This window comes from Tamandua tetradactyla, chromosome 22 (assembly GCF_023851605.1).
Source record: "Tamandua tetradactyla isolate mTamTet1 chromosome 22, mTamTet1.pri, whole genome shotgun sequence".
NCBI classification, from domain to species: domain Eukaryota; kingdom Metazoa; phylum Chordata; class Mammalia; order Pilosa; family Myrmecophagidae; genus Tamandua; species Tamandua tetradactyla.
Window position 1 is genome coordinate 11,031,033 of NC_135348.1, and position 55,656 is coordinate 11,086,688.

At 37.3% G+C, this 55,656-nt stretch overlaps 1 protein-coding gene across 1 annotated transcript; it reads left to right on the forward strand.

The window, feature by feature from the left end:
- Positions 1-623: 623 nt before the first annotated feature.
- Positions 624-36,350, forward strand: ASIC5 (acid sensing ion channel subunit family member 5). The gene is made up of 10 exons (XM_077139572.1): positions 624-663; positions 2,821-3,127; positions 19,122-19,359; positions 21,640-21,765; positions 23,767-23,916; positions 24,795-24,942; positions 26,493-26,549; positions 29,815-29,983; positions 34,879-34,970; positions 36,160-36,350. Exons 1-10 carry the CDS (start codon positions 624-626, stop codon positions 36,348-36,350), a joined length of 1,518 nt encoding a protein of 505 aa, XP_076995687.1.
- The last annotated feature ends 19,306 nt before the right edge of the window (positions 36,351-55,656 follow it).

The window sequence follows — 55,656 nt, forward strand, 5'->3', positions numbered from 1 at the left end:
TTACCTTATTAAAGTTATATGCTTCCAATAAACATTTCTTCTGGAGGAGTTTTTTTGTTGTTGTTATTATTTTTGCTATTTTCATTGGCTACTTAAGTTTTGTTAGAAACAAATCACTACAACTGAAAAAAAAAAAACTTTAACGAGGAAAAGACATCTTTACCATGACAATTTCATTCCAGCTGCATTTTGATTCAACGTAGTATAAAAAGAGAAGAAGCATTAAAAGCTAAAGGACACTATCTCCCAGGTGGGTCACCCAAATTTGGATCACACAGGGTGGCACTTTGAAATCATAGACATTTGACAGGGATTGCCCCTTTATTTCTGGTAAAGCTGTTTCTTCATGATGACTTTTTGGTTTTCAATCTTCGTGATAACTTTTTGGTTTCCAATCTAGGATAGTTTCTCATCAGTCCATAAATGGCCATCACTGGGTCTGCCAGCATTTTTCATTTGCAGATTATATGCTTTATGAGGCAAAACATGGCAACACAAACATTTAAATTGCCCCAGCGTTTTACTACCTCTACTGCTGTATTTTATATAAAGGCTATAAAATGAATATAGTTATTGTGGAAAGCTGGCTATACCCAGGGGACTTCTGCACCCTGAAATCACAGATGGAGCCGACTGAGAAATCAAAAGCCTCTGGTAAGAAAGGTGGGTCAAGAGTATAATCCTCAGAAAGGTTAGTCCTTCATAATGCAATTTTCATTTCTAGAGACTGCAAATTCACAAAGAGAAAAGGACATTTATTTTCCATTTGGGAAATCCGTTTTCTAATTCTACTGGGCTGTAATGTAAGTGATACAGGTTTTTTGTTTGTTTGCTTTGGGTTTTTTTTCAAATATTTAGATATAATTTTCCCATAAATAACCCTATAGTAAAATAGTTTTTGTTACTTAGGAAATGAGTAAGTGTATGAAGGGAGCCAAAAATAGTTGTAAAAATATTGCTCCATGCAAGAATCTATGTATTTTGTTTGGTTTGGGTCAGATTTTCTGTTTATCCTGTAGCTGAAGATTTTATTTTTAAAAGACAACATTTGTTTGGTGTCCCTCAAAATCCTGCCATGAAGCTCAGCAATCAATGCAAGGGCCACTTTCTACAATTACACAGGTTATGCTTCAGTCAAAAAAGTGAAATGAGTCCTGCTATACAGGCTGCTTGTTAAACCAATTCCAACCTTCCTTGTAGTAAGTCATTACCTTATTTCTCCATAACCTAAAATAATAATTCATGTAAAATAATAGCAATTTTACAAACTGTATTAAAACTCTTGCAAATGGCTGGGAATACTCCAGTAAGGGCAAAACAAATGTCAAGGCATTGATCTAGGCTGTATGGGCTAATATTTGATAAGTAAACCTGAAACATATTTTGCAATGTAGTGCTTACAACCAGCAACCCTTTGCTGGGTTCAGTTACTGGTTACTAGATTGCACTTTCTGTTCCAACAGCTTTGGTACTTCTAATAGGAAAGTTGCAAGTTGCTCAGAGTGAGCCATTTTTTAACCACAGTGAATTCTTCTCATGGGTTTTTAAATAATGACTGAATAGTATGCAAAATAACTTAAGTAGATTTAATTTGACAATAGGAATAATAGCAATTTTTTGACTTCTTGTTTTCCCCTGTGACTGGGGCTTTTTTTTTTTTTTTTTTCCCGCAGGGGCAGGCACCGGGAATCAAACCCAGGTCTCTGGCATGGCAGGCAAAAACTCAGCCTGCTGAGTCACTGTGGCCTGCCCTGTGACTGTGCCTTTTACTTTATATATGTTACCTAATCTGATCCTAAAAACATTATGTGGAGGGTATGATAATATTTTAATCCAACTTCAAGCTAGATTTGCAGAATAATTTTAAAAAAAGGTTAATATTTATTGAATACTTATGATCTGGGTAATGAGCTAAACCTCTCTGGGTGTTATCTCAGTTAATATTCAAAATAAACTCATGAGGTAGATACGGTTATTGCTTCCATTTGACAGAAGAGAAACAAAGTATTAGAGAGATTAAGTAATTTAGCTAAAGTCACAGAGGTTAGAAAAGACTCAGCTTGGATTGAAAGCTACATCTTCCTACTCCAAAGTCCATTTCATTGTCTTAACTGCATCTCATTGCAGCCTTCATTCAACCATAGAATTCTCCACATCTTCTCCGACAGGAAAATAAACCCAAATCAAACCAAAAGAATCTTCTGACTGTATCATATATTATAGAGAATATTTTAGGACCACCCTCATGAATTCTTACAAATAAACATGATTTCATTGAATATTGACAGTCCTGAAAAGATTAACTCATTTTCTAAAGAAGTAGAAAATAGATTAGTTACCTAATTATGGAGCTTAAAAATTAAATGTCCAGGGTGGGGTAATGGTGGCTCAGTGGCAGAGTTCTCACCTGCCATGCCAGAGATCCAGGTTCAGTTCCCGGAGCCTGCCCATGCAAAAAATAAATAAATAAATAAATAAATAAATAAATAAATAAATAAATAAATATTCAGATTAAATAACCAGTAGGAAAAAAATGGTTTTTTTGAAAAGCATATGAAGTTATGGAAGTTACATTCATTTGTAAGGAAAAAAAATGCGATGTTACTAATAAATTTGAACTAAGAGGCATATCACTTTAAAAGGCTTATTAAAGTCAAGACTTAACAATTCTTGATTCCTGAGTACATCAGCCAACTCAAGATGAATTTTGGCAATCTTTTTTAAATTATGTGAGGTGCATTCTAGACACCATAGCCTTAAGTGTTCTCAACTCATTCCTTTTTTGTTGTTGTTTACTTATTTTGTGGGCAAAACCTTAAGGAATCCTGGAAAAGATAAAGCTCTACCTTTCGAAGAAACAGCTGCCCTCTCCCACCGATCGAAGGAAGTTTGACCATGACTTTGCCATCTCCACCTCCTTTCATGGGATACAAAATATTGTTCGGAACAGGAGCAAAATTCGGAAGGCAGTCTGGGTGGCAGTGGTTCTGGGCTCAGTCTCCCTCTTGGTATGGCAGATCTACAGTCGACTGGTCAACTACTTCACATGGCCAACCACAACATCTGTAGAGGTTCAGTACGTGGAAAAGATGGAGTTCCCAGCTGTGACATTTTGTAATTTGAATAGGTAAATATTACCCTTTCCATCTTAATATTTCCCTATTCCTTTAGGATTTATTATGCAGTATTTAACGTATGTAAAATTATTGAGATTCTTGAATTGTATTTAAAAGCACAAATTTAGGGGAGAAAAGAATATTATTGATTTTTATTTTCATTTGTTTTCCTCCCTCCTTCCTTCCTTCCTCCCTCCCTCTTTTCCTTTCTTCCTTCTCTTTTTTCTGACCTTCACTCCTCCTCCTTATTCCCTTCCACAATTATATGAAAGGCAATGTACCAAACCTTTGTGGTTAAACAGGTATGAAGGTCTTGATTATGAACTTAAAACGTCTTAGCAAACAAGAAAGAAACAAAAGCAATCACAATACACCTGATAATTGCACAAAACAATACAGCTGTGCACAAGGTGTCTGGGAAAACAGAAGACAAAGTCATATGGTCCATCTGGGGTAGCCTAGAAATCTGGGAGTTAAAGGATGAGTTGCAGATTCCCAGGTGAAATGAACTGAATCAGAATAAGAACTCCTTTGCTGTGCAAAGTATGGAAATATGATGTTCTGATGTGCATGGAAAATGATAAATTATCAGTTTCATGGGAGCTTGACTCGTACCGTCACATAGGGTCCTGAACGTAGAAGAGCCTTATACTTGGTTTAATGCTTTGCTGATGTTTTCTTGAAATTCTTAATACATTTCAAACAAAGGGTTCTAACATTTTCATTTAGGACTTGGTCTAACAGGTTATGTAGTGAGTCTATGGTAGAAGACTAAGGGCAGATTAGTAAAATAACTCAACTGCCAGCTGCCTGGTGCTCTGTTTATATGTACATGTATATATATATAGTCCTTTTTTTTGTATACTGTATGATGGGGTCACGTTTCATGATTTTTCCATGTGAGTATCCCATTATTACAGCGTCATTTGTTGAATTATTGTTTGTCTGTTTTGCTTATTATGTTTGTTTTTTGGGAAGAGCGTAGAACCTAGATCTTCTGCATTGCAGGTGAAAATTCTACCACTGAATTACCCCCTGCATCCATTACTTTATACTTTTATTAGAGAAGTTATAGGTTTACAGAAAAAATCATGCCAAAATACAGAGTTCCCATATGTCCTCCTTCACGCACATGGTTTTTCCTATTATTAACACATGCATTGGTAGGATACATTTGTTACAATTGATTGAAAATATTATAAGTGTACTATTGACTTAAATACATAGTTTACAATTCACTGTTTGTGTGTTGTACAGTCCTATGGTTTTTTTAAAAAATGCCTATTCTAGTAATACATGCACTACCTAAAATTGTCCTATTTAATGACATTCAAATATATGATTCAGAGGTATTTAATTACATTCAGAAATCTGTGCCACTGTCACCATCATCCATTACCAAAAACTTTTCCACCACCACAAACAGAAAGTCTGTACCAATTAAGCATTAACTCCCTATTCCTTACTCCCTCCTGTCCCCCTGCCAAACTGTATTTTAGTTTCTGGCTCTATGAAGGTACTTATTCTAATTATTTTGTGCCACTGGGATCACACAATATTTGTCCTTTAGTGCCTGGTTTATTTCACTCAACATAATGCCTTCAAGGTTCATTGATATTGCTGCATGTATTGGAACTTCATTCCTTTTTAAGGCTGAATAATATTTCACTGTATGTATATGGCACATTTGTTTTTCCATTCCTCTGTTGATGGACATTTGGGTTGCTTCCATCTTTTGGCAATTGTGAATAATGACTACATGAACTTCAAGTTGCAAATATCTATTTGAGTCCCCATTTTCAATTCTTTGGTGTATATATCCAGAAGTGGGATTGCCAAGTCATAGGGAAATTTTATACTTAATTCCCTGAGGAATTGCTAAAGTATATTCCAAGACAGCTGTAGCATTTTACATTCCCACCAACTATGAATAAGTATGCTTATTTCTCATCTTCTCTAGCACTTATTATTTTATGTTTATTTTATTTTGATGGTAGCCATTCAGGTATATGTGAAATGGTATCTAATTGAGGTTTTAATTTGCATTTCCTTACGATTAATGATGTCAGTCATATTTTCATGTGCTTTTTGGCCATTTGTATATCATCCTTGGAGAAATGTATATTCATGTATTTTGCCCATTTTCTAATTGGGTTCTCTTTTTTATTATTGAGCTGTAGTTTTTTTTTCATATGCTGGATATTAAATTCTTATCACACGTATGGTTTCCAAATATTTTCTCCCATTCCACAGGTGATTTACTTTCATGATGAAGCCCTTGATGCTGAAAAGTTTTTAATTTTGGTGGTCTTAGTAATCTCTTGTTTTTGCTTGTGCTTTTGGTGTAAAGTCTAAGAAACCATTGCCTAATAAAAGCGTCCCTTCCTTTCAGCATGAAGAAGTCCCTTTAGCATTGCTTGTAGGTCAAATCGGCTGATGGTAAACTCTCAGCTTTAGTTTATCTGGGAATATCTGATTCCTTAATCTCTCACTCATTTATGAAAAGCAATCTTGCTGAATATAAATTTTTGGTTAACATTGTTTCCTTGTCACAGTTTAGATATTGTATGCCACCGTCCTCTTGCCTCCATGGTTTCTAATGAGAAATCAGGACCTTTTCTTTTTGAGTCTCCCTTTTACATAACTTGTTGCTTTTTTCATGCAGTCTCTGATTGTCGTTGGAATTTGACAGTTTGACTCTGTGTCTGGATATAGTTCTCTTCAAGTTCATCTTGTTTGGAGTTAACTGGGCTTCTGGATTGTGTGTATCATTTCTTTTTTTTAAATATGGGGAGTTTTCTCCCATTATATTTTTAAATATTCCTTCTACCCCTTTTAATATTTTTTCTCCTTCTGTGACATCTTTAATGCTTGATAGTGTTTCATAGATCTCTTAGGTGCTGCTCACTCTTTGTAATTCTTTTCATTTTCTGCTCTTCAGCCTGAATGATTTCAGTTGCCTTGTCTTTGAGTTTGCCAATTCTTTCTTCTGCCAGCTCCAATCTGTTCTGAAACCTCTAAGGAATTTTTCATTCCGATTATTGTGGTTTTCAACTTCAGAATTTCTATGTGGTTTCTTTTTAATACTTCTTCTATTTGGTTTCTTTTTAATATTTCTATCTATCAAAATTCTCATATTATTCATTCATCATTTTCCCCATATCTTATTTCTTTCTTTATGTCTTCCTTTATCTTCTTGAACATGCTGAAGACTGCTTTTTAGAGTCTTTGCCAGTATGTTCAAAGTCTGATCTTCAAACATGTTTCCTGAATTTTTCTCTTGTTCCTTTGGATGGGCCATCATTTCCTGTTTCTTTGTTTCCCTTGTCATATTTTGTTGCTCACTCTACATTTTAATGTTGTAGAGTGTTAACTCTCAGATTTATACCCTATGGTGTCTGCTCCTTAAGCTTCTATATACATAGTGACATAAGAGATTTCCTAAGTGTCAGGAACTAAAATAAACAAACATCTGAAAGCAAAATACACGTTTCAGTATCTTAATTGGTTCTGCTTTGGCTAGTTCATTCCTTCAGAATTTAGACCTTCTGTTAAGATCAGCTTGAGACAAGAGTGAAGTGTCTTTTCTGAGTCTTTTATCTTGTCCTGGACTTGAGCTCGCTTAGGAATTCCCTCATTTACAGCAATCTGACAGTTCCCTCTACTCAGTATGAAACTGACTCCCTTCATCTTCCCCCAGGTGCTGTAGTGTATGAATTAAAGCAAGAACTTATCTTTTCTTCTTACATTGCTTTAGCTATCCATAAATTTCTTTTGCCTGCAGGGCAAGTTCTGGGAAAGTAAGCCAGGTTCAGGTCTCCTGGTTCAATCCTTTTTGCTGCCACCTGATAGACTGGCCTCAACATACAGGCACTCCAGTATGCACATAGATGTTTCTCCTCTGCTTTGGAACAGGGTCAAAGAACCACAATGGAGTACAGAGTCCCTCCCCACTGCACTGAGGAAAGGTAGGGAGGGAGTCAGCAATGTTGCAGCATGCTGCTATTACCCTGAATTTTCCTGAACTGACACTTGTCCAGTTACTGCAACCTTTTAATGTTTTCTGGAGGTTTGAGAAAGATGGCACTGCCAATTTTTACTAGTTGTTCAAAAATTCTGTGGGACAACAGCATCTGAGAGAGTCTTACACCCCCATCTTTTCAGTCAGAGTTTCTGCTTGGTCCTTAAATCCAGGAGTCGTCAAAACTTTTAGATCATGCTCACATAAACTAACTTTGAAAAACAATGTATTCCACGTGCATATTTTTAGTTGATATCTAAAACTTTAATAATGTTAAGTAAGTTTATTTTTAAGTTTTGGGAGATGAAAAAATATAACACTTATAAGAATAAATAAGACAGTAATAAGAATAAATATTTCATTACATGATTCTATGAAGTACCTACCTTATTGAAAAAGCACATTAATGAAAGAACGTAAAATTTTTATCTGTGAAGGAAGAAAAAGCAATCATCAAAATTTATATGGAAGGGCAAAGGGCCCCAAAGACAACTTGAAAATGAAGAATGAAGTTAGAGAACTTCACTTCCCAACCTTAAAACAGATTACAGTGTGGGCCACGGTGGCTCAGCAGGCAGAGTTCTTGCCTGCTATGCTAGACGCGCAGATTCAATTCCCAGTGCCTGTCCATGCCAAAAAAACTCCACAAAAACAGAAACAAAAAAACAGATTACAAGCCATAGTAATCAAAACAGTATGGTACTCATAAGGACAGTCATATAGACCAATGGAATAGAATTAAGAGCTCAGAAATCAGCCCTGACATTTAAGACCAACTGATTTTTGACAAGGTGGAAAAAGACTTAATTAATTGGGAAACAATAGTCTCTTTACAAACAATACTGGGAAAAATGGAATTTCATTTGCAGAAACAAACAAACAAACAAAAAAGCAGGAGACCTACCTCACAGTATATGCAAAAAATCAATTCAAAATGGATCAAAGACCTAGATACAAGAACTAGCAAACTAGCACTATGAAACTCGTAGAAGAAAATGTAGAGAAGCATTTTCAAAATGTTGTGTAGGTCAATGGTTTCTTAGACTTTACAACCAAAGCACAAACAACAAAAGAAACAATAGATAAATGGGACCTCACCAGAATCAAAAATTTTTGGTTCTCAAAAGACTTTATCATGAAACTAAAATGACAGCCTACAAAATGGGAAAAAATATTTGGAAACCATATATCTGATAAAGGATTAATATCCAGTATATATACAGAAATCCTTCAACTTAACAACAGAAAGACAAACAATCCAATTAAAAAAAGGGCAAAAGTCTTAGACGTCTCTCCAAATAATATATACAAATGCCATAAAGCACATGAAAAGATGCTCAACATCATTAGCCATCAGGGAATTGCAAATCAAAATCATAATGAAATGTTATTTCACACTCATTAGAATGGCTACTATCAAAATTCAGAAAATCACAAGTGTTTCAGAGGATGCAGAGATATAGGAAGACTCCTTCGATGTTAGTGGGATTATAAAATGGTGCAACTGCTGTGGAAGAGAGATTGGCTTTTCCTTAGAAAGCTAAGTGTAAGAACTACCATAGAATCGGGCAATCCCACTACTAGCTATATACCCCAAAGAATTGAAAGTAGTGACCAGAACAGACATTTTCACACTGATGTTCATAGCAGGATTATTCACAATTGCCAAGATATTGGCAATTAGCTGCATGGTCTTAAACCGCGTCAATATGGAAGCAATGCAAGTGTTCTTCAACGGATGAGTGGATAAATAAAATGTGGTGTATACACACAACGAACTATTTTTCATCCCTAACAAGGAATAAAGTCCTGGTACATGCAATAACCTGGATGAATCTTGAAAGCATCTTGGTGAACGAAATATTCCGGACACAAAAATCAAATATTGTATGATTTCACTAGTTTGAAACAATTAGAGTAAGCAAACTCATAAAGTCTGAATCTAGAATATAAGTTACCAGGGAAGGGGAGGGGGAAGTAATAGGAAATGGGAAATTAAAGCTTAAAATGTACAGGATTTCTATTTGGAATGATGGAAATGTAATGTACAGTGGTGATGAGAGCACAACATTGTGAATAAAATTAACAGGGCTGAATATATCTGAATATGATTAAAAGTGGAAATGTTAGATTGTATAAAAGGCAATAGAATACAACTTTAAAAAAATCCATGGAACTATACAAAACAGTGGACCTGAAGTTAAACTATGGGCTTTAATTAGTAGTGCAATTATTAAAAAATGTGTTTATGGACTTTATTCAAATATTTCAAAACTTCTGGATGCCCCACAAAATAACCCAGTTACATTTAAATGTGTCATTATACCATTTCTCCATAAATGGGAGAAAGTCCATAGTGAACTTAGACTTTAAGTAAGATTGGAGGATCTGAAAATTTATTCTCTTAAAATACTCTGTGCATGAGTTGCTCTAGGCATATATGCATCCCAATTTGAAGTCTTAAGTTGCATCAACTCCAATTCACTGAGAAAAAGTAATGCTTAGATGTCATTCTACTTAAGCTTACCAAAGTAGAGACTGGAAAGGAGGTGTGCTGACAGATCCCACTTATTAAACTGCCTTCTCAACAGGAAATGGATATTTAAGATAAAGAAGCTTTGTTAAGGACCCATGGATTATTAGGAAGGATTTGCATCTTATGGTAATTCCTAGGAACATATTCAGTGTTCACAAAGCAGATCATTTTTTCAACACCACCGTCCTCAATATGACAAAATTATTTTCAGTAATAATCATGAAATTAAATAAATAATAATTTCTTTATATATGTATTCCTGTTATAATGTATAAAAATTATTTGCAGCATAAAATAGAAAAATTAATGCATTAATGCTTTTAATATTAATTTTTTTAAAACAAAAGGAAAAATCTTTTTTTCATCTCTTGCACTAATGAATAATTTAGCATTGTATTTTCCATTTTTGAGCCTTTCTTTCTGCAAATTTGTCAGACTTCATCAAAATTAGCCTCCTTCATGTATTCATATTCAATAGCTTTCATAACCAGCTTTGATAATAAAGCTTCCCTCATAGTTGAAGAAAATTTATTACATGATTTTTTTTTTTTTTTTTTTTTGCATGGGCAGGCATCAGGAATTGAACCTGGGTCTCTGGCATGGCAGCAAGAGCTCTGCTAGTGAGACACTGTGGCCCACCCTATTACATGAATTTTTAATGGTTTCCTTCACATGAACAACAACCATACACGTACTTAGGAAGATAACGATATATTTGGTGGAGATGTATAATGATATTTTACAGTGAATTTCAGAATTCGCAATACTGTTCATAACTTTAACTTTGTTTCTTCCATATCAGTTCCAGTGACTTTTAAAGGTCTCTGCATCAAAACATTTCCATTAGAATATCTTCACCATAAAATGCACAGTACATTTCCATTATATTTGGTAAAGATTTCTGAAATTTGTCTTCTCCTAAAATCAAAGATAATGGCAGCGTGTAGTAAACACTGGTATTATTTGATACATTGTTTTAGAACAAGTAACTCAAGTCCAGTTTCTTCATCTTTACAGTCACTCTGCCTTGTTTATTCCAAATCAACTACTTAAATGCAAAAATAAGTGTCAAAAGATTTTTTAATAAAAGTAATCGTGACTCATACAAAAACAAAATGAACATGTCTCAAACATTTTCTTTAACTGATTATTCAATGAGAGAACTGTAAGATGTTACAACTGGCTCAAAGAAAAATCCTAAGAGCAGACACATATCTAGGCAATCAGAAAAGCTGAAAAAAATTGACTTAGTAAGTGCAATATTGGTCAATATCCACAGGGCAATAATCAATTACGTCTTCACAATATACAATTTGCATTTCTGCATTCAAAAATCATTTCAATAACCAGTTTTCAATAAATTACGGACTTGTAAAATAACTCAAAAACAGAGAAAGTAAAAATCACCCAGAAGGGTGTGCTAGACAAAACACCCAGTAATCACTTTTGCTCATTTCAGTCTTTCATGGTTTTTCCTGATATATGGACGTTTGAAGTTCCTGACATGTGGATCTTGACCCCTGCAAGGCAATTGTTCTTGTCTTCTGGAAAAGCCCTTCTCAGAAAAGAGTCTCTCCTGGGAACACCCAATGCAGGCAGCCATTGTATTTTACTTAACAGAGCTAAAAGTAAAATAAAAAGGTGATGCCTGTTATCATCACCGTGTGAAGGCAGTTGGAACCTGTCAGTGCTAGAATACCCTTTTCCTTAAAGCATGTTTTGCTAAACTAAGTTCTAAATAATTGCTGTGATTACCACTGAGTGTGAATAATACATATGTGAGCATCAATCAGCGCATTTTCATCACTTATGCTTTAAATGAAAATTTTATTATGTGTGGAGGTTAAGCTGAAGAACTCTCAGTTCTATAGTTGGTCTCTGACATGCAAGCTCTGCAAAATACGTTTGATCAGAGAGTACGTTTGTAAAGGTTTGCAATCGTTGGAACTTGCTTTGGCTGCAGTTTGCATCTTCAACCCTTGTGGCAGCCGCTGCCACCACCCTGTCCTTGGTAAGTCAGAGGTGGGCTCTGCAAGGCTGATACACTCTAAATGCCCTAGGACTTGAGCCTAAAATGCCATAAGTTTACCCCTCACCTGAAGCCTTTGCTTAATAAAATTAAAAAGCTTCATTATTGGTAGAATTTTCTTCTATGGTAATGCACCGCAGGTTTTCTTATATAAGCCCATAAGGAACAAAATCTAATTTACAAGAATTATTTTCATAACTGTCTTTGTTAGAAAATATTTGTGGTCATTCATTTTTCTCCTCTCCTTAATTCCAGGTGGGGCTTTTCAAATTATTCTTATCTGAAAATAATTAAAATGAAATATCCATGATATATTCTGGAATACAAGAAAAGACAAGGAAATAAATAAGATAGCAAGAGACAATATGGAAGGAAAGCACAGCATTTAAAATTAAATTAAATTTAAACAATAAATATTGCATACTAAAAATTAATTACTTGATTTCTTAATAATGTTAAAAACACATTATCAGAATATTCCAGGCAATTTCTTATTAATTGTTCTAGTTTGCTAGCTGCCGGAATGCAATATACCAGAAACGGAATGGCTTTTAAAAGGGGAAATTTAATGAGTTGCTAGTTTACAGATCTAAGGCCGAGAAAATGTCCCAATTAAAACAAGTCTATAGAAATGTCCAATCAAAGGCATCTGGGGAAAGATACCTTGGTTCAAGAAGGCCGATGAAGTTCAGGGTTTCTCTCTCATCTGGAAAGGCACATGGCGAACGCAGTCAGGGCTTCTCTCTCGGCTGGAAGGGCACATGGCAGACACGGCATCATCTGCTAGCTTACTCTCCTGGCTTCTGGTTTCATGAAGCTCCCCGGGAGGCATTTCCCTTCTTCATCTCCAAAGGTCGCTGGCTGGTGGACTCTCTGCTTTGTAGTGTTGCAGCATTCTCTGCCCTCTCTGAGTCTCTCATTCTCCAAAATGTTTCCTCTTTTATAGGACTTCAGAAACTAATCAAGACCCACTCAAATGGGTGGAGACATGTCGTCACCTAATCCAGTTTAACAACTGTTCTTAACTAAATCACATCAACCAGGGAGATGATCTCATTACAGTTTCAAATATACAGTATTGAATAGAGATTATTCTACCTTTAAGAAATGAGATTCATATTAAAACATGGCTTTTCTTAGGGGGCATATACCCTTTCAAACCAGCACATTCCACCCTCTGGCCCCTAAAAAAGACATGTTTTTCCCATATACAAAATACATTAATTTCATAACAATATCAGATATCCTTAAACCTTTCAGTAGCAATACAAATGAAGTACAAAATTAAAGACAGTATAAAATCTCATCAAGTCAGTTGCAGGCATGGTCCGTCCTAAGGCAAAATTCTCTCCATTTGCTCTGGATCTTTGAAAACTCATAACAAATTATTTGCTGCCAACATATAAAGGAGGAACATTCATAGGATACATATACACATTTCCATAGGGAGGAAGGAACACAGGGGTCACCGGACCCGTACAGTTTCGAAAACCCGCAGGGCAAAGTCCATTAGATTTCAAAGTCTGAGAGTCATTTATCCTCAGGGCTTTAGAAAGTGGCAGTCCCACCCTTTCCAAATGCCTACGCCTGCCTCTCTCTGAATGCAACCTTGGGGGATATTGGGGAGACCACCTTTTTCTCGGCTCCACCTTCTCCAAGCATTGGGGCCGCACCCGGGCTCTCTGCCATCTCCGGGGCACACGCTCAGCCCCTCCATGCGGTGGCAGCCAGGCTCTCCCCCAACCCCAAGAAACGTGCTTCACCCTCTCCAAGGCCTGAGGCGGCATGACTCTTCCACTGCAATGAGGTGGAAGGCCCATTCTCTGCCTTTGGGGCAAACTCACCCTCTCCACGGGCTTGGGTGGGTCCACTCTCCTGGCCCGAAGCTCCCTGACTTCAGACCTCAGCCTCCATGGTTTTGCCTCTGAAGTTATTTTTCCTCCAATGTGTCCCTTCTCTGAACCCCTCAGTCCAGATTGGCAGCAGCTCTGTTTATACAGGTCCCACAGCACTCTCGTTGGCTTTCTATGCAGTAGCCTTGGATCATGCCCATTAGATATAAGGAGTTTCCACAAATCTTTCCTGGATAACTCCATGTCCGTTCCTGACTTTCTCTGAAATGGCTGGCTAGTTCCACATTTGGTTAAATCCACACTATACTCTGTAGTCTCCCTTTCTGTAGGCCCAGAATTTTCCAGGACCTCAGTTTCTGGTTTCTTTTTACTCAAGAGTTCAGTTTTCAGCTTATCTCTTTCCTTTCGCATTTCACTATAAGCTGTGAGGAGAAACCAGGCTGCACTTTCAACACTTAATTTGGAGACCTCTTCTGCTAAGTATCCAAGTTCATGGCTTTTAAAATCTGCCTTCCAGCCAAAACTACCAGTCAATTTTGCCAGATTATCTGCCATTTTAAAACAAGGATCGCCTTCCTTCCAGTCTACAATAACACAGACCTCATTTCTGTCTAGGGCCTCATCAGAGGTATCTTTAGAGTCCACATTTCTCCCAACAGTCTCTCCAAAGCATTCTAGGCCTTCTCTATCAAGCTTTTCACAACTCTTCCAGAATCTTCCCCATATCCATTTAAAAAGCCGTTCCAACATGTTTGGTATTTGCAAACTGCAGCAGCAGCACCCCACTCTCGGTACCAAAATCTGTTCTAGTTTGCTAGCTGCCGGAATGCAATATACCAGAAACGGAATGGCTTTTAACAAGGGGAATTTAATGAGTTGCTAGTTTACAGTTCTAAGGCCGAGAATTAAAACAAGTCTATAGAAAAGTCCAATCAAAGGCATCCAGGGAAAGATACCTTGGTTCAAGAAGGCCGATGAAGTTCAGGGTTTCTCTCTCATCTGGAAAGGCACATGGCGAACGCAGTCAGGGCTTCTCTCTCGGCTGGAAGGGCACATGGCAGACACGGCGTCATCTGCTAGCTTACTCTCCTGGCTTCTGGTTTCAAAAAGCTCCCCGGGAGGCATTTCCCTTCTTCATCTCCAAAGGTTGCTGGCTGGTGGACTCTCTGCTTCGTGGTGCTGCAGCATTCTCTGCTCTCTTCGAGTCTCTCATTCTCCAAAATGTTTCCTCTTTTTATAGGACTTCAGAAACTAATCAAAACCCACTCAAATGGGTGGAGACATGTTATCCCGTAATCCAGTTTAACGACCATTCTTAACTAAATCACATCAACCAGGGAGATGATCTCATTACAGTTTCAAATATACAGTATTGAATAGAGATTATTCTACTTTTAAGAAATGAGATTTATATTAAAACATGGCTTTTCTTAGGGGGCATATACCCTTTCAAACCAGCACATTAATTAAAATAGAAATTAAACTTATTGACAGAAAAGTTTTCTAATAATGCCAAATAGAAACAAATATTTCCAGGGCTATATCAGGTTCTTCACTTTATCAAAAGCTCCAATCCAAACATATTTTGAAAACTCAAAGATCACTGGAATCTAAGAAAATCTTTAGTATCAGAAAGCTGTAAAAATACTATTAAAAAGAGGATTCATTCATTTCGATCTTTGTATAATATAGGACACTTTCCTTTAAAATTCTGGCACCGTTTCCTTTCAAATAAAGATTTTGGTAATAAAAGTACAATAAATGAGAAAAAAATCTCTATTCAATTGTACCTTTGCAAACTGCTTTCCCATTTATCCTACTGAAGAAATTCAAGAGTGAAGCAATTTCCCATTATTGACAGCAGTGCTTTCCGTGCAGGACTCCACAGACCAAAAAATACTTTAAGAATTAAGTGAAAATTTAGGTTATATAAGAAAAACAATATGGAGGAGAGTTGGCGGGAGGGGAGGGTAGCGCAATCCTCTCTGGGGAAAGTGCTGTCTTTGGAGATTGTTTTGATCAGCAGTTTTGGTAAAGGAGGGAGGAGGGGATTATGCTTAAGGGATAATAAGTGTTCTGAGTGAAGCCTTTATTTGCCCACGTGGGGTGAGCACTTCAGATTCAAATTTCTGAGAATAACGGAGGGTTTTGTTGTTCTTGTCATTTTAACACTATGGCAGAGGGGAGGAGAAGGGGTGAGAGGTGTCCGCTATTGGGACATAAGTAAAGTGGTTTGTGATTTACCTGACAAAATTCTGGTTCTGATCTACAAGGTGTATATTCTTCCCTATTTCCTTCTCCATAAAATGATCTGGAAAATACACGATTCTTGCTAATATGTGGAAGACATAGATATTTTGTGGTTGAACTCAATGATAAGCATCAACTTGGATGGCAGGTGAAGCTTATTTGTGCCATATAATATGGAGAAGAGCATTTAGAGGCACTGGTGTCTATAGGGACAGACTTAGTGTTTATTGGTTGCCAGCTGTAAAATTGTTTAAGCCATTAAATCAATTCTGTTCTTTTACTAAGCTCTCAATAAGTTAAATCAAGGAGGAAGGCAACATGAAAACTTTACCTAACCAAGGCTTCTGAAAGGATATACTTAGCAGGGTTTTGAACAAATTTAGATCGAAGTTAACAGAGCAAAACACTTTGTTTTTATGCTGAACAATAGGTCTCACCAAATTTTCCACTTTGTTTTTATGCTGAACAATAGGTCTCACCAAATTTTCCACTCTTTTCTTCCTAATACTGTTAGATTTTATCTCATTAAATTCAATTCATCTACTTAAATCACCCCGGTGGCTGCAACTATTATTACCATAACAAGGAGCATTTTACAAGAATATTTTAAGATGTCCTTTAATCTTTTTATCCATTGTGCTCACACCTCCCACCTCTGTGATAATTTCTTTATTTCTCTGCATAATCATTTTAAAAAGAATTCAGTGAACACTGTGTGAGGGACTATGTACTTAGCCTAGGTAGGATTCCAAAGACAGGTCTTTGGAGTGGATCCCTGGTGTCCTGCTTGTCACCCAGAGAAGCGGAAAGCTGGAATGACTTTGTTGGACATCTAGTCCATCCTCAGTTTAGGCTAATGCCATGCTTCTCCCCACAAGCTGTTTCTAATATAGACTGTTGGCCCCTCAAAAGATCTCCAGAAACACTTTGGCCAAGAGAAGCTACGGTTGTTAGATATTCTGCAATTAAGTAGACTGCCACCATAAAAGGATCTAAGGGTATTTATTGGGTTTTAGAGTCTTCCCTATTGATTTTAAGCAGGGCTTTTGAGACTTTCAAATGGTTTGGATTGGGCAGAGTTTATGACATGATGGCTTTGCATTGGTATGCCTACTGAGGCAAAGATCTTAAAGTGAGTCTTAAAAGAAGAGCTAGCAACCTTAATAAGCAACATATTTTACTTGGTTTGCAGTCTTATCTTTGAAGAGCATGTCTTTTCTAGAGCAAGTAGTTATGTCTATTTGTTCTAAGTATGTTCAACAAAATATAGAAAAGCATGTCTGACCCAAATCTTTTTTTTAACACAAAGACCAGAAATTATGTTGGTTGCAGTTGTCACTAAAGACAAGATAAAAGGGGCAAGGTATGGACAGTGAAATTCGGTGATGAGCACTTTTGATTTCCATTTTCATTCTGTTCTGAGTTTTTATGATCTGGCTTATTGATCTGGTGTATTTTCAGTAAATGTGCAACACTTTTTTTTTCATAATGAAATACATAATTAGAAGCAATTTAAATCTAGTGCAGGCTATGCCAAAGTTTTGAAATATTTGTATTTAATTTTCTTTTGATGATTGCCTAAGATAATTTATGGCAAGTAAGTCCATATTGTTATTTATTTAGCAAATAGCTGTATAATGCTTATTACGTGCTAGGCATTCTGCTAAGTCCTCACCAAATACAAGTATGTGAATCCTTATATTGGTTTTGTAAATGGAATGTTTCATTATTGTCAAAGCTAAAATCAGACCAGAATACATTCTACTCCAGGCACTATTCTAAATGCTTTTGAAAGAATACTCAATATACTTTTCAAAACAACATTTTGGGGCAGGCAACATTAACATGGTACCCATCTTACAAGTGAGGAAACTGAGGCAGAGGGAGATGAAGAAATTGCAAGGTCCCCCAGTTAATTGTAACAGTCAGGGTTCCATCAGAGAAGCAGAATCACTGTGAGTGTGTTTTAGTTTGCTAAATTTGCTGAAATGCAATATATCAGAAATGGGTTGGCTTTTATAATGGGGATTTATTAACTTACAAGTTTACAGTTCTAAGGCCTTGAAAATGTCCAAATCAGCATATCAATAGGTGATGCTTTCTCCTCAACTGGCCACCAGGAATCTGGTACTGGTCTGTCACATGGCAAGGCAGAGGCAACTCTGCTGGTCTCTCCCTATTTCCCAGGTTTCATTGCTTCCAGCCTCTGGCTTCTGTGGTTTCCTCTCTGTTGCTGTGTTTTTTTTCCGTTCTTTTATTCTTTTCTCTTAGCTTTTCTGGCTTTTCTCTTTCAGCTTCTCTGTGTCCTTCTCTGAATTTCATCTCTAATATAGGACTTCACTAAGAGGATTTAAGACCCACCTGGGGCATGTCTCAAGTGAAATAACCTAATCCAAAGGTCCCACCCACACTCATAGAACATGATCTTTTCTGGGGTGCATACAGCTTCAAACCATCCCAGAGTAACATAGAAAACAAATTTTTATAGGGATTAGGCTTAGTTCAATGGCAGGATAGGACCTGGGTAGGTAGTCTTTGTCATCTTCCTGCCTGTTTCTGGTGCTGAGCCTGAAGGCAGCAAGGTCAGTAGTTAGGAGTGAAGTTGCATGAAGTGGCTGAAACCAATACAAGCTGGAAATGCCCATCTCTCTTTCTCCCTAGCTCTAGTCTTGATACTGGAGTGACCTGTAGGATAAGTTGACACCTTCAGCCCTCAGCTGTGCTGTCACGTGACTCAGGATTTGAAGAAGCTGAAGGAGGAGATGGGACAGGAGCTGGATTTACTATTTCCCTAGATAGTGCCCAAACCAACACGTTGAGTCATCAGATTAACAGCAGCATGTATAAGCTACAAAAACTCCTTTACTCAGCTAAACCTAAGAGTACAGCTGGATACACATGAAAAAGGGAATTTGGGGAAGCATAGTTCTGGCGTAGTTAAGTGGATACAATATTAAGTCACAAGAGTGGAAGAGTTGGAATTTCAATACAGGGAATCTGGCTCCAGTGTTTATGTTCTTAAAAACTACACAGTTCCTCTTCTCTTTTTGAGTTGAGTTTGGAGACTAATCAGGATTTATCCAAACCAAGGTCTGCAAAATATTCCATACAAAGGAAATCTTATGTATGAATAAATGTAAATTTCAGAATATGTCAAAGACTTGTTAGGAGTCCAATTTTGCCTGAAAGTAGCAAAAATAAGGGAAAGTATGAGAGATAAACTGGGAAAGTTGTTAGGACCAGACGTTTGGATCCTGTCCTCTGGATAAATACAAATTTTTGGCATTCTAAATATTGCCTTTTTCCCTCCTAATAGGTTCCAAACAGATGCTGTAGTTAAATTTGGTGTTATTATTTTCTTATGGAGTATTGTATCCAAAGTCCTTCATCTCCAGGAAATCAGTGCCAATTCTACTGGTTCTAAAGAGGTTATTGATTTTCTTGCAAATCACCAAAACTTCAGCATTACAGAGTTTGTCAAGGAAAATGGTTTTTATCTCAGCAACAACACTTTGTTGGACTGTGAATTTTTTGGAAAGCCATGTGGCCCAAAGGTAATGATTTGACATTTCTTCAAAAATCATCAATATAGTAAAGCTACCTTATTGCACAGCTTCACATTGAGATAACATTTACTACCCTGGGGAATCGATCTAAATTTTCTTAAAGGTTATGTTTCATTGACTAAGTCTTATGACCTCAGGGAGTATAGAACACCCATGAGACAAAAATCCTCTTGCAAACTTTTAGAGAGGGAAAAATAGAGGATAGGTACTGGAGAGCAGGGGAGAAGAAGGAGCACCACACAGGATTACGAAACAAAAGACAACAAGAAATTAGTTAAGTGGGGTCAGGGGACTCCAGCTCATCAGGAGCAAGAGCCCCAAATATACTGATGTCCACATATTTATTGTGCCCTTATGTGGGAATTGCTTTAGGGAGTATAATCAAAGCAAGCTTATTTTTGAATATGTCATGCCTGCAAAGCTACAAAGTTTGGTTCCCAGTTCTTTATCTCAGGAACTGTTTATTTCTTATCAGAATGCTCTCTATTCAGGTCTCTTCAGGCTCTTGAGTCAGCATCCTTGGGAGCATTTGCTTCAGCAGTTTACCACATTAGCAGGTCTCTGTGTGCCTATGACCCATGCCTTCGGCTGTCAGCCAATCACTCAAGCCCTCAGAGAACTGTCTCCAACAGATACGAACCTTCTGTGAAGGTTCTTACCGTTTAATCCCTCCAAAAGAAAAACTATTAACAAAAGAATATTTTAAGATTTCCCATTCATCAGCAAACAACCCATTCCAAGAGAGCATTTTTATCATCATTAAACAGTTATCACTTTATTTTTGTATGTGTGGTATTGAGTTAGGGGCTAAAGAAAATGAGAGGGTCCCAGCATTTAACTATGAACATATATTCATAAATATATTTTTAACATTCAACTATGAATATATCATATATAATCTCTCATAACACATAAAACCCTCTTTGACAGTTTATATAATTAATATACATTTATGAGAAAGTGCTGGCTCTGGAATCTATTAGTAAAGGAATATATAGGCAATAGGACCCCATATTTCATGTATCAGAAATTCTATAGCCTGAGCTGTTAGGTGATCCCAAGTAAACTTCACAAATACATGGTTCTGGGAGACAATTCCTTAGTCTTTTGGTGAACTCCCTTGGCACATAGTAGAGTGCACATAGTAAACAGAAAAGAAGTGCCTGAGAGATATTTGAAAGACAGCGACAGCCCTGGTCTGAACTCTTCAATTTTGAGAAGCATCTCTTCTATGCTGCTATTAATTTACAAACATATTGAAACTCACCCCCAAGGAATATTGTGTATTACAGAGGACTTTTTTGGTAATGTTCTAAAATACAGAACTTCAACTCACATTAGCTGAGGAGTAAAAGGAAGGTATCAGTTTAATTAACTGGGAAGTTGACAAGTAAGGCTGGCTTCAGAAAAGATTGGAACCAGAGACTCCAAAGTTACCAATAAGACTCAGTCTCCCCGACCATGTCTTACCTATGGTTCATTTCCTTCTGTATGAATTCTCCTACACAGAGCCAGAATGACCACTCTCATTATCATACTTAGCACTCCAGTATCCACTTAATAATCCAATGAAGACTGAAGAGCTCAATCTGGAACACATAAATTCTCAAATCGATCACTGAAGCCAGAGCACGATGGGGTATTCAGTTTAGGCTGAGTTTGTTAATATGCCCAATGGCATGGTACTGTGGGTGATGGAGAGGAACAAAGTTGTCGAGCAAGGTATTGACTACCCCATGATGAAAATACTGGATGGAGGAGAATGCTCCCTCAGAGAAAGGATGTTGCCAGATATTTTCACATTTAAAAATATGTTTGCCTGGATCCTTAGTAAATAAGGAAAAGCAAATTATTTTTAAAATGTAAAAACATTCTTATATATGGAAATGTCTCATTAAATAGTCATATATAAACTGCCAAGTGTGTATAATGAAAAAAATTGTAAATTATCAATTCAAGCACAAATCACCAGGCTGTCTCCTTTTTCTTGTTATTCCTGCGGTCTCAATTTAAAATCTGTGATTTCAAAAAATATAGAGATGAGATCGGGTGCATTCAGGGTAGTATGGCTGTGGCTATTGTGAGCCACTGTTTGTATAATATGGGTGGACTGTACCTGTGTGGATATTTCTCAAGAAAACTATTAAAAATAAAGAATAAGGCTACTATGAACATTTAAGTACAGAAAATATATTCAGAGAGATTTATACTTTATAAGTGACCACAATACTGAACTTATGTTTTATTTTTTTGATTTTCATATTGGAGGATTTTGCACATGTCTTCACTGAATATGGAAATTGTTTTACTTTTAATCATGGTGAAAATTTCCAAGCAAAGAAAAAAGTGAGTGTCTCTGGAAGAGGCTTAAGTTTGCTCTTCAATGTCCATCAGGTATCAAATTTTCTTAAATCTACCTAGAGTTCAAATCAAACAAGAATGAGTTATATTTAAGTTAATCTATTGCATTTTCTAGAACATTTTTAGAAAAAATCAGATGTAAAAAAGGCAATTTGTTTTAGAAAGAAGTTATACATGCATATTTGACGAACTGTAGAAGTCTGGAAAGTTGATGGGAAAAAAACCATTGCATGTTCTAGTTTGCTAGCTGTTGGACTGCAATATAACAGATATAGAATGGCCTTTTAAAAAGGGGAATTTAATAAGTTGCTAGTTTACAGTTCTAAGGCCATGAAAATGTCCCAATAAAAGCAAGTCTATAGAAATGTCCAAATTAAGGCATCAATAGGAGATTACCTTCATTTAAGAAAGGTCGGTGAAGTTCAGGGTTTCTATCTCAACTGGAAAGGTCCATGGTGAACGTGGCAACTTCTGCTGGCTTTTTCTCCAGGCTTCTTGTTTCATGAAGCTCCCTGGGAGGCATTTTCCTTCTTCATCTCCAAAGGTTGCTGGATGGTAGACTCTGGTCGTCTCATCATTCTGGCAGCTCTTTCAGATCTCAAGCCTTTTCCAAAATACTTCCTCTTTTAAGGATTCCAGTAAAGTAACCAAGACCCACCTGGAATAGGTGGCATCATGTCTCCATCTGATTACCCACAATTGAATGAGCCACATCTCCTTGGAGATAACCTAATCAAGCTTCCAACCTATAGTACTGAATAGGGGTTAGGAGAAATGGCTGCCTTTACAAAATGGGATTAGGATTAAAACATGGCTTTCCTAGGGTACATAAATCCTTCACACCAGCACACTGTGCAAAGAAAGTTGTTTTGATGGAGTCTAGCAAAGCCAGGCTTTCCTAGAGGTGCATTTGGCCTAAGAAATGTGCTGGCTACATTGAAGAGTGACTGGTACTGCTCTAACCCAAGGTTAATTCCCACTTTTTGTCTGGTGCAACCATTTCTTGTATTACACATTTAGAGGTATTCAGAATTGTGGTTTTATAATTGAAGAACCCAAATGTTGATGATTTAAGTATCCCAGATCACAAAATGAATGACAAAGCTAAGGAATAACCCAAATCTCCTCACCTCTCCAGCCAAATTCCAGATGAATGAGGCATTGGCTACTTTTAAAGAAGTCCTCTTATGGTACATTTCCTGACTTTCCTCTGTATCCCATTCAAGATAGTCTTTCTCGTGGCCAAACACAACACTGCACACTGCAGCACTCATATACATGCTTAATATTTTCAAGGGATTCAAATATTAGCCATGGGGTCAACTGAAATATCATATCATGACATTTGCAAGCTTGAATTTCTCAAATGCAATCCTCAAATTCAAAGCAGCATTCCATAAGTTAAATGGTGCCATGCTGTTATTCAAGAACCTCCAGTTAAATGTTTCTTAGAGGATCATAAAAGCCCCAGAGAATTATACCCCCAAGTTATAAATTGAATTTTAAGGAGGCTTATTAAATGTGAGTACATAAGCAGTTGAGTCATTCACAGAAAAATAATCATATTCCCAAATCCAACTCTTCCCCTCATAGCTGGAAATTATGACTAGTGAGGAATTTTCCAGAAGTTTAGTCTTAAACTTCTTCATCTGCCAGAAGTATAAATAAATAGTACACGTCTTCACTCTTATGGGAAAATGAGTTCAAAATTTAAATAAGCTCAGAGACTTCAATGCTCCTTAACAACCAAGTGGCAACTTGGCGAGGAGAGTTCCAGAAGAAATAGGATGCTTAGCAGTCACACTGTACTACGGCAATCATCAAAGATGAGAAGCTGAGGTCTTTTAAAATGATTCAATCCTAAAAAGTATGTCTTAGGTATTTAATTTTCATGACTTTTTAAAAATGAAAAGTGATCGAATCCTGATTTTGGCTATTACTTGACTTTAGGTAAGTCAAATGCTATCATCAGATTGTAAAACGAAATCCTAAACCTGCACAGAATGGACGGGGGAAAATCTATTCTTGTTTCAGGACGAATTCACTGATGACCCAAGCCTTGGTTTTGTCGACGCTGGAATCATCTTTGTTATCCACTCGCCAATGATGGTGCCTCAGTTTGATGGCTTAGGATTGACCTGCCCTGTTGGAACGCATGCCCGCTTAACAATCCGCCATGTGAAGGTAGATATTCACAAGACGTAGCTTTCCGAGGAAATCAGGTGGGGCAGTGAACACATATATACATAAATAATACTTTTCACTAGAAACCCTTTACTCCTGTGCCTGTAGACCCCCGCTGGAAACTGCAGTTTCCTTTCAGATTCTTTCCCTCTACTCTGGAGGCAAATATTGAGTAAAATCAGTGAACTCACATATACAATGTCAGTGAAAGCTAGGAAGTTTCTCACAGCCAAGGGAATGTCAAAGATAAGGTCATTCATTAGATATGAAGAGGTGCCAGAACTGCTGTGTTGTCTGAATGGGACTGTCTGGGAAGGAGTGGGGAAAGCAGAATTTTGGAGTTGGACATGACTGGCAGGTTTCCATTTTCCTGCCATTTGCTCAGCCATTTTCTTAATTAACTTCCTGGATTTCCGGCTCTTCTCTGCACGTGATTAATACATAGTCTAAGTGAACTGACAAGAAGAAAGCACTTACCATATTGCCTGGCACGTGATAGTTGCTCCAAATTTTTTGTAATTTTGTTTGCTGCTTCAGGGTATGTGCTGATTAATATGCCGATGCATCATTTGCATACATGATAAAATAATACATTTTTTGCCTTATACGAGTTAATTTTTAGAACAGTCAGTTTGACTTTATTGATTTGTTTCAGGTACAGAGCATTTGGGATGTATGTTAATGGACTGCTAGGATACTTACTTTCAGGGACGTTGAGGTTACTAGAGCAGGCAAAGTAGGCAAATGCACAGTCAACTAAAAAAAAGAAAATCAAGTTCCAAGAGACAGTAAAATGTATGTCAACTTCTCTTTTGGGGGTGGAAAATGGGTGAAGACTGAGAAAACTCTCCTGAACCAGGGGTTTATTTTATCTCAAGACAGTTCATCAAGAGTACCCATGGGGAGAATGCAACCCTAAAATCAAGCTGAAGAATTTTAGCAGCTACAGTACTTCCGGCTGTTTGAAGGAATGCAAAGCCAGGCACATAGAAAAGCATTGTGGATGTTTGCCTTTTCTGCTTCCTGGTAAATAAAAAATGACTTCACTATTACTTAATTATATTTGATTTCAAACACAAGAAGGCAACATAGCATTGGCTCATTTCCCTTCTTGCAAAATTCTATGTGGAAAATCATCCATTTGCCCAATACAACTTCAACTGACAGATTTTTAAATCACAGAAACACAGCAGAGATTTCTGGAAAAGAAAAGAAACATGGGTTATCAGTGGCAGGTCCCTAATTTTTACTTGCAAACTGTAAAATTGGGTGTTCTCAAAATCTGAAACTGTACCAACTTTGGGGACTACCCTGTGCTTTCAGGAACATTACCTTATTTGGTTAAATCCTTATGAATCCCTCTAAGTCTGCATATAGATGAAGAAATTCAGGTTCATAGATGTTAAATTAATTAGCTACACTACCTCCATTAACAATTTATAAGATCCAGTCCCCGAAGTTAGGTTTTCAGACGTCAGTTGTTTCCAAAATTTCATTGTTAATTTTTGGGGAAGAAACATCATTGCAAGAAGAAAGGCATATTTTTGAAAAGTGAGGTTTTTCCCTAACAAGGTTGGAGGTAGATTTTTTTCCTCTTTTTTTGCTTATTTCAGTTCCTTCACAAAGATCACTTCCTTATAGTTACCTAACCTACCCACAACCATTCATAAGTAGATACTCTATTTCCAGGATCATTGACTAAACATGTTACCTGCAAAGACCAACATGGGTTCTATGAAACGATAAATATTAAGGGGGCTAAGGCTTTGGAATCAGCCCCAGAATTAAACCCAGCTCAGACACATATGCACCTTATTGTGTATCTCCAGGTTCACAACAGGTGTTTAATAGATATTGGTGCTTACCTGCCTATCACACACATGTATAACAATGGATAGAGAGCAGCAGAGAGGATGCACAGAAAGTGTCGTGTTCCCCAACTGTGATCTTGGGAAAATCACTTTCTGAGGCTTAGTTTTTTTTTTTATCCATATAATAATGATTCTCATATCACAGGATTGTGGCCAGGATACAATCAAAAGAGATGGGGGTACGAGGGTAGTTCGGTGGTGGAATTCTCACCTGCCATGCGGGAGACCCAGGTTCGATTCCCGGTCCATGCACTACCCAAACACAAACAAACAAGCAAAATAAACGAACAAAAAGAATTCAACAAATGGCGTTGCAGTAATGGGATACTCACATGGAAAACTAATGAAATGTGACACTGCCATGCAGCACACCAAAAAAAAAAAATTCACATGAAGTGATAAATGTGAAAACAGGGTTAAATGTAAACACTGCCAATATTTGTTAACAGTATTATTCCCACTTAAAGATTTTAGAAAGGTACAAACACACAAGGAGAAACCTGGAAAGTGATCAAAATATTATTTTTCCTCCCAGCATATATATTTTATCGGGTGCTATTTTGTTTTCATGCCTTTTCTCACAACAGAACAGAAATGTGTGTATACGTGTGTTGCATGTGAGCATAAGTGAGGAAGATATTTTTGTCAATATTTTATGTTTTATAAAATGTAAGGCCTCTATATGATACATTTATTGTCTTTAAGGAAACGGGATAGAGTGTGGCCTACAAAAGTTCTACAACTGTGTCTCTCCTATTCTTGGTAAGTGGCTTGACTTGTTTATTTTAAGGAATTGTAGTAAAGCCCCTTAGAGGAATATAAGACATTAAATCACACTAATGAGGAGTCAGAAATGAAAAAGAATATAGAATGTGAGAGGGATTCTTTCAACGCTCTTAAAATGATGACCAGTATATTGCATAGACAGAGAGAATAAGACAAGTGCCTGTGAATTTAAGACATACCTGAATTCAAGGCACACGGTCTTTTGGTTTCCTAGCTACTAAAACAAATAATATACAAAAGGTTGGCATAAGCAATGGGAATTCATTGGCTAAAAGTTTGGGGGCTACAAGTTCAAAATCTAGGTGTCAGGAAGGTAATGCTTTCTCCCCCCCAAAGATTGTGGTATTCTGGGGCGAGCGGCTGGTGAGCCCTGCTCCTTGGTTCTCCTGTCACATAACAAGGCACATGGTCACAGCTTCTCCTTTCTTTTCTGATTCCATTCACTTTCAGCTTCTGGCTCCCACCTGAGGCTTCCCACTCCACGTCCAGTTTCCTTTAGTTAAAAGGACTTGAGCCACATCAGATTAAGGTGCACCCTCGTTTAGTTTGGGCACCCCTAAAGTAATAACATCACAGGTTCAATTTACAGATTGACTCACACCCACAGGATCAGGGATTGAGGCCTGAACGTGCCTGTACAGGGAGCATGATTCAGTCCCCAACACATAGTGACAAAGTAACAGGGAGGGAATTTCAATTTTCATTTCCAAATCTGCAGATTTTTTTTTTCATTTTCCTTTTTTTTATAATCAAAATTGCATCGTTTTTTTTCTTTTTACATAAATAAAATATGTTTGCTGGGAATAAGTCAAACTTTACAGACTGGAAAAGAATCCATGTATAAATCAGTAGATGCTGCTTTGCTCTGAGAGGTACTCTCACCATTTGAGTGACAATATTTTCATTAATTCATCCCCTTATACAAGAAGAATATACAAATATAAATATACAAATATAAATTTAATTTATAAATTAAATATAATTATATATATATACATAATTTTACCTAAATAGAATCATTACAGTGCATGACATATTTACTGGGCACTAATAATTCTTAAATAGCATTTAAAAAATATTTTGATCAAATCTTCACATCCATTCATGGTGTACAATCAATGGCTCACAATATCATCACATAGTTGTGTCTTCATCACCATGATCATTTTTTAGAACATTTGCATCACTCCAGAAAAAGAAATAAAGAAAGAACTCATACATCCTATACCCCTTACTCTCCCTCTTATTAAACATTAGTATTTCAATCTACCCAATTTATTTTACCCTTTATGCCCCCTATTATTTATGCACTTTTTAACCATATTATTTTTACTCATCTGTCCATACACTGGATAAAAGGAGCATCATCAGACACAAGGTTTTCACAATCACAGTCACATTATAAAAGTTATATCTCTATACGTTCATCTTCAAGAATCAAGGCTACTGGAACACAGCTCTATCGTTTCAGGTACTTCCCTCCAGCCACTCCAATAAATCATAAACTAAAGAGAGATATCTATATAATGCATAAGAACAACCTCCAGGATAACCTCTCAACTCTGTTTGAAATCTCTCAGCCACTGACACTTTATTTTGTCTCACTTCTCTCTTCCCCCTTTTGATCAAGAAGAATTTCTCAATCCCTTCTGGTGGGTCCTGCCTGGCTCATCCCAGGATTTCTCTCCGATGTTGCCAGGGAGATTTATACCCCTGGGATTCATGTCCCACGTAGGAGGGGAGCAGGGTGAGTTCACCTGCTGAGTTGGCTTAGAGAGAGAGGCCACATCTGAGCAACAAAAGAGGTTTCTAGGGGTGACTTAGGCATAAATTTAAGTAGGTTCAGCTTATCCTTTGGATAAGTTAAACAACATTTAAAAAATGTGCATACTGCCATAACTTATCATAAACTGTAACCAATGTTAACAATCTAATATCACCTACCATAATATTCCCTACATATAATAACTTCATATTTAGGACTTTTTGTGATAAAATGACATCATATTAAATACCCTTACATGAATCTTTCTTTTGTTCCCCATTGTAGAATATCTCCAAAACAAAAGGAATATGGTTAACGTTTTTCTTTTTAATGATTGCAAAATAGTTCATGGTGTAGGCATGTTTTTTCAATGGGACTTAAGCTAGAAGGGATCTTATATATTTTTATAGTTTACAAGCTGAATCAGAGAAATCATATTATTGACTAATAAAGTTTAAGTTATATTACCACATTTCTTCTGATTATCTTATCACTGAAAAGGGTTAAGGGGGGAGCTTGAAGAAACAACTTGTGCATTCTATTATTTAGGGCTGTCATCCTGTTGGATAATGGGGTGAGACGTGTGTGTGTGTGTGTGTGTGTGTGTGTGTGTGTGTGTGTAAGGAAGGGCTGATAGTTACTGCAACAGTTTTCAAACAATAGAGGCTACATAGCAACTGTTGCCTGAAGGAATATGAAAGTCAGAGGTCGGAAAACAAGCCCAAAATTGATGACAATTAGAGGTGGGTGGGAAAGAGTTGGTGAATAGAGATTTGGGAAGACCACAGAGTTTCCGTGACAAAACCAAAGGGAGAAAAAAGGAACCTGAAAATCTACCAAGAGTGAGAAGCAGTGAGAACAGCCATGGAATGTGGTCCAAATGAAAGCTGGAGACAACAACCGCCTTCTGCAGGGGGCTCTTTTTCCAGTTCATATGAACACCTAAGGCTGCTCTAAAGGGTGCAGGGTGGACTGAGGTTGGAGAACATCAGTGGCTGATTTAGAAGTTACAGGGTCCACAGAAATGAGCCTCCAAACACATATTTCACACCGTATGTATTGGGACAAGTCTAAGGATCACTTTAGCTTAAACCTGAATCACTGGCTTTTAGGAATGCTTCCCCTCAAAGGGGTGTACGATCCTATGAACAACTTCCCATATTTCTATTGTCCAAATGTCTGATATTTCATGGAAACAGACATAAGACTTCCTGGAAAGAAGTTCATATTTTTAACAAAGATCTGGACCCAATGTCTCAGTGCCTCAATGCATTCAAGGATAATAAATCTTATGTTTTTTACTCTGTTTCCTTTGCTGTATTCTTACTAAAATATAAACAATATTTTCTTAAAATACAGTAATTGAAATTAACCATTTTTTAACCTTGGAAATGAAATTTTGACCTTTGAAAAAAAGCTCTGTCCTCCCCACTGTGAAATAATCCTCTTCTCTAACCACCCTGATTTTCATTCCAGATGACATCGAAGCTAAGGGATTGTGTACAATGGGAAGGCATAATTCCAGCTGCCCTGTACCTTGCGAAGAAACACAATATCCTGCTACTGTCTCTTATTCCACTTTTCCAAGTAAAAGAGCTTTGAAATATCTTTCAAAGAAGTTGAATCAAAGCCAAGAATATATCAGGTAATCTTATTTGTCTTGTAAATTATTTGTAATCAACACGAGTATTTACTCAAAACCATAATAGACTCAAGAAATAAAATACTGGTCAATGATAGGGGACAATAGCTTATGCTACTGAATTAACAATAAAGTGCAGGATTTTAAAGTTAGAGAGGATCGTTTCTTTCAATCCTCTAATTTAAAACTGAGAAGAATAAAATGATGACTGCTGGAGTAACGTGCTCGTGACCACACCTAACTGGGGAAAAAATTTTTAGACCTAACTGGGGAAAAAATGCTGTCAAACATCCATTCATGCTTCACCATATGAAGATCTCCTGCATATTATAAATTTTGAGCTTTCTAATAACTGTATAAGGTAGATGAAATAGAAACTATTATTCTCATTTTAAAGATGAGGAAACTGAAGCACACTGTATTTTAAGGGTCTACCCCCTAAAGTTAGTCAATGACAGAAAGAACTTATGTCTAAGACCTTTGACTCTGCTTCCTATATATCTTTCATAGAAACATAGCTCCAATTTTACTAATTAACTGAGTATTAAATTTCTTTCTTTTTCTGCTACACCATTCTGCCTATTAGATATTACAAATCAAGCTTGCTAAAGAAGGAAGGAATCTTAACATTTACCTTTGTATTTTTATTTATATTTTCAGGTCTAAATCTGCAGCCAATAATATAGTACACTGGCATTTGTGCTTATACCTATTATAATAAAATGTATTAAGGTTAATCTACATTTGCACAATGAAATACCTAACTTTGGAAGCATGCTTTGATTCCATTTTAAGCCCGGAATTTGGGAATTCTATGGAATCTGTTCAAATCATAAGAAACATATACAAATTCATGAAGTGAAAAATGCCCTCTCCGTGTAAATGCCTAGATAATAATGCAGTCTTGCAAATGGGAAAGAAAAATATTTTCACCAGGTTAGGAATGCTAGGCTATGATTTCAAACACCTGGCAGGTAGAAAGAAGAAAAGCTAGCAAACCTGTGATTATATCTTTGTTCCCACTTATGTCCATAGCATAGCCTTCTCTTTGTGCTCCATTTTAATAAGCAAACTGATTTCTTTGTGGTATCTTTCCCTTTTTTACTAGTGAAAAAGCACTTTGTGTGAATTTTTGGCTGATAACGATCTCTTGGGTTTCATAATTATGCAGAGAATGTATTATATTCCTCTGTTTTGGAGACCTATTGGTGAGTTAGAAAAGAATCCTATGTATACAACAAGAAGATCTTAGAAAACAGTATACTTCCCAAAACTCAGATTATTGTTAAGTAGCTCTCCAATTAGTCCTAGCATAAGGACTAGGCATGTGGAACCTTGCCGGGTTGTGAGTCTTACAGGAAGAAGAAGGCAAGTGACCGACAATGTGGCTGAACCCTGGGACTACCCAAACTCTAGAGAGAGGGCGGTTAGAGGTCACAAATACAATTATGAAACTGTTTTCTGTACACATACCAGAAATCAAAATGTAGTAGTATCAGAAAACACGGATACAGTTTGTCAGGAGAACAGACATGAAACCAGCAGCAGTAAGATTTAAACTGAAGCAGCTGCTGACTGAATGGTGAAACCTGATATGTATTTCTTCCTGGGGCAGAAACCAATCCCTGAGTACTATAAACCCAAGGCCTCAAGTGTCAGTTGCTGGGCAGGCCATGGTGGTTCAGCAGGTAAGAATGCTTGCCTGCCATGCCCGAGGACCCAGGTTTGATTCCTGGTGCCTGCCCATGTTTTTAAAAAAAAAAAAAAAAAAAAGGTGTCAGTTGCTGAATCCCATTAGAAGGAAGATGAGGCGGTTAACTTGACTCAGATGGGCAGGGTGGAGATGAAGATAAAAGTAAATTGTGGCTGAGTTTAGGCCAACGTAATAAGTTAAAAAAAAAAAAGTGAATTTTACATTTTTCCCATTTTAACTTAACAAATCTTGAAGTGAAATTGTGTAAAATCACTTGCTTTATGCAAAACCAATTCATTCCCCTCTATGCAGCCCTCCTGTTCAAATACCTGGATCCAACTCTTTAAAGTTATTAAATGCAACACATTCTATTTTTCTTTGATCTCCTTGCTGTCTGTGAAGGGCAGATTTTTATAATCATGCGTCTCTGGACACAAATATTCTTGGATTTAAATCCTGAACAACTGCATTAGTCCCATGAGGCACAGATTTGGTGAGACGCAAATTACTAGGGCAAACCAGCTGCCTGAGAGAAGTTGAGCAAATATCACAATAGTTTTGCGAGGGGTGAGTTTATCTTCTCTTGAAAACATGAATGGATAATGCTTAGAAATGGTCATGGATTCTGTACTTGGGAAATTACACATTATCAGTGTTCATGCAAATGAGGAGTACAACAGGGTATGACTAAAATTTCTAGACTTCCAAGACAACTTTACTATTTCCTTCACTTTGGCAAATGTTTTATTATTTGTAAATATCACTATACCCCAAATTATCTCTTTAAACATACCACATTCTCCTGTTACCCTGGGTTAAACCAATGAAATTACAAGTAAACATATTAACAATACATTTTTGAATTAAGCATGGTAGGGGATATTGATTTCTAAAACTGTAAACAATAAGGAGAGTGATTTATAGCCATGTCCTTTAGATATATTAAAGAACACCACAATATTCCAGGAAACATTGTTAATAGGCTCCATTCTTAATGAGAGATATCCAGTGTCATATGAAACTTGTCAGGTGGCTTGCTTTCCACTTCGTTTTATAAGACTTAATGTTAATATTTGTCCATTCAGTCACTGGTTTTGTCTTTAATTTGTTCACTTATTTGCCCACTTAAAAAATATGTATAATGAACACGAACTGGGTTTCAGGGTTCAGGGTGTCTTCTGGGCATTAGGGATATACCTCAATCTACAACAGATGAAAAACCCTATCTTCATTGCTCTTATTTCCATTAGGGCAGAGATGGACAATAAAGCTATGTAGTTCAGTCAGATGGTGCTGAGTGCTGCGAAGGGAAAGGAAAAAGAGAAAAGGAGCAAGGGAGAGCCAGAGTAGGTGAGGGCTGCCCTCAAGTTGTGATTTGTGGTTAGACGAAACACTCCTGAGAAGATGTTGGGCGAAGACCTAAAAGCAGGACTTCACAAACATTTTGGTTTCAGGATCCCTTTAGACTCTCAAACATTTCTGAAGAGCCCAGTGACCTTTTCTTTGTATGGCTAACCATCAGTTTTACCATGTAAGAAACTTAAACAGTGAAATGTGTATTTATTAATGTTTTTGAAACAACAATAGTGTATTAGTTAGGGTTCTCTAGAGAAACAGAATCAACAGGAACTCTTGCAAATATAAAATTTATAAAAGTGTCTCACATGTCCGCGGGAACGCAGAGTCCAAAATCTGCAGGGCAGGCTGTGAAGCCAATGACTCCGATGGAGGGTCTGGACAAACTCCACAGGAGAGGCTCACCGGTCTAAGCAGGAATAGAAACTGTCTCTTCTGAATCCTCCTTTAAAAAAGCCTTCCCCTGATTAGATTAAGCATCACTCATTACAGAAGACACTCCCCTTGGCTGATTACAAATGGAATCAGCTGTGGATGCAGCTGATGGGATCATGATCCAATTCTACGAAATGTCCTCATTGCAACAGACAGGACAGCACTTGCCCAACCAGATAAACAGGTACCACCACTTGGCCAAGTTGACACGTGAACCTGACCATGACAGACAGTAAACATAAATAAGACTTTAATGAATAACAGCTGTTTTGAATGAAAAATTTAGGTAGAGGAATGGTATTGTTTGAGATTTTTTTGCAAATCTCTTTTATGACTCGCTTAGTGGAATGCAGCTGGATTTTTTATTTTACTTGTGCCTTCAATCTGTTGTGTTGTCTTGGTCGAAGAATAAGAAGAAAATCTTGCCGCAAATATATTTAATTAGAAAAGGGAGGACTACTTTAGCAACCCTTTTTAAAGAATTGTGACTATTTTTCTTTGATTCCACACCCAAACTCAACAAGTGGTAACTTTTTTAAATGTTAGTTGCAATGTGGTTCACAACAGTTGCCCTCTAGGGAGTCGGATTGTTCGCCTACTTAAAATTTGATTCAGATGTCAAAACTGATAATACCACACACACATCAAGAAAAAATGAGGCAGGCCATGGTGGCTCAGTGGCAGAGTTGTCACCTGCCATGCTGGAGACCCAGGTTTGATTCCCAGTGCCTGCCCATGCAAAAAAAAAAAAGAACGAAAAACTCTATTATTAACATAATGAGGCTTTCTGGGAAGAGAAGGAAAAGCTTCATAGCAGGCCCTCACTGGCTATACATTTCTTTTTAATACCATTACCAATCTCATCAGAAAAGTCTTTAAGTATTGGGAAGCTGTCAATTTTATCTTAGCAGACACGAATTTTCGAAGTTGTAGTCTTTGCTTGAGAGCCTAAAATTTTTTACTGGCCACAAATACTGTTCATTCTTTTCCTTGAAGAAACAGGTTCGCTTTATTCATTTTTGTGAATGTGTATGCCAAATATCCTGGTCTGAGTTATCATAGTTATTCATTCTTTCAAGTAAAAATGACGCTCCATGTAAAAAGTGGCTAGCTAGCTTTTTTTTGAAATAATGATCACAGTGAAAATGTGAACTAATGTTTTAGTGTATTATGGAAATTGCTTTTTTCACCTTGTGAACCTCAAATTTCTGAACCAGATTTTGAACATTACTACTGTTTTTTTGTTGTTGTTTACATGGGCAGGTACCAGGAATCGAACCCGAGTCTCTGGCATGACAGGCGAGAACTCTGCCTGCTGAGCCACCAAGGCTGCCCTGAACATTACTACTGTTAAGCAGGAGTTTGAAGTAATTCTGACAATTTTGAGCTGTGTTTACTCTGATCTTATCCCCAGGGAGAATCTTGTGCACATTGAAATAAACTACAGTGACTTAAACTATAAGATAACCCAGCAGCAGAAAGCAGTGAGTATGCCTGAGTTACTTGGTAAGTGTTATTTAGTTGCCCCTCAATTTTCTGTTACTTTCTGTCACACTTTTCCCTTTCCTATTTGGGGTTAGCTTATCGGTGGAGGAACAAGAACGAATCTAGGTGTCTTTCACCTGTCACATAAATCTGACCCTTTGCACTTTGTAGAAAATGCCTCTCATGGGCCACTAAGGAACTTTGGCAAAGAAAAGGCTGGTTTTGATCATCTCACCCAGACACAGCATCTTACTTCTCTTGAGACACCGTCCTCAGCAGGAGACTATTGCGGTGTTTCATCAGTTCTATGTTTGTATAGAGTGTCAGCGCCTCTTACCTCCATACAGGGCTTCAACCAAGAGAGTGTTAAAAAGAAGCATCTAAAGAAATCATGCTGGCCATTTAGATTACAATCACTTCTGCTGACTCGCATTCATTGCACCATCTGCCACAACTTAATTGCTTATTTCTCAGCTCTCACTGCATATTAGAGGAACCCATATAAGAGATAGAAATGGGTATGAAAGGCAGACATAAGGATAGCAGTCAGACATGGAAGCAGAGGCCCTGTAGAGGAAGGAAACACAAATACCCCAAAGCTCTTGGAGAAGCCTGTATTTCACGACCACACTTAACAAAAATGGAACGGTTCTAAGAATGACCCAGCACTTGAGGAAAAGATTCCTAATGTAGTCTAGATGAGAAGTCAGTGATACGTCCATGGATTTGAGCAAACTGAAATGTTACAAATGCTTAAAAAGAAATAAGGTTTGGACACTTGAAGTCACAAATTGCTTGAAATTTATTTTTTTGCTGGAAAGTATCATCATCCAATAATGCCATCTGAATTATGGTGCATGGCTGCTCTGTGAATACAGGGAAGTGAATTTGTAATTATATAAGTGCTTTAAAGATTTTGCCTAGATTTTTATATCCTTTAAAGGCTTTAGGTTATATTTTTGAAAGTGGAGTTTAGGTTTGTTTTTATTCCTCTTTCTTAAGATGATTTGTACGAATGCTACTTTCAGATGGTATCAGTTATTACCTTATTTACTCAAAAACTTAAGATAATGTGATTAACTCATCTTCATATAATGACAGTTTTATGTGTAAATTATTAGATTCAAATAATTTAACCGTTAATAATGTTTCCTTTGCTTATTTTAAAGACGCAGTGACCCATTCACTTTGTTTATTGGTTTTATTGCAGCAGATCTTGGCGGTCAGCTGGGCCTGTTTTGTGGAGCCAGTATGATTACAATTATAGAAATTATTGAATATGTATTCACCAGTTTCTACTGGATATGTGTTTTATTTTTGCTGAAGATACCTGAAATGCCCCAGAGGGCTTCTCCACCTCAAAATCAACTGGGGAACTCAAAAGGCATAGAGGAATGCTAAAGTTTGCTTGGATAAAAGCAAGGAATTTGATTTTTTTTTCACAATATTTTCAGATTTATTCATGTCTAATTCATTGTTACATATCTAGGTTACAGTAATTGGATGCTCTCTCTAAAAACCCTTGTAGACATCTATCTGTCCATATATATCTTTGTCCATCTACCTGTGTGTAATGTATGCTTATACAAATGTTGAATTACATAAAATGAAGAAATGGAAACTATTTTGTTCAGCCTTGTATCCCTAGCAACCTAGTAGAGAGTGTATGAATGAATTTTGCATAATGGAAAAGGCAATGTTTATGACCCAATATGTAAATTAGACCAGATCAACAAACTATACTTGAAAAGTTATTTATTCAGAAAACAACATGTATAATTTCTGCATTGTGCAATTTTTGAGAAGTTCCACATGCACTAAAATTAAATGTAATTTTTCCTTTTTTTCTGGAAAGAAATGTGCAACTGACTTTTAAAGGAGCAGGAATCTATATTTCCTGTGGAGGTGGGTACATAAATATATTTGAAAGTAGAAATAAATTTGCAGGCTATTGGAAGTACAGAGTGTTTTATCATTTCTCCAAGTATTTCTAAGCATTTATTTAATCTAAGGAGGAGACTCAAGATTTGCAATGTTTTCACTATGCTGCACGAAATCAACTTACTTTCAGCTTCTCGGACGGATTTAATCAACATGAATTGTTCTGACTCCTCAAAGATATTTGAGACAATAATAAAATCAAAGAATTCTGACCAGGAATTCTTTATGCTTGGTGTTTCTGGGTCCCAGGAGAATAATTCCTGATATTTTGAAATTGTGTTTTCAAGCTTAATTATAAGCAAATGTTAGTGCCCATGGAACGAGGCCAGAGCCATCTAGCAGTACACGGTCAGGTTACAAATAAGGATATTTCATGACCCATAAATCCCAATTCCAACACCCTAGAGAACTTCTCTCACAGGAATGCAATGTGCTAGGAAGTTCTTCATATCATGGGGTCTGATAGGAAGTTGGAATCAATCTACACATCCACCAATGGGCAAATGCATAAGTACATTTTGTGCATGGACTCTATGGAAGACTCTGCAGCAGAGAGAAGCCAGGAATTAAATGCATTCCTAACAATATTGACAGTTTTGAAAAACAGAATGCTGGATGGTAAAAAAAGTTTTTTTTTTTAAAAAAACAATTGTCTATAATACAATACTGTTCATATAAATTAAACATGCAAGCACAAAGCACAAGTACATATGTCAAAAAGAACTTATACACATAAAAAGATACATAACAAATACATTAGGAAAATTGCCTGTAGTGGAAAAGGAAATGGGAAGTGTGAAAATTAGATGTTAAGGGAATAAATTAACATTAAATATAAGACTAATGATGATAGTGTAATATGAAAGATGAACTCACGTCTCCGCCCGTTGGCCCAAACAGTAAAATAAATTATGTGCCTGAAAAGTCATGTTTCTCTTGACAGTGGAGAAGAATGGCTTGGTGTGCTCACAGTAGCATTACTGAATCTCAGGCTCAGGGAAAGGCAGCTTCTCATTTCCTATGTTTTAATTTCTCTCTCTTCTACTTATCCAAATACTCTGAACTATACCAAGGAGATGCTATCCTTTCCATTTTTCCATCATGTTGGAAAAAATCTCAAAGCAATTAGTACTTGGGGTGATTCATGGAAGAGGGACTCCACACATTTTGTTGTAAAACTTATAAATGAGTGAAGTGGCAAACATGATTGTAATGACTCTCCTGTTTTTTAGACCTGATGAAGCTTGACTTATAAAAAAATCTTAAGTATTTCATGTGAATCATAAAATTATCTACCAGTACTCTTATTCTATAAAAATGACACATGCACAAATTCATGATTTTTGACAAAGATGAAAGGGGTATTGATAATAAGGAAAAACTAGCTAGTACGAATGAAGATTCATTGAACTTCAGACCCAAGATGCAAGACTCTACGCCCGAGACCACTGGTGCCATCAAGTGAAGTGGGCATTGCAGAGTTGTAAAAGAGATGGGATTGATTTTCAGACTCCAAGGCCAGACTCAGGCTAAGGTGCATTTATGGGAACACTACAGACTTGACTATGACAGTATGTCTCTGGTAAATGATCTTGCTACTGCTTTATCTTGGCCAGAGTGCCATGATTTAATAAGCAACTTTCCCAATGGTACAGCCAATTGGCCCGGAGCCCAGTGGTCAGTGTTCTATGATGAAACCTGGAATCCTGTTGTTCTAGTTTGCTGTCAGAATGCAATATACCAGAAATGGAATGGCTTTTAAAAAGGGGAATTTAATAAATTGCTAGTTTACAGCCCTAAGGCCAAGAAAATGTCCCAATTAAAACGAGTCTATAGACATGTCCAATTTAAGGCATCCAGGGAAAGATACCTTTGATTCAAGAAGGCCGATGAAGTCAGGGTCACTCTTGCAAGCAGAAAGGCACACGGTGAACACAGTCAGAGTTTCTCTCTCATCTGGAAAGGCACATGGCAAACACGGTCTGGGTTCTTCTCTCATCTGGAAGGGCAAATAGTGAACACAACGTCATCTGCTAGGTTCTTCTCCTGGCTTCCTGTTTCATGAAGTTCCCCGGGAGGCGTTTTTCTTCTTCATCTCCAAAGGTCACTGGCTGGTGGACTCTGCTTCTCATGGCTATGTCGTTCTGCTCTGCTCTCTCTGAATCTCTCATTCTTCAAAATGTTTCCTCTTTTATAGGACTTCAGAAATTAATCAAGACCCACCCAAATGGGTGGAGAGACACCTCTTCCTAATCCAGGTTAACAACCACTCTTGATTAAATCACATCTCCAGGGAGATGATCTGATTACTATTTCAAACATACATTATCGAATAGGGATTATTCTGCCTTTATGAAATGGGATTTTGATTAAAACATGGCTTTTCTAGGAGACATACATCCTTTCAAACCAGCACACCTGTAATGTTGAAAAGTATGTTCTTGAAGACTGGGGTATGGTAATGCTTCCCCTTTCCCAGACAGAACCTAAAGTTTAGCATGCAGTGGTTCTAGTAACTAATGTGAGAGCAGGAAGTACATTTCATAGAGAAAATGATCCTTTGCTAGAAGGTTTGGGAAATAACATGATAATATTAACTGAGGTATGGTGTTTAAAGCATAATTTTTAATCTCCCCATGGCATCTATATGTTATAATAAGAGTTGTGGTTTTGTATAGACCTACATGTAAATGTAGGTCTATACAAAATGTAAATTTTGCAGGCAGTGATTCTAGGATGAAGATGTATTTTGGGAAGTCAACCTAAATAGCTCCATTCATACCATACCCATGGAGATTTACTGGCCAGAGGAAAAAGTGAACAAAGCTTTGGAAAAGTTACATATGCAATTAAATTCTGCTATCAGAACCTATTAAAAGGTGCAAAAAATAATTGATGAAGGAGGGAAATGGTTAACCCAATTGGTAAGGTCTAGCAGAAAACCTGTGAAACTTTTTGTCATGGGCAGCATGCTTTGGAGAGGAAATCCCAACTCCTCACTGGATGATAAAAGTTCTGGGGAATCATCATTTTTGTATGTTGATTTCTGTGCATCAAATATTGTAGAAGTTTCTGTCTGTCATAAGATTATAAGGAATGTCTTGAAATATGTACCAAGGACATTTTGGCACAGGTTAAGTTTGGCACCGGTGGCCTTTCCTCTGGCTTCTAGAACAAACTGTCTTGAGACCTCAAGTGGTGTATTTATCCCAGCTAAATAAAAATCTGGCCAAAGATAATGAATAGTACCAAGCACAGGCATCTCCATTTGAGATTGTCTGTTGAGCAATGAGTAAAAAGTATTTAGAGTACAGCTGCACCTGACAATGAGAGTTAGCTGCATTCCCTTGGTGGGTCTCCACAAGCAGTGAGGTGTAAAAGGTGAAGGGAACTTAGAAATGAGGGAGCCTGATGTTGTCTTTCATGCCTGTGTACATCCTGAGTGCGGAGTGATTGGAGGCATCATCAGTTGTTACTGGAAGTCACGAGCTCTCTTCTGTGCCTTTGGCATGAGTTCTCAATTGTGGCAGGGTGAGCATTTTACCTTGAGTCCCAAAATTCAGTCATTTCTCCTTGGACATTTTGTCTTGTTTCTCATTCCCTCTAGTTCCCCATTGTCACCATTCTAATCCACACTTTCATGCCTGGAATTGTGCAAGTTTCCTCACACTCTAAGGCTCCTCCAACAATTTACCACATGGCAACACTGTCAGAATGGAGTTTCTTATAAATTCCTTTAATCATGATATCATCTTACAGTTCCCTATTGTCTTATCCTTTCTAAGCTGAGCACTTTATATATTCAGGACCATTTTCTAACTTCTTTCCCAAATGCTTATTCAGTGCAATGCTTTCTCTGTCCTGCAAATGTACCATGATGATTTGCTCCCCAATAGGTCTCTTCATTTTCTCCCCTTTACGGCAATGTTCTTCCTTTTCATGGAAATACCTAAATCTTTCCCAATCTTTGAGGTGATACCTTCTCTGTTGTCCTTCCCAGCTTCTCCAATCACTGTTTAATTGCTTTGTGCTTAAACAGAGTAAGGGATTTAGTACTAAACACTTTTTCTTATAGCTATTTAAATATGGCAGTAAATCAGCAGGTTAAAAATGATAATTGAATACATTGTTGCATAGAGAAAACAAAGAAACTGGATACACACAAATAAACTGGATAGTTTTCTTTCTGATTATGAAATGGTTTTAAAATTTTTGAAAAGTTCAGGAAATAAAAAAAAATGAACAACCGTGTACCTGCCAACCAGATTTAACTAGCATTATACTTTGCCATATTTCCTTCAGACTTTACATGTGTAGGATCATACCATAAATGTTATTCTGAAATGTGCTTTTTCATTACAAAGGCTTAGGTGAATTCATACTAACATATGAAAATCTAGTTAATTAACTGTTTCGCGAATTACATCAAGAAATATATCACAATCTATTTATTATTCCTCTGAATTAGTGCATATATCTATTTAGTTTCTAAATTTTGTCCATAACAAAGATATTGTGATGAAACTCTGCTTATTTCCTTGTGCTTATTACACTTAGAAATGGAATTGCTGGAAATTTTATATGTTCAATTTGACTAAACCTTGCCAGACTGCTGTCTGAAATAACTACCAATTTATGCAGCCACTAGTAGCATACAAGAGTTCAGTGGTTCCTATTGTTTCATGAGATTTTAAGATTTCTTATTTTATTCAGGGGTCTAAACACTGGTTTCTTCTTTTTGCTGTAAGAATTCTGTGGGCATTGGGGGCAGTGTAAAATTTGAGGTGCGCAAGAGAATAGGAAACTGTGGGAAATTGGGAGAAGCTATAGTTGAAAGGTGACCAGGTTTATTATGGAACTTTGACTGGACTCAGAAATTAGTAAAACTACTAGACAGATTGTGATGCCAAAAGAGCCAGAACTGAGAGAACACGTTCCGATTTAAATTTTATCAGTGTTAACATGATAGACGGTGTTTTGCTTGCCTGTAGGTGGCTAAAATCAATAGAAGTATTGTTTTGCTGTGTGAGCGGGAATAATCAGGGTGAATAGGATACTTACTGGAGAAAGAGTGTCTTAAGTAAGAATTTACTTCCGAACATTTTTGATCAATGCAGTGTATTCTGACTATTCTGTGAATTGTGATTATCAGGATTTGTGTAATTTTTCTTATATGGAGAAAGAAGAACGTTCAGAGAAAGAAACAGATATTTAAAACCATTGAGTTAATAAGTCAATCTGTTTATGCAGGAAGAAATGAATGGTGGGCTTTGGAGAAGATATTTAACTGAGGGGAGGGGATTTCCATCATCATTTTTGCTTATCTTACTTAGTTATCTCATTACTAAAATTCTGAAAGTCTGCAGGACTTCATCCTTCACTTGAAAACATACTGAACACTGGCATGTGAGTTATCACCTCTGGACTTAAGGTAATTAGAAGTTATTGCCTAAGATTTAGCAAGAAGTCAAAGGATCTCATTGGAATGTCTACATGTAAAAATCAGAATAAAATTCTGGAATGGCCAGAGTAGAAGTCAGATGGGATTTAAATCTCTATGTCCAATTAGAATCAATCGAGAGAGTTTCCTGGACTTGTGAGATAGGAAAGTGAGATTAAGTATGGCAAAAGTTGCTCAATGATTAGCATAATAAGTGAACAGTTATTATTCCCACACAATAGTGTCCAGCAACATTTATACAAATTTATTAATTCTATCAGATCTTACTGGTCAGCACTAAGTAAATGCCCCGTGAAAGAAGACTGTAAGTAAACACAGGAAGTAACTCTAATGAATGAAACATTTAAACTTGAATAAGCTTATGAAAATTATGCCCTGTTTTGACTAACCGTAGAATTAGTTCCATCAATAGCAGATGGTCTGAGTGAATTAACATATCTACCTAAGGCACTGGCAGATTTTTTTCTGGCTTTATTAAGAGCAGGCCAAAGCAATTAAAGGAAGAAGGCTCCATCCTTTATCCTGCTGAGACCAAGGGGAAATTGTTAATATCAGAAAGGCACAATATCATTCTTGCTTTCTGCTCTATTCTAGTTAGGATTCAAGCCCACATGCGAAAAAGTTTCTTAAAAAATGAAAACAGTATATGGCTATGTTTCAGAATGCTTGCTGTAGAAAACAGTATTTCAGAGAAGTTGAAGAGAAATGACTATTCTAAATGAAAAAAAGAATATGAAATTTGATTATATACAAACCTTAATTAAAAACAAACTTTCATTATTCTCAAAATATATGGAATATGGAAGACAGAAAACCTGTACACAGCCTTAAAGGGGATAAAAACTTTCTGCACATATAGGCAAAGACAAATCGTAGAGGAAAACACCATATATTTAGCAACATAAAAATTCTCTATATCAAAAAATATGACATTTAATAACAACCAATAAACTGAAAGAAAAAAAAAAAAACACATGCCACAAATGTGGAAGAAAAAGCCAATGAATCATAAGCAATGGACTTCATCATGGCATCATCTATCAAGATGGAAAAGTATTATTAATCCAAATATCCAACAATAAGTTGTGGATCAGCTATACGATGAAATAACAAATGGCAAACGTGGCCAGAGAACGATCAGCGGCAAAAAGTCCACAAAATGCTCATGGTTGTAGACAGAAATGACATCCTGGATATTGTAAATAGCTGTGTATACTGGCTCAAGAGATAATTATGAATTGCCTCAAATTCCCTGAAGCAAACATTTTCCTTCCACAGCTAAAAAAAAAAATGGACAGTTCTAGAAAGCCTGCTTCTTCCTGATACCCTCTCCTTTTGGATTCTGGAACACAGGTCCCATGCACTTGTACTGGCAGTCCCACAAATGACCACACACCATTCAATTGTTTGCTCAGCTTTTGCACTTGGCAGTGAGGTCAGCCCAATTCCCATTTTCTACTTGGAATCAGCCCCACTCTCATCCTCCCATTTCTGAGTCCCCTTACCCTGTTCTTTATATCTTCCCCATAGAATGCATCCCCTTTTTACATTCAATTAACATTTTTTGTTGTTTGCTTTTTAATTTTGTTTTTAAAACAATGTACTTTTTTCAAAGTTTTAAGTTAATTGTGCAATATGGAAAATTGAAAAGCACAAGAAGTGAAGAACACAGAAGTCATCCAGAATCATAAGCAGTTTACAGCTTGACATTTCCTTCTAGGTCCTTTATGTGTATACACACAACTGAGCACACAGTTTAATGTGGTCGAGACCACACAGACGGTATCATGCTTTTTTATGAGTATTTATCAATTCAAAGTTCCAAAACTATGAGCATTAGAACAATCAAGAATACATGATGCCAACTCAATCAGGGGGGAAAAAATTTATCCCTGCTTGTCGTGGGGACAAATATTTCATAGAAGACAAAAATGCAACAGACCTCTATAAATACTGGCAGAGTTATAAATACTGTATTCCCTGGGTGTTCAATTTAAAATGAGATGTAAAGCAAGGGTACAATAAGTATAACATATTTAAAAGAATTCATTGTCTGATCTATATTCAAATAATAGCAGTATATATATTTCATGTGGTACAGCCAAGAGATGTGCACATACAATGGTTACATCAAAACGGAAATATAAACACATCTGTATGCATCCCTCTCCCTGTGTTTTCTTCTGCTCCTCTGCAGCCAACCTAATGAACAAGCCTTGATGCACACTGCTCAGAGGTCGTTTAACAATTCCACATCAAAGATGCTTCTATTCTATTAACAAAAAGATGTTTATAAATTCGTTAATTCACTAGCTCTATTTCGCATCAAACACTGTCACCTCCAGATATCTAAAAAGCTTAGATGATGTGAAATACAGAACGACATGTCCATAATAAACACAAGCATTTTACAAAAATTTAGATTATCACCCTCTCTTTGCCCTCCCTCTCCTTTCTCTTCCACCAGTTCAACAATTAAGTACAGAAATAGTTCTAGCTCCAAGAGGTAGGTTAGCAAAGGTCACTCCCAGAAGACTGTCCTTCCTATAAACTAACACAAGGACATTTCTATAGGGAGTTTCTTTCTACTTCTACTTGTAATACACTTTGGACATTAGGACTTGTCCTTTACTACACAGCAATAACTAAAACGCTTATACAGAACAATGGTCAGACAATCTGAAGTTGTCTAACAACTAAGCAGCAAAGGACCTTTCCTTCTGTACTTCCTTCCCTGCTCCCTGACTCCTCCCCCTGCAGCATGCTGCTCCAAGACATCTAGTTTAACAATGACATTCCCCAAATACAGCCAGTTCTCTGTATTAACAGAAAAAAAAATATTTGAAGTGCTATTTTACACCCTCTACATTTTTCTTTTTGTTTTATATGGGCAGGCACCGGGAATCAAACCTGGGTCTCAGGCATGGCAGGCAAGAACTCTGCCACCATTGCCCACCCTATACCCTCTACTTTTAACATACATTGTACACTTCTATGCATCTAGAAAGACTTGAAGTTTCAAATAAGGACTTAAATTTGTCCAGGATACACCGAGTAGCACTGAATAAACCATACTCATGTAACAAAGGATAAAAACTGAAAATGTCTCCTAAATATGAACATTCTGGCATTCTCACATCTATCAACCCAGTGATTCCATCTGCAGTGCTTGGAAGGGATTTTAATAATTTTGCTTCCACAAGTAATATTCTATTGTTTTCGGAACAAAGCTTTCTCAATAAAATTTTTACACGAAATGTACAAGACATATTCTGTTATACACTGGTACTTTCTTAAACATCTAGAAATACTGGATGATAAAAAATTAGGACTCGTTTGTCCACTATATACACAGCAAAGTAAAACAAAAAGTACAGAACATATAGGAGGCTGGTTTATATTGCCCAACCATAGACCTATCGGCATAGAACCCTTGGTACTTCCTTCTCCCACTTCCCTGAAACAGCACAAAGAGAATGTACACTGCTCTGAAAGTGGTTAGACCTTTCCATTTCCAAAAGATCTTTCATGTGAATTTTAACACACAGTATTTACAAAATGTGTTATTTTACTACCTCTACTTTTTTTTTGGCATGGGAGGCACTGGGAATCGAACTCAGGTCTCCAACATGGCAGGCAAGAATTCTGCCACTGAGCCACCATCACCCTGCCCTACTTCTACTTTTAACATCCTTTGTGCACTTCTAAATATCTAGAAAGGCTAGATGTTTCAAATAAAGATTTACATTTGCCCACTATATACACAGTAATGTTGAATAAACTACCCACATGTAACTGATTATAGCTGAATGTGTCTTCTAAATAGAAATGTTCTGGTGTAGAACCCTTCATTTCTCCCGATTTCTTCTCTCCACCACAAACCTGTGGATGAGTTACAGACACGTGGGTCATTTAGATGTGGTTTTATAATTTCATTTCCGAAAGTTATTTTCAGAAGACAGACTTTCTTTGAACTTTAACACAAAGTGTTCAAAATGTGTTCGTTTACTAACTATTTCTGTTATACATTGGCAACTTCTTTAATATTTAGAGACTAGATATAAAATTAGGACTCATTTGTCTAGTATTTACACAATATATATAAATATAGTACAGAGAAGTTAAATTAAAGTATATGATACACAGGGCAATGGATGATCAGAAATTTTCTAGTACACACTAGCAAAACACCTTTTGCAATTTCTTCCCTCCCACCACCGTCAAACTTGATGAACAAGTACACAAGTATAATGCTCTGAGGTGGTTTAACAAATCTGTTCCCAAAGACAATATTTCCCATACATTTTTCAAAGCTATTTGCAATGTGATCTGACTGCCTCGATTTCTTTTAAACACATCAAGCACTTTCGAAACATTTAGAAAGACTAGATAAATTTACTTGTCCACTGCATACATAGTACTGTTAAATAAAACTGCCCACACATAGCAATGGTTCTACTCGGAGGCATCTCCTAAAAATGACCATCTTGGCCTAAAACCATTCCCTCCTCACTTCCTTTTCTCCACCACCAGTTCAGTGGACAAGTAAGGTAAGTAGAATGCTTGGAGGGGATTGAACAAATTCATACCCAAAAGTCATTTGCAAAGAATAAAATTTCCAATGAAGTTCAACACAAACACACAAGCACACAAAACATGCTAATTTTACTCACTCTACTTTGCCATGCATTGAGAACTTCTTTAACCTCTACAGACTAGATTTTGCCAGATGTGGACTCATTTACCCATTATGTACATAGCCAAACAAAACACAACAGAACATACAGAAACAGTTTTGTCTGAGCACACTTACCTTTTGTAATTGCTTCCCTCTCATCTCTTCCAAACCATGGAATGAGTACACAGACGGTACTGTGCTGCTTACGGAGATGGTTTAGCAACCTCATTTCCGAAAGACAGTATTTCCTATGAACGTGAGCAAAATGATATTTACAAAGTAATATTTCACTACTTCTACTTTTAACATATAGTGGGTACTTCTCAACATCCAGATGGACGAGATGCTTCAAATAATGATTTAGTTGGTCCACTATATACAGGGCGGTCTTGAGTAAAATGCATACATGTAATAGCAGCTATAATCTGAAAGTGTCCTCTAAATAAGAACATTCTGGTCTAGAAACCTGCTGTTTTATACCCCGCCAACCCTGGGGCTGTAATGCTCAAAATCTCAGAAGATTAATATTTAGAGACTAGATATAAAATTAGGACTCATTTGTCTAGTATTTTTCCTAGGAATTTTAACACAAAATGTACAATATGTTATTAGCTTACTATTTTTGTCATACACTGGCAACCTCTTTAACATCTAGAAGACTCGATGTAAATTAGTGTGTTTGTCCATTATAAACACTATATACATGGCAAAGTCAAACCAGATGCACAAATAAAGGGATAATGGTTAATCTTGCCTCATTATAAACACACCGGCACAGTGCCCTTTCACTTCCTTTTCCCTCCTTCCCCAACCTTTGCCAAAATGTGCACTGTTCAGAGAGGTGGTTTGCTCATTCAAAAAAGCCCCACAATATTTCCTATGAATTTTAACAAAAAGGATCATTACTGAATGTCTTCTTTTACTACCTCTACTTTTAACATGCATCAGGCACGTCACAACATCTAGGAGGAGGGGATATTTCAAAAAGTGACTTAGCACTGTCAACTATTTCTAGAGTGATGAGGAATAAAATGTACACACAGAACATTATAATGTGAAAATATCTTCTCAATATGACCAGCCTGACACAGAACCTTCCTCTCTTCCTCTTCTCAGTCTTCTCCTCCATGTTTTCTAACCCACAGACCAGGCTGTGTGCCATTCCCAGTGTCGCTGCAGGAGACAGGCTAAATTCCACCCCAAAGTCGTTTCCAGAAGACATGTCTATGATTTTTTTTTTCTTTTTCCTAACAAATGGGTCTAACAAGACGTGATTTTCTAACACTACTTGATCATACTTGGGCAACCTGCTTACATCTAGAAAACCCAGATGGAGCAAAAGTTTTCTTCTAAAAGGTTAGGGGGAAAGTTGAGGGCAGCTGAAGTTGAGAGCAGAAAGTTGAGAAAAATATGCACACAGGCCTTCTACACACAGCCAAGAGAGCTTCCCAAAGGGTGCTGGGCGCCTCTTGTTGCATGGATGCCGCCCGTTGTATTCTACTCTTTCTCTCATCCAGTGTCAAGCAAGGGCCAGCAGAAGGGTAAATTTATTTTTGCATGAAAAATAAATTTACTCTCACTGCCTCTCGCCCTCCACCCTGGTCATTCAGGGCTCCGCTCATCTTCCAGGCCCCCGAAGGCCTTTGTCCCGCTTTGGGACCAGGTGGCAGCACCTCCTGGCTGGAGCTGGAGTCCACGCAGAGCCGCCCCCAGGCAAGCTGGGGCCGGACCACCCCGTGGCCAGCGGGCTCCAGGATGGGAGACGCAGTGCCCTCTGGACGTAGCGGGGGGTGGGGGAGGGCAGGGCTCCACTGCCTTCTCAGGCCTGGGGGGCCAGGACTCTGGGTCTCCTGCGGGGCCCCCCTCCGTCCGCCCCCCCACCCCCACCCCGGGCCCACCTCCCTCTGGCCGCCCGGCGCTGGGCTTTGCACAGGCGCTGTCAGCCGGAGCTCTTAATTTACATTTGCAATCCATTTATTGTTTACTGTTGGATTTCTTCTGCTAGAATGTAAGCTCCCAGAGAGCAAGGAATTTGACCCAGATTATTCGTTGATATTTCCCAGCCTTTAGACCCAAAGTCTGTCATATTGTAGGTATTCAATTAATACACGCTGAATGAATGAGCAGGTTTCCATTCAGCATAGTAGGACATCACTAAGTAGGAAACGCGATGCATAGTAGGACATCACTAAGTAGGAAACGTGATGCATTCCAGGGAGAAAAAAGAAAAGGCTGCATCTAACTATTAATTCATCCCCAGACTCTGAGTGTTGCATCTTGGCTAGGTTAATGAAGTTGACAAAAATCATGGTCCATCCACAAGGTGGAATCTCATTCAAACATCATGTTTTAGTTTCCCAGTTGCTAAAACAGATGCCATAAATGGCTTGGCTTAACAGGAGAAACTTATTGGCTCATGGTTTCAGGGACAAGAATCCCTGGGTCAGGGGTCAGTATCTTCTGACTGGCCAGCAATTTGGGGGGTTCCTTGGCTTTTCCATCACATGGCAATGCATGTGGGAGCATCTTTTTTCTCTGCTGGGTCCCACTGACTTCCGGCTACTTGCTGTTTCTCATGGCTTCTCTTTCTGTGTCCGATTTCCTGTGCTTATAAGAACTTAAGCCTTTTAGATTAAAGACCAACCTCACTCAGTTGGGTAAACTCCAACTAAGGACATCTCCAAAGGTCATATTTACAAATGGGTTCACACCAACAGGGTCAGGAGTTGGGACTTGAACACGTCTTTTGTGGGAATATGAGCCAATCGCCAACACAGTAAATATTCACTCTATAAGAATTGTTAAGGACGTGGAACAAGGCTACATATGCCAATGGGTGAAAAAAGGAAGATGCAGAAGTGTGTCATTTTGATTACGGAAAAATATGAATAAGATCAAATACCCTAAGTTCATGTATGGTGTTGTTCTCTGATTATGTTATGAAGAAAATAAAACATTTTATTATACTAAGTCTATTGTAATCCATGGAATCATTTCTAAGCTGCTGTTTTTATGATGGAGGGAATCTCATAGCAAAACGTACAGAAGAGTTTAGTTCCAGGTGACTTTCGGCTAATTTGATTTGATCTTAGATCCAGATTCACTCCTTTCCAAGTAGTTGATCCATTCATAATGATTTTTATTGGAATTATTCTGCAGGAAAAGTTATGCTTTCTCATTTACTTATTTATGCATTCAATCTTTATTTTATATCAGTTTGGATTAACAAAGTTTTTTGTTTACAATTTGTTTCATAATCTAGTATTATCATTTTTTACTTTGCTGTTCAAATCAATTCAGAATATAAATCACTGAAGAAATCAGGCCTTTTTTTCTTAGAAAGCCTGATATATCCCCAGAAGTATGAGTAAGGGATGTTATATTTCAGCATCATGGAGATACTTCTTTTCATTCAAATTTGGCAGCCTAAATGACTTGTACTAGGAAAATTGAGACTTTTCTATATGGGAACAATATTATTCAATGATGTTAGAGAAATTAAAATGCTGGTAATTTGGTTTTGTTTTTCTTGTTCTCTCATTCAACTCATGCCTTAATTTTAAAAAGAATCAATTTTTTTAAGTTAATTAATAAAGCACAGTAGATGATAATTTGAAAATTAATTCAAATTCAGTCATTGAAATGTAGCTAAAAATATACAATCCCATGCAGATAATGTGTAATTCCTAAATTACAAAGTGAGAACCAGGGGGACAATGAGCTTTATTATTTCACATAAAGTTGTTGCTGCTTGTGGCAAATATCTGCAAAAAAAAAAGCAAGGAAAGAAAAGATTAAATTGGCCAGTTCACATGGCTTTAAAATTTGAGGCAACTCAATGAGGACTTTAACTTCTGAGACAATTGAATGCACTGCTTAGTTTTAAAATGCTAGCCATTATAATTTTGATTTTTGATTTTGGCCAAAAGGAAGAATTAAGTACAACAAAATGTTTCATGTGTGAAAAATCCTAATTAAAGCGCACATCTACTAGCAAACTATCTATTAAGATCTCATATTTTTAAAGGACAGTACAGGGAAAGTAATGAGCTTTGTTATTCCTTACTTTCTACATTAATGTAGCTTTATGATGCAATATCATTTTTACCTAAATTGCAATGTTTTTAAAACATAAAGGGCAATAGAGCAACAAAATTTAAGTTAAATTTTAAAATCTGACTCAGTATCAGAGTGGATGCTGACCAGTGGAAATTTTGCAAAACATAAAGGGCAATAGAGCAACAAAATTTAACTTAAATTTTAAAATCTGACTCAGTATCAGAGTGGATGCTGACCAGTGGAAATTTTGCATTTATCTCGATGAGGCCTTTCTAGGATTCATCAAAGACAGATGACCCTAAGGCTAAGCTGAACAGTGCTTTGAGTGCATGGACTTCCTGATATTTTCTTTCTTCTTTTTTTTTTGCATGGGTGGGCACCGGGAACCGAACCCGGGTCTCCCGCATGGCAGGTGGGAGCTCTGCAAGCTAAGCTACCGTGGCCTATTCTGTTCTCTTATTTTTGAAAGCCAGGGATCAAGATTCTTTCCAACTCTCCTCTTAAAATTCTATCAAAAAAGCAACATATATATGTATTCTTATGGAGTCACAGAGAGAAGTAAACAAATACAGATGTTATTCATTTTAGTTCTATTTAAGGAATAATTAGAAAGTAAAGGAAAACTCATTTTGGGAGTCTCCTTATGTTTTCTAAACTTTAAAATTCAGATTTTAGATATAAATGTGATTCAGGTTTCTTAAGGTACCTATAATTATCATTTTAAATCTGGCTAATTGTATCTTTCAAATTCTCTAAAAAGTATGCCTTCTTATATATACACACTCTCACACACACACACTCTGAAGCCAGTAGTGGGAATGGGAGGTATTTATGGGAACTTCCAGGTGAATCTAAATGAGAAAAAAAAAAAAAAAAAAAACCAGCAAAATTATCATATTTCGAAAAATAGCATTTTACTGCAGTAGTCAAACTGAGTACATTGAAACGATATCTATAAACAAACCACCATACGTGATTTTGTTTTGTTAATCAAGTACATTTTTAATGACACCATTTAGAAGGAAGTCCACAAGCACCCTTCAATGCTAAGGTATGGTCACATGTACCAAATAATATTTTATCTGATGCTTAACAATGATATCTAAATTTTTTTAAATCCTTCCTTTAAATTAATAATAAATTGTCACTTTTAGCAGAGATCATTCATGCAAAGAAATTGGGAAGTCCTTCAGGGGGCCAAGAAAGATTTGTGAGTATTAGAGTTCAACAAACATGAAGATGGAAGAGACTCTGAGTTCAGTAGTTCGGCTTGGCCAAGACTGGACTTCCTGATTGTGACTAAGTACAGCCAATGAAATTTGAAACTGGAGAATGATAATAATAGTCAATCTTAAGTTTTTCACATTTTGTGCGACCCTTCCCCTCTGATATCATCCACGCATTTTTTTTGTGCGTGGGGCAGGCACCAGGAATTGAACCTGGGTCTCTGGCATGGCAGCCGAGAACTCTGCCACTGCACCACCATCTCCCCATCCACACATTTTATGCAACCCTTTCCCTCTGATGCCATCTACACATTTTTATGTAGCCCTTCCCCTCTGATGCCATCGTTAACTTGCAAGTCTTCAATTAAGCTTTGTTTAGAGCTAGAACTTGGTATTAGCCATGGATGTGCATGTGTGTGGAAAAGGAAGGCTCTTTCAATAAGCAAATCTACAGTCACCACAAAGAGCAAATTGCTGAGCACAACACACAATGCTTTTCAAATTGCACAAACATCATACGCCTTCCTCCGACTGATTCTCCTGCATTTGGGAGAAGGACACCTGATAGGTCTAAACTCCCACTGTGTGACAAAGCTCTGTGCTACATGCTGGGTCTAAAATGTCTATACGGCAGTTTTTGAAATGCGGCCTCTCATAATCTATTTGACAAGAAGACAAGAAGTCATAAAAATTAGAACAGATAGAGAATGGCAATGATGTTGTATGCTGATACTATGCAAACACAGACCTAATTTACAGAGGATAACCAGTGAGGTTTCTCCTGTATTTGTGATAGATATTGTTAGAAGCCTTAGTAAGAAAAACCAAAAAGTGTTCCCTAGGTCAGAAGCCCCCACAAGTATAATTAGAATGCAAGTTTAGTGCCTGGTGGGAGAGTGACGCTGACTCCTGTTTTGGAGGTGCCCCAGCACATCAAGGGGCTGGCACTCTTAGCAGCGGCCTTAAAGGGGGATTACAATAAAGGATATTATTTCCCTACTTCTACATCCTATCAGACTCACTATTTGGAGTAATGAATCCCATAACCTGAAAACTCAAGGACCCAACTGGCTTGTTCTTTTTTTTGGGGGGGGGGGGGTGCATGGTCCAGGAATCGAACCCAGGTCTCCCGCATGGAAGGCGAGCATTCTACCACTGAACCACCCGTGCACCCCCAACTGGTGTTTAGGCAGGAGAATATGAGTCTCTCATACTTGCAAGGTGGATGAACATTAAGGCATCTCACTATTGAATACTGTATGGGTTCTCTTGTTCTGTCCCTTACAATTGCTGCCTTGAGTGTCATATTCAGTTATATCCATGTTCCCCTTCGCTAGTGCAGTTTTGGCCCCTTGTCTGTGTTTCAGGGCTTCAAATCCTGTTGTTCAAGGTTAGTCATAATATTTAGGGCCTGTGGTAGTTAGATTCCTGTGTCAACTTGGCTAGTTGCTTAGTTCTGTTGCTGTGGACACGAGCCAATTGCATGTGAACCTCATCTGTTGTTGATTACATCTGCAGTCAGCCAGGAAGCATGCGTCCTGCAATGAATGATATTTGATTTAATTGGCTGGATGCTTAAATGAGAGAGCACAACATAGCACGGCCCAAGCAGCTCGGCATACCTCATCTCAGCACTTGCAGCTCAGCCCAGGCCTTTGGAGAAGCAGAAAGAAAACACCCTGGGGAAACTTGTTGGAACCCAGAGGCCTGGAGAGAAGGCCAGCAGAGATCACCCTGTGCCTTCCCACGTAAGAAAGAACCTCAGATGAATGTTAGCTGTTCTCTGAAGAACTAATGGAATAAATCCCCTTTTATTAAAAGCCAATCCGTCTCTGGTGTGTTGCATTTGGGCAGCTAGCAAACTAGAGCAAGGCCCAAGCCACTTGCCACATCTCCCTCACACTCCCTTGACTGCTTGTCTGATGAGAACTTTACCACATGTCCAAACCACCTGCTATCGAACTATCCACCAGATGTTCTCCACTTGTCAGCTTCTTCCTTATAATTTGAGAGGCATCAGAACATACCAGTTGGAAGGAAAGCTCTGGCATCTAGTTACCCAGGTACGAATATTGGGTCTTCCACTCCCTCTTTGTTTGACTTTTGACCAGTTACCCAGACTTCATATGCTCCATTTTCCTTAGGAGGTAAATGGAGATAATAATAAGACTAAAAGTTGGGTAAATAGGAGCACCCAGTTATCATATTACTGCACCCTGATTGTCACACTGGCAGTGGGTTTCATTCTAAGTTTGGGGAGCAGTAGGGGTTTTGGTCCTTACATTCCAGTCACCTGCTGCCCCACCTATCTCAAGCCTATTACATTAACTGTTACAATGTAATTACAACATTGAAAGAAAAATACATCTAAAAAAAACAGGTTTATAACTCACTACAGTAGTAACACTATTTTTTAAATAACTTTTAAGAAGATTTTTATATGTCAAGAAATGCAATGAACTATATTACAATGAATTTTGGATCTCAAAAGTTCGTGCATCAGGGGGTGGGCCATGGTGGCTCAGCAAGCAGAGTTCTTGCCTGCCATGCCAGAGACCTAGGTTCAATTCCCGGTGCTTGTCCATGTAAAAAAAAAAAAAAAAGATGTTCATAAATCAACGCAAACTTTTTGGTAGTTTCACAGCAAAGAACACATGGTCAGTAGGGTAGGAATACTGGCTCCTACTGAACTCTGAAGGATCCCTATAGTTCAAGAACATTTGGTTGAGTACAAGTCAAATAAAACCACTCACATGTACACAAGTGTGCAAAATATCTTAGTCATTTTTTGCAGAATTACCTTTTAGTTAACACCCTGTCAATAACTGTGTCACATGCAAAAAGAGTAAGTTGGGTTGACAGAGAAAGTACAACTGTCAAGAGAAATAGAAATGAAAAGAAGAATTGTAATGTGGGTGGTAACTGAATGATGAACTCGATCTTTTTAAAGAGCCTGAGCTTTGTCAAAAGACAATAGACAGTGCTTGTGCTTTATAATTTCGTCTTTTGACAAATAATTGATAGGTGAAAAAGTAAGGACCTCTTATGATGTCATCTCAAAATGTTAATTTAAAAAACAGTAACTTACCAAAAAATTCTGATTTATTTTTTCTACAATGCTTTCTCTAAAAATCCCTCATAAAAGACTCATTTTTACTAATGTCTTACCACCAGTACTTTAGAGTGTTTAGGTTCAAAAGAAATGCTCTACTCAGAGCCACATTTTATAGATAAAATAAAGGGGAATTATAAAGATGTATATGCGCCCTTTCTTACTTGACCCAATGACTGCTTTCATTTTCAACAATTCAGCTACTTTTCTCATTTTGCTTTTATAAATAA

Coding starts and splice junctions, on each gene's coding strand:
- ASIC5 (XM_077139572.1), top strand. CDS start 624: ATGGAGCCGACTGAGAAATCAAAAGCCTCTGGTAAGAAAG. Junction 3,128..19,121: donor ACATTTTGTAATTTGAATAG/GTAAATATTACC, acceptor CCCTCCTAATAG/GTTCCAAACAGATGCTGTAG. Junction 23,917..24,794: donor TAACAATCCGCCATGTGAAG/GTAGATATTCAC, acceptor TTTTATCTCAAG/ACAGTTCATCAAGAGTACCC.